The sequence below is a fragment of the Microcaecilia unicolor genome, chromosome 3, assembly GCF_901765095.1.
Source record: "Microcaecilia unicolor chromosome 3, aMicUni1.1, whole genome shotgun sequence".
NCBI classification, from domain to species: domain Eukaryota; kingdom Metazoa; phylum Chordata; class Amphibia; order Gymnophiona; family Siphonopidae; genus Microcaecilia; species Microcaecilia unicolor.
Window position 1 is genome coordinate 96,393,519 of NC_044033.1, and position 72,089 is coordinate 96,465,607.

At 41.9% G+C, this 72,089-nt stretch overlaps 1 long non-coding RNA gene across 1 annotated transcript; it reads right to left on the reverse strand.

Annotated features, from left to right (window-relative positions):
* Positions 1-32,161: 32,161 nt before the first annotated feature.
* LOC115464258 lies at positions 32,162-50,781 on the reverse strand. The gene is made up of 4 exons (XR_003941255.1): positions 50,771-50,781; positions 36,823-36,826; positions 34,599-34,609; positions 32,162-32,273 (listed from the first exon to the last, which is right to left on the reverse strand). It is a non-coding gene; the product is annotated as an uncharacterized LOC115464258 (long non-coding RNA).
* Between the last annotated feature and the right edge of the window lie 21,308 nt (positions 50,782-72,089).

Consider the following 72,089-nt stretch of genomic DNA (forward strand, 5'->3'; position numbering starts at 1 on the left):
TCAGAGGAAAAAACCGAGTGGAATTGCAAAATAGCGGGTTTTCTGACAACTGGTCCACTTGTGTATGCTTACAGTAAATCAGTTTTGTAGTTAGTTTGGGTATGATACATTTATATCATGCTATGTAAAGTCTGCTATGTATATGTCATTTCCTGTATACTGTAAGGTCAATATTCAGACCCAGTGATATGTTGTTTTTTTTTTTTGTAACTCAAGCCAGAGTATTAAAACACACACATATATTCAGCAACTCGATCCAGGTAGGTAGCAGCACTGAATGTGTGTGTTTATTTAAGTGGTTTATATTAGGACTGCTATGTTGTAGGTCTAATTTTTTAATTTTTAAAGCACTTAGCTCCACGATTAATAGCTAAAAATTGCCACTATCCTCCTCAATTCTATAATAGGTTGATAAAATATTACATAAATGATAGTAGTGCTATGAAAAACATTACAGATGTTACAGAATATAGTGGCCCATATGTTTTGCAGAGCAAGGGAGTATGACAGTGTCTCTGCTTTTGATCTGCCTGCATTGACTGCCCATAGAAGCTAGAGTCATATTCAAATTATCTACTTTTGTTTTTAGAGCTTATTGTGATTTTGGCCCAGCATATCTTGTTGAATTATTAGAATCTGCATCTTCAAGTAATTTCTGTTTGCCAATGTAGATCTATGTTACTTCATTTCCCCTCTTTGAGGGGAATTACATGTAGAGGAATGTTGTCATTCTTGATGGCTTATTTTGCTGCCTTTTGGTGGAGCTCTCTTCCTTTGGACATTAGCTCCTGCATCCTCTATATGGCGCTCAAACTTTTGTGCAGAAAATTGGTCACATGCCCAATTTCCATGTGCAATTTAATTAAATAACGAACCAATTAGCATCAATAATTGAATGCTAATAATCAATTATCGATTATAATTGGCAACAATTTGAACTTACGCATGCATCTTGCTAGGCATATCTGAAAGGGGGGCATGGGCAGGGCATAAGTATTGCAAAAATTTGTGCACACTGTTACAGAATATGCATGATCTTTTCCTAATTTAGAGACCCCTTTACAAAGGCATGGGAGCGTTAATGTGTGGGTAGCATGTGACCAATCAACAGTACCAGCAGGGTAGCACGTGCACATAAGTATTGCCATACTGGGAAAGAGCAAAGGTTCATCAAGCCCAGCATCCTGTTTCCAACAGTGGCCAATCCAGATCACAAATACCTGGCAAGATCCCCAAAGGTGGTAATTCTGATTTTGGTGCATTCCAAATCCCGCATTAGAAAATAATGTTCTATTTTCTATGCAGGGGCATTCCTGGCAGTAACTGGCAGTGTGCCCAGTTTTAATATTAGTGCAGGCCTGTTTCCCAGCCCATTAAAAAATAGCTAAACGCTACAGACACTAATCATTAGCACTCACTAAAAATGCTAGCACATCTTTGTAAAAGGATCCCTAAGTGCACAAAACTATTCCTATAACTTCATCTTAAATAGTTTAGGGGTCCTTTTACAAAGGCGCACTAGCATTTTTAGCGAGCGCTAAATGCTAGAGACACCATAGAAATATATGGGTGTCTCTAGCATTTAGCATGTGCTTATTTTTAGCTAGCACACCTTTTTTAAAAGGACCCCTTAACTAAAGTACCATGTTACAATGTTCCTGACTTCATGTCCCAATATACGATTGTCAAACAAAGAAAATGCAAAAACAACTTAACTTGCCAAAGCCGGTAATCTGTTAGTACTCTCGTTTAAATGGAGTCCCGCACTGGACTCATGTTCTGAAGCAGCAAAAAGTTATTTTGCAAAATAGTGGTACCACTGTAGGGGGCCCATTTTTTATAGTCTAATTTTGTCATTTTTCAAGTTCAGTGGATCATGGAGGAAGTTTAAAGAACCTTTGCAAGAGTCGATAAAGGACTGTCGTGTCTCCATTTGAATGGAAGTGCTAACAGACTAACTTTCTGTGATGATGCAATGTTTGTATCATATTGTCCAAAGAATGGAAAAGTCATAGCGTTGCTCAGTAGCAGGCACAGCCAACCTGATAACGACACTTCACATCCCCAGAAAAAAAGCCAGATAAAGACTGCAATGCTATAAAAGGAGGATTTGATACTGAAGATCAAATGTTGCGAATATATTAAATGAAAAGTGTGGATGTGTATGCAAAGAACATTCAAAGAAAATGTTGTATAATTGCTATAGTATTAAAATGGATGTATTTGAAATATAATTTAGATGTAGTAGTACTATTATATGTTTTGCTGCTGTGGTGAGTTATGAAGTTATATGTCTTGGAAATATATGCAAGTCATATTAATGTTGACTGGAAAGCTTTCTTATAGTAGTTAAAATAGATATTAGCACTTTGCTTTTATAATTCAATCTGCATTAGTGTTTTTGACTTTCATTGTAATCCTAAGGGAATTATTTAGTTGCCTGATACACTTTTTACCTATCAAAAATGGGAGATTTAAAGGTCAGGAGATAATTGGTTCTTCTTCCAACAGCATCTTACTCAAATAGTGGATGCCATCTTGAAAAACACAAATGATAGCAGTATGAGCTGAGAAGACGTTTTAAGGTAAAACTCTTGTTGCCAACTTTTTCCAGCATGCTTTGAAATGCCAGTACATTGAACTAGAGTTCATCAGTAGAATAGAGTCTGATATAATTATTTTTTTAGGGCACATGGATAGAATGACAATTGGTGCCTTTCCTGAGGAAGCATTTGTTGAGCAAACCAATTGCCACTTAAGTTGCCCTTTCTACAAAAATAATGTTTCATTCAATTTTTCTGTATATGAAGAAATAAGAAAAATAACTATAATATTCAAAATAAACAGGAAGGTTCTTTAGACTCATAAGGAAGCTGCTCAGTATTGAGATGTACAATATACAATTGGCATCCTGGCTGAGCTTCTGAAGTCTTTAATTTAATTTTATATTTATATTAGAGACTTTTTTACATAGAATATAAAGTAACTTGCTTTTTTGTTGGGTTGTGATATTGTTGAAAGGCGAGTTTATAGCCTTACACATCGGTCAGTCTTTGATGAAGACAACCATATCAGAACATTGTTGATTCAGTGGAAATCAAACAAATCTCAGTGAATCTGGAAGATGTAATAGGTCACAATGATAGAGTATAAAATCACCTGGACTGGATGCTTAGACTACTGAAAAACACAGTTAAAAGTACAATTACAGGCCTAGAATTATGTTTAACCTCTAACTGAGTATTGTTACCTGAAGGGTCATGGATTTGCTATATCACCCCTTTCTGTGGTACAACCAAAGCGGTTATCTGGGGACGATCAATTTTAGTAGACTTGCCATACAGACATCCCAGCAAAGCAGAGGAGCAGTCTAGGGGGCACTGCAGTGAACTTCACATAAAAGTTCCCAGGTACTCATTTCACCATAACCCCTCCATAGTGAGCCCTCCTGAAAGCAGGGAAAAACCTACTGTACTTCACTATACACCACTACAATAGCCCTCAAACTTGCAGGTGTCACCTATATATAAGAACAACAAGTATTTACTGATTTTTGGAGAACTCGTACATCCCACCACAAGTGTACCAGTTAGAGTGGGATATGGGCCTAGGTTTCCTTTTCTACAGTCCACTGCACCAACCACTAGGCTACTCCTGGGACCTGGCTGCTGTTCTAATAAGAATAGCCATCATATCTGAAGCTGTCATAGAGCCTGGTATGTACTGTCACTGTTACATCTTAGGGAGAGGGTGAGGGTCTATGACCACTTGGGCAGTAAGGGGGGGTTATGCTTTAATTGATCCAGTGGTCATTTGTTCATTTAGGGCACCTTTTGATCACTTATTCATGATTACTTTTTTTTAAATTATTTATTAGGATTTATTTACCGCCTTTTTGAAGGAATTCACTCAAGGCGGTGTACAGTAAGAATAGATCAAACATGAGCAATAGACAATTACAGCAGTAAAAATATTCAAAAACAATACAAAATATGGCATGGTATACTACTTACAATGTCAACACAATATGTAATAGAACATTATAATTCATAGTGAAGCGTAAAGCAAAGATGAAACATATAGATAGGTAAGAAAGTAGGAAGAGATAGGAAGTAAGGTGATTGATTCAAATAAAGTTGCACATGAGGTCAGAGATGGTTTAATATTATCTCAGCAAGGAAAGGAGTGGATAAACATGTCCTGCCGCAGTATATGCAGCCCGAGTCACTCCTTGTGTGTGTGAGTGTGACTAATGGGTTAGTTACTTCTTCCATTAAAGGCTGGTTGAAGAGCCAAGCTTGCACCTGCTTCCTGAAGTACAGATAGTCTTGTGTTAAGCGGAGCCTTTCAGGCAGTGCATTCCAGAGTGTGGGGGCTACTCCGGAGAAGGCTCGCTTGCGGGTATCACATTGTGTAATGTCTTTTGGAGAGGGTGTGGTTAGTGAAAGACCTTGTGAGGACCTTAGTGTCCTTGGTGGTTTGAAAGAAGTCTAGCCAAAAACATCTTAATTTTGGCCCTAGACATTTTCATTTTGGTCCATCACGTCAGAAAAATCTCCATCTTTTGGTACTGCCCATATCCTGCCCATGTCCCATCCAAAACACAACCCCTTGAAATTTGGGGAGAATTATGGAGAAAAACAGCTAGAATCAGAGTTTCAAAAATCAGAACTTGGATGTTTTTGAGAAAAAAGAGTCCCACCTATCACCTTACGACGTTTGTTGGATTTTTTTTTAAAATTAGACCCACATCTAATAGCGCTCAATATCTAATTCCCAAACCTTCCAAACTTTTCACCATCCATTTGGTGATTTTTTTTGTTTCTTTTATTTTCTTTCTGGGGACAAATCCTCCAAAGGAAACAAGTTTAGCAGTGCAGTTGAACACATCATGAAACAACTAGGTTGGCATTAGCAAAAATATAGCAGAACAATGGAAATGAACCAAGAAAGAAGGCAGAGCAAGCAGTAACAGCTTACAGCATTACCAGAAGCAGAGAAGGGCATAGAAAGATAAGTTTTCTCTCTTGTTTTAGCATGTTGCACTAAAAGAACCCATGTGAAAAACAGAGAAGACAGTAATGACTGGATAACCAAGTTGCAAAACCATAGCAAGACAATGAGGGCCCTCTTTTTCATCACCTTCCTTCCAACATATGCCCTCTTTCTTCCCCCTATCCAGCATCTGCCTCTCTCTCCTCTCTTATATCCAGCATCTTCCCTCTTTCTCTCTTCCCCTCCATCTATTAATCTACCATCTTTTTCTGCTCCCCTTCTATTCAGCATCTGCCCTCTTTCACTGCTCCCCCTTCATCCAGCATCTACCATTTCTATCCACTTCTATCCAATGTTTTTTCCCTCTCTCTCCCCACTTACTTCCAGTGTCTTCCCTTTCTCAGCCCCTTCCTTCCAGCATGCGCCATTTCCCCCCTCTCCATTCAGCATATTCCCTCTTTCTCTCTCCCTTTCATATTTATTTATTTTATTTTTGTTACATTTGTACCCTGTGCTTTCCCACTCATGGCAGGCTCAATGCGGCTTACATGGGGCAATGGAGGGTTAAGTGACTTGCCCAGAATCACAAGGAGCTGCCTGTGCCTGAAGTGGGAATTGAACTCAGTTCCTCAGTTCCCCAGGACCAAAGTCCACCACCTTAACCACTAGACCACTCCTCCACTCCTCTAGCATCTGCCCCCTGTCTTCCCTATCCCTCGTTCTCTGCTCCTCTATATCCAGCATTTTCTCTCTTTCTCTCCTCCTCCATCTAGCATCTGCCCCCTCTTTCTTCCCATTTCCATCCAGTATCTGCCCTCTTTCTCTGCTTCTCCTATCAAGCATCTCTGTTTATCTCCTATTCCATCCAATGTCTGCCCCTATCCTTCCCCTTTCACCCAGTGCGTGCCTTCTCTCCCCTCCATCCATCATGTGCTCCCTCCCCCTTCCATCCAGCATTTTATTTATTTATTTAACACATTTGTACCCCACATCTTTCCTCTTCTTCCTCCATTCAGCATCTGCCCTCTCTCTCTCCTCCCCTCCACCCAGCATTTACCCCTTTCTCTACCCTTCTATCCATTGTCTCCCCCTCTCTTGCTCCCTCATCCAGCATCTGTTCCCTCACTCCTCTTTCCATTCAGAGACTGCCCCCTCATCCAGTCTCTATCCCCTCTCTTCCCTTTCCATCCATCTGCCCTTCTCCCCCTTCCACCCAGCAGCTGCCCACTTCCTTCCCGTTCCAGCCATCTGTCCTTTCTCTTGCCCCCTTATCCAGCAAATGTACCCTTTTCTTCTCCTTCCATCCAGCATCTGCCCCCTTCTCTCCCCCTCACCCCCCTTGTATCCAGCATCTGATGACTCTCCCTGGCACTTCTGCCATTGCTGCTGCTTTTTTTCCAAATCCAGCAGCAGAAGCTGTTGTAAAACAAAAGTAAAGTGATCAGGGGGCAGCACTGTTTATATTTACGGCTGCTGGTTCTGCCCCCAAACAAGAAGTGATGTCATAGGTGGCAGGATCAGCAGCTGTGAGTATGAACAGTACAGCCTTGTGATCAATTCACCTTTGTTTTGCTGTTGTTGTTGCTGTTCTGGCAGGAATGGGACCTGGAAGGGAGCGGGGCAGGTCCCAGTGCACCTGCTGCATGGTCACGCAGCTTAAAGGGAACATTAATTTGGGAGGGTGCCATGGCACCATGGCTCCTCTTTTTCCAACTATGAGTGGCTGTCATGTAGGCAAAGTATCCTTCCAGGTAAGGGTTTTCAATTTATTTTGTAGCTTCATCCCCAACCAGTCCACCAGTCCCTCCTGCTGTCAGTCCCTCCTCATTTTATACTGATTTCTCCCTAGCTACATTTTGTTGGAAAGTTTTCTTCAAAGTTCATTTGTACCCATGGAAAACCTTTATAGAAACAAACATCTAACCAAAATAAAATACCATCTGTTAATATATTGAAATCTAAGGTATCTGGCACATATAAGCAGTAGTACATGTTCATGTGTTATCTACTTTTGTCCACCTATGGTCATATATGTTAAGCTGACTAATACAGTTGAAAACAGTACTGATATAGAATGCTCTTTCATTTCTACATAACTATATATTTTTTGATGGGATAGCTACTGATTCCTGAACATCACCCTTAAGCTATACTAAGAAGCAGATTAAAAGCGTTAGTGCTGTAGCTAATTTCATTTATAATGTTGTACAGTATACTTTCACATGGAGAACATTAAACTTAGGGAGAAGTGGATTGGAATTGCATATTTTTATAATACTGTACACATATTAATTTATATGTAGCTCTTTACTTCTTGAGAAAAGGACAATTCATGCAGTACTTTAGCTGTATTTTGTATTACAATATTTACAAGTTCAATAAAATATGCCACTCATTTTCCTCTTTTTTTAAATTTTAAGTAGCTCTTAATGATTTGTCTTAAATGATTTGCATCCTACAGTGCAACCCTGCCATGTACATTATTTCTGACTCTACACTGGACCAGGCTAGTAATCACTCTCTCTTATCACCAATTTTCTTGATTCCAGCTGCATTAACCTGTTCAATCCCACATACTGGTATAGCATTCATCTTCATTCAAGAACCATGTTTTTATGGTAGTGGCTTAAAATGAAGAACCAGTGAAAATATGAAAACAAAAGGCTTAATTTTCATAGTGACTTATATGGTTAACAAGTGCAAAAAACCCCACAAAAAGTGGAAAGAACACAAAGATCCCACTGTGTGGACAAAATCAACAAGGAGTGGGAACTGGATCAGGCTCTTCAAAAACAGACTCAGGTCACCAGAATGGAATTACAGATGTTTATTTAAGCTGACTCGACATGGAACCATGTTTCGGCATATGCATGCCTGCCTCAGGAGTCTTGATGCGTATATTTGATAATCACATTTATTGTTGATGATGCTTCTTATGGAAAGAGCATGAGCTGGTCTTTAGAAAGACCACTGGTGAAAGAAACAATTGTTGGGTAACATGTTAAATGCCAATATTGTGCTCCTGAGGTTAACAGTCATCCCTAAATGTTTAAGGGAGTTAGTTATTTAGATGTTAAAAGTTGGGGGCTTTTTTCTGCAACTTCATTTATCATAGGAGTCACTAACCTGCAGTATCTTAGTATCACAGGTTAGTGACTCCCGCAGTACATGCTTAATGCAGCTTATTCTGAACCTGCCCATGAGCTAACCTGCATCTTAAAGTGGCTTGGAATTAAATACTTGTTATTCCTCTTCCCCCAAAGACCCTTTCTTTACACATCTCCCCTCCCTAAAACCTTTGCATCACAAAACCTCCCTCCTAAATAACACCTGTCACAAACCATGAAGATTCTCCTATCAACAATCCCACCCAAAAAAGTCTCTCTTTTGCCTCAAGACCCCCCCCCCCCCCACTCCTTTAGCCCCCCTTCTTCTAGGACCAATCTGTTGAAATCCCTTGTGTCCAGGGGTTCTGGGACAGCAGTGATTCTGGGTTCACAATAGTTCTGGCAAGCTCTAGTGGTAGCCTCAAGCTACTACTGCTAGGGGAAAAAGCTGACCCCTAGCTGTAGGACCTTGACACTACTTTTGGGCTCACTAGTGCCATTTTGAACCTGGCACTAACAGGCGAAGGAGAGACTGAGGATTACTGATGCCTCCAGAACACCTAGACCTCAGGAATTTCTATGACAGGTTGACAGGTTAGATTTGAGGGGAGGGCTATAGGAGAAGGGTATTTGGGGGTCTTCTGAAAGAGGAAATTTATGATGTGGGGTCTTAGGGAGGAAAGTGTTCAGGGCAGTGGTGTGCTGGAGCAGGCTCTCACAGGCTCTCGAGAGCCGTTTGTCCAGTTTTTAAGAATTTTGGGAGCTGGTTCTCCATGGCTACTTTAACAAATGGATCCCAAAATGTGGGCTTGGGCCCCTCCTGAATTCTCTTTTACTTTACTGGTGAGAGAGAGCCCCCTGTTAACAATTTGGGACTTAGGAGGAAGATAGAGAAGAAGGCTTTAATATCCAAATCCTTTAAGATGTGGTTTGGGAGCAGGCACATGCATACTTTCACGCTAATCATTGTTATATGATGTCATTTACAAATGTAAATGGCCACTTACAGACATATATGACTAAAATGCCAATATTTACACATACTCTAAGTACCTAAAACTAGGTAGCTTCTTATAAAATTACTGCATAGTGCTGGAAAAAAATCCTCCTACATATTATGGATGGTCATTCATTTAAAACAAATATCATTTGTAATTAGGAATGTGCAGTAAGTGAACTGAGGGGCCCTTTTACTAAGCCACGATAGGGCTAATGCGCTACATCAAAACTAGTGCCGGGGTAGTGCAGGTACCCTGCGGTAGTTTCAAAGTTAGCGTGCACTGATTTCCGTGCTAAAAAATTCTTTTCTACTGCATGGGCATTCCTGACGGTAATCGGCAGTGCAGTCACATTAACACATGCACACTTTTCTTAAAAAGGATGCACTATTGGCACATTGTGCAAACTATCTCGAGAAGCACACTTGCATGAAATAGTATGCATACACGACCCATTGCACAAGCACATCATCTTAGCAAAGAGTGCACACAATGTCAAATAGTGCAACCATGCCTCGGATTCTGTACAGAGCTTGTCCAAATGTGAGCACCCAGATTTAGGCTCAAATTCCAGATCTGGGTATAAATGAATTAGTCAATTAGGGTCTAATAATCAATTATTGGAGTTAATAAGCACTTAATTGGCAGTAATTAGGAGTTACACACAGATCTGCCTTATATCCTATTCTATAACATGCAAGCTTAAATTTCATAGCACTCAAATCCAAAGGGGGTGTGACCATGGCAGAGGCATGGGTGGGTCAGGACATTTCCCACTTCAAGCACAGGCAGCTCCTTGTAACTCTGGGCAAGTCACTTAACCCTCCATTGCCCCATGTAAGCCACATTGAGCCTACCATGAGTGGGAAAGCATGGGGTACAAATGTAAAAAAACAACAGTATATTACCAATTTTCAAACTTGTTTACAGGTATTATTCAGTGAACAGTTGCAGACTATTTTATCTAAGGAATGGATCCCCTCAGCTTGTATGACCTCCAAACTCCAGGATTTATCATATAAGTACAATTAACCAATCCTTTATATTTTTACCAAACAATTCTTTAACTATTTTTTTCTTCCTTACAAGAAAATGATTCTTTGTGTTCATTTTTTGTTTTACAGGTACAAGACTCCTATAGAACCTGGACTCTGCTCCTTTAGGTAAGTGTAATTTTAATTACTGTCCCATTCAGTACTCTCACCCCCTAGACTCCCCAATAGTCCTACTGTGATCACAGGGTACTGCTGCTGCTACTACTACTATTTATCATTTCTATAATGCTATTAGAAGTACACAGCACTGTACATTGAACATGTAAGACAGTCCCTGCTCCACAGAGCTTACAATCTAATCAAGTCAGTCAGAACAGATAAGGGATAAAGGAATTATTTAAGGTGGGAATTATAAAGCAAACAGGGTACTGAACAAGTGAATAGGAGTTAGGAGGTGATCTCGCTTGAGAATTACTTTGGTCTTTCTTGCACAGTGGGGCCCTTCTTTAATGTCCAGTGCTGGTCTCTGGTCTGTAGCCACTATCCTGTGTGTTAAAGAACCGAGAAAAGGAGTACCTTAACTCTCTACGACAACATACAGCATACCGGGCTTCAATAACTATGGGTAAAATAAACATAACTAAAGCATCCCTGCCTTCCAGGCCTATTCTTGTTACTTGGACCCTGAAAAGCACAGCTTAACTATGTTTGTTCACTGAAACAGCTTCACATTCAGTGTACACAATCACTCACAGTTAAATTAAACCTTTTATTTAGATTCCACACTTTCTTCAACAGGATCGAAAAAAAACTCCACTAACCAAGTCTCTCTTATTACCAAAGTTTCTCACATGTGCTTTCATATAATAAACTGTCTTACAGCAGCCCCTCAGTCACTCAGGACTGACATATACAAGTTCTCAGACTTTTTCACACAAAATACCACTCACAACTATACCTGGCCTAAAATCAGACACTGACCATTCGCTCACAATTAAATTTAAGCCTAGTAAAACTTGGTGTAAATGCCAAAACCTAAATTAGGCACAGATTAGGTGTATTCTATAACAATGCCTATAGATTTCAGAAATGCCCATGACCCACCCATTCCATGCCCATGGCCACACCCAATTTTCAACTATGCAGTTTAGAATTTACCTGCATCACATTACAGAATATGCTTAGATAGTTGTGCGCATAAATTCTAATTAATACCAATTATTGTCAATGATTGCTTGTTAAGTGGCAATTATTGGCACTGATTGACTTGTTAATAATTAAGTTGCACACACAAATCCAGAATACAACTGGATTTGCACACAAAATTTAAATTGTGCTATATAGAATCCAGTGGTAAATGGATAACTATTCTGCTGAAAAGCTGTTCTAAATTAATTTGGTTAACTACTGGACAGTGGAGTGAATATTGTTGCTATGTGGTACCAGCCACTACTCACTACTGAATGCGATATGCAGAGCTGGCTGCTGTCCGGACACTGGCTTTGAATATTTGGATATTTTATAGCCATACAATCAACATTTTAAAAAAATATCAACAATGGATATCAGCCTAACTGACTACAGGTCAGATAGGATAATAAATGTAGTAATCACTTTATTGATAAATCAACAAAATTAACTAGCTATGTATCCAAACCTTCCCAATATACAGGTTGAGGCAAAAAAAAAAAGTAACACTCTAGATTTTTTTGCCATTTTAAAGGGAAAGGGGATGAGATTTGATTATTATTATTATTATTATTATTATTATTATTATTATTATTATTATTATTATTATTATTATTTATTGCATTTGTATCCTACATTTTCCCACCTATTTGCAGGTTCAATGTGGCTTACATAATGTTGTTAACAATGTCATTACAAGATATCAGATACAGTTAGTATTGTGCAGAGATTAAGTAAGGAAGAAAGAAGAAGTGAGCGAGTGATCGGGAGTTATGTAAGTGGATTTTCATAGCTGAGTGGGTTGGTGAGGTGAATTGATGCGGTTGTCGGTTATCAGTTCTCATTGTAGGCTTTGTTGAAGAAGTATGTCTTCAGAGCTTTGCGAAAGATATTTATATCATTGATTGTTTTCAGGTCTGTAGGTAGTGCGTTCCATAACTGCGTGCTCATGTAAGAGAAGGAGGTGGCATGCATCAGCTTGTATTTTAGTCCTTTACAGCTGGGGAAGTACAGGTTGAGAAATTTGCGGAATGATCTTGTGGCGTTTCTGGGAGGTAGGTCCACGAGGTTAGACATGTATATTTACCACCTTTCTGTATTTACAATAAAAGTGGTTTACATATTATATACATATTACATGCAGATATTTTCTCATCAACCACTTTGAATTTTTACACAGTCATCATACTTATATATTACAATTAAACACCATTTAATTATTGTAAGCTATATTGATCTTAGTGACATTTTAGCATTACTATCTAGTGATTTTATGCACATTAACCCCCTCTTTTACAAAGCTGCGCTAATGGCTGCTGCATGATAATGCCGACACGGCCCATTCACTTCGAATGGGCTGTGTCAGCATTACCACACAGGCAGCCACTAGTGCAGTTTTGTAAAAGGGAGGATAAAAATGTTCGACCTAAAACACAATAAAATGTCATTAAAACGATCATTCACATGATACAATTAAAATAATATGTCTGAATTTCACAATCACTGTGAATGCTTGAAGTGTCCACCCCTAGCATTAACACAGGCTTTCAGTCACTTTGGGAAGTTTTTAACAGCCTTGTTGATTGGTCCCTGTGGCAGGCTGCCCCAGGTCATCTGCATTGCTTTCTTAAGTACAACGTTCTTATCTAAAATGCTTTTAAAAGGAACTATCTGTAAATTATTATTATTATCCAATACAAATTATTCAAATTCAAATTATTGTTTACAAAAGTCTACCTCACTCTGACATCACTGACAGCAAGGAGGTACTCTGCTTTTTATTTGTTTCCAAATAATGTTAGTTTTACAGTGCAAATGTTTTTGAATACGTGAAAATCATAAGAACTTAACAATAGCCATGCTGGGTCAGACCAATAGGCTATCTAGCCCAGTATCCTGCTTCCAATAGTTTGCTAATCCAGGTCACAAGTACCTGGATGAAACCTAAATAGTAGAAACATTCCATGCTACCAATCCCAGGGTAAGCAGTGGCTTCCTCCAAGAAACAGCTGATAGTGAATGACAGCCTTTTTGAGCTCAAAAGGGCTGTCATTCACTATCAGCTGTTTCTTAGACTGCACAGCCCAGACGCTCATGCGAGTGATCTGGCTCACGCTTCAGAACAAAGGTCTTTTTTAAGACCACTACAATACAGACTGTATTTTACAACATTGCTAATTCTGGATCATCATTATCGGTCTCAACTCAAGTATTTAGACTCCTGATGTAGGCCCTTTGGCTGAGACACAACGTTGTGTCGAGTCAATATACTGATTAATAAAGTTTGGTTCATCTTCACTCTGGAACTCCTGGTTTTTTACCCACTGCTTTGTTGGATTTGACTATCCGTGGGATTTTGTTGAGTTCTCCACGTTAGTGGATTCTCTACTGACTCCTATGATGGACCATAACATCAGGTATCTTTACTCTTCCCACTGTACATCACTTTGCATTTGTCAACATTACATTTCATCTGCCAATTGGATGCTCAGTTTTCCAGTTTCCTAAGGTCTACCTGTAATTTTTTGCAGTCCGCATGTGTTTAACAACTTAGTGTTATATCATCTGCAAATTTAATCATTTTACTTTTTGTTCCGATTTCCAGATCATTTATAAATATGTTAAATAACACAGGTTCCAGTACACATCCCTGTGGCACTCTACTATTCACCCTCCTCCATAAAGAAAAATAGCCATTTCACTCTACCCTCTGTTTTCTGTCCAATAATCAATTTCTAATCCACAAAAGGACATTGCATCCTATCTCATGACTTTTTAATTTTTGCAGGAGTCTCTCATGATAAACTTTGTCAATAGCTTTAGGAAAATCTAGATACAATACATCAACCGGCTCACTGGGTGGTCACACTAAAAAGTCAACTTTGCCAGGTTTAAAAATAATCTCGTTCCATAGCAACAACAAATAAATTTCTATGTTGAAATTACAAGTGGTTGCTGAGAAAACAACAAAAAATTCTAGATGGTGAAACAACCCCCCCCCTCCCCCCCAACAGCACTAACATACACACTCTTGTGCAGCCACATCATGCTTTTCCTAGTATGCACTGTGGTCATCTCAACAAAGAAATGTCTTAGAAAAAGGCAGTGGTGTGTCTGTCACTATGTGACACATTAAATACTTTCTATGTTCCTTTTCATGTTTGCTGTTAGATCTTCTGTTTCTGTAGTCTTCACACCCAATGCAACCTCGCTCTGTACAAAATCTTTTAACCATTTTGTTCTCTGTGCTACATATGCATGTAAAAAGTGAAAGATTTATCCATGTTGAAGAAAGAATGAAGAATACATATGTTTGTGCTTTGTTTTGAAACTGAAGGACCAAATCCAGCAGAATTAGCAAGAAGAAACCCTGAGGTAGAACTGACCAGGAAATGTAATGTGGAATCATAGCAATTTACTAAAAATGATCCTTTTAGGCAGTGTTGCATGCAAAATACTGACTGAATATGACTGAATTTAAATAAATCAATACATGTCTGGAAGGCATTATATCATATTATAGGAACAAAAGATAAGCCTTTCCTTAAAGCTTTTTCTTCTGCTTGTGACAAGGTAGAAGTTGAGATGTTTGCTATAGGAAGACCTATCTCCAGTGAGTTTTATATATTTGGATTTTGCTCACACCTTTTTCAGTAGTAGCTCTGAACCTGCCTCTCCTCCCCCCCCCCCCCCCCCCCCCCGAACTCCAATCTGCTTCTTTATATTTAATATATATTAACCAACAAATTAAGAGGTTCTTTTACTAAGGTGTACTAGCTTGCTCTAAAAATCAGCTGGCACTAAACATTGAGATGCCCATTATGGGCTAGATTCTATATATCCATGCACAAATAAAATTACACCTAGGCATATTCTATAAAGTACACCTAAATTTTATAGAATAGACTTAAATTTCCACACAGTATATACACTACACCGAGCGGCTCACCAGGCAACTAAGGGGTCCTTTTAAAGAGCGGCGGTAAGCCCAAGGTAGGCTTACAGTTCGCTCTTCCGAGACTACTGCTGGGCCAATGCGGCTGCAGGTGGTAGTCCCACCCCAAGCACACACCATTTCCGTGGGAAAATAAAACCACCGGAAATGGCTTGTGCGGCAATAACCCGGCTGTAATCGGGCAACACCACACGCTGCCTAGTTACCACCGGGTTAACACAGGAGCCCTTATCGCCACCTCAATGGGTGGCAGTTAGGGCTCCCTACCACATGGCCAACCAGCTCATTTTTGAAAGTGATTGCCGGCCATCTTCTGACACAAATCGGAAGATGGCCAGCGATCTCCTGAAACTGTCCAGATCGGTATAATCGAAAGCTGATTTTGGCCGGCTTCAACTGCTTTCCGTTGCAGACCCGGTGAAATTTCAAGGGGGCGTGTTGGTAGGGTAGTGAAGGCAGGACGGGTGCATGCTCACGTGATGGCTGGCTTCGCCCGATAAGGGAAAATAAAAGCCAGGCTTGACGAGCATTTCGCCGGCTTTACTTGGTTCCTTTTTTTCACAACCAAACTTAAAAAAGGAGCCCCAACTGAACAAATGACCATCCGAGAGAATCGGGGATGACCTCCCCTTACTCCCCCAGTGGTCACCAATCCCCTCCCACCCAAAAATCCAAGTGCTCGTCAGGGACATCCTAAATCAAAACTATTTTTGCTTGGCTTTTTCAGTAATACCAGTGGGATTGGAACCAGCCACCTTTGGATTATAACACCAGTACTCTAACCACTTGGCCACAGCTCCACTTACTTAGATGTCCCTCCCTTTTGATTATGCTACTACTACTACTTAACATTTCTAAAGCGCTACTTGGGTCACGCAGCGCTGTACAATTTTTTAACAATATTTTTTAACAAGGAAGGACGGTTCCTGCTCATGCCCCTTCAGGTCTCTCTCAGCCAATCACAGGCAGGGGTCTCTATCAGCCAATCACAGCGCATTTGACCTAAATGTTGAGATTTAGCCGGCCCCAACCGTATTAGCGGAAGAAAAGATGGCCGGCTATCTTTTTCGATAATACGGTTGGCACCGCCCCTTTGTGGAGCCGGCCCCAAAGATGGCCGGCCATATAGATAGCCGGCGCCGTTCGATTATGCCCCTCCAAGTGTGCTGGGGGCTTTTTTACCCACTGCAGTAAAAAGGGTCCTGGCACTCAGAAAAAATGGATCCCACCGCTAGCACAGGGCCCTTTTAACCTCAGCTTGGTAAAAGGACCCCTAAATTTGGTCACAGCTATTTAGTCAATGTTTTACTTGTTGTAAATCTGAATGTTTAAATTAGGCACAGAGCGGGTGTAATCTATAATAATGCACATAGATTTTAGAAATGCCCATGCCCTGCCCATGGCCATGCCCCCTTTACAAATATGCAACTTAGAATTTAGGTGCACCATGTTATAGATTACACTAGTGAGTTGTATGCATAAATCTCAATTAATGCCAATTAGAGCTGATAATATTTTGTTAACATCCAAGTAACAGCACTGATTAGCTAGTTAACCAATTAAATTATGCACATAGTTATAGAATACCTGGATTTTCAGGTGCTATATATAGAATCTGGGGGTATATTCCTATGGGTGTCTCAGTGTCTAGTGCCATCTGATTTTTGGTGTTAGCTAAAAACGCTAGTGCACCAAAGACCCCCTAATTCATATAAAATCAGTGTGCATGTGCATTAATAGGTTCTAACACAAGTTTTAAAAAAACTCATTTTATCAAAGCAAATATCCTGCTTCTTTTCGAAGGAGATCACCGGCCATATTCCGACACAAATCGGGAGATGGCCGGCAATCTGCTGAACCCAGCCAAATCGGTATAGTCGAAAGCTGATTTTGGCCGGCGCCAACTGCTTTCCGTCGCGGAGCCGGCCAAACTTCAAGGGGCGTGTTGGTAGGGTAGCAAAGGCGGGACGGGGGTGGGATGGGGCGTGGTCAGGAGATGGCCGGCTTCGCCCAATAATGGAAAAAAAAAGCCGGCCCTGATGAGCATTTTGCCGGCTTCACTTGGTCCCTTTTTTTCAGGACTAAGTTTCAAAAAGGTGCCCCAACTGATTAAATGACCACCAGAGGGAATTGGAGATCACTTCCCTTTACTCCCCCAGTGGTCATCAACCCCCTCCCACCCAAAACAAAATTAAAAAAAAAACCTTTTTTGACAGCCTCTACGCCAGCCTAAAATGTCATACCCAGCTCCCTGACAGCAGTATGCAGGTCCCTGGAGCAGTTTTTTGTGGGTGCAGTGCACTTCAGGCAGGTGGACCCAGGCCCATCCCCCCCTACCTGTTACACTTATGGTGGTAAATGGGAGCCCTCCAACCCCCTCCCCCCAAACCCACTGTACCCACATGTAGGTGCCCCCCTTCACCCATAAAGACTATGGTAATGGTGTAGAGTTGTGGGGAGCGGGTTTTGGGGGGGATTTGGGGGGGCTCAGCACACAAGGTAAGGGAGGTATGCACCTGGGACCAATTTTTGAAGTCCTCTGCAGTGCCCCATAAGGTGCCCGGTTGGTGTCCTGGCATGTCAGGGGGACCAGTGCACTACAAATGCTGGCCCCTCCCATGACCAAATGCCTTGGATTTGGCCGGGTTTGAGATGGCCGCATCGGTTTCCATTATCGGCGAAAACCGATGCCGGCCATCTCAAACCTGGCCATCTCTGACATTTTGCCGGCCCAAACTGTATTAGCGAAACGAAAGATGACCGGCCATCTTTTTCGATAATACGGTTCGGGACTGCTGTTTGCGGCGCCAGCCATATAGATGGCTGGCCATACAGATGGCCGGCACCGTTCGGTTATGCATCTCCATGTGAATTGAACCAACCCCCACCCCCTAAACCTGAGAACATATCCAAAAAATTGCAAAAACAGAGGTGTTGTTTACTATGCACATCCCTATTTTTTCCTGACTAAAAATATAGTCATATTTCTGAAAATTCCAAAGTATGCATATAGTTGTAAATCTCCTAACTATGCCCTTAGGAATGCCTCCTTCAACAATGAATAGACATACCTGTAAAATGGCAAAATGTATACATTTTTCCTGTATATAAGATGGGCAATTTAATAACAACTCATTTCCATGGGTAAATCACTGTTATACCCAGGGAAATGACTCTCTGAAGGGGTTGTAGTCCTTGTGTAATATGAATGGTACTAAAAAGTATCATGTGGAGATCCTGAAGAGGTGCCTCACTCCCATGCCCTCCACTCATAAAATTATAAAAGAATCAAATGCATTTGTATACTATAGGACTATGTAAGCATTAATGCTACATTTTATTACCATTATCTGTTGACTTTTACCCTTAAGGTATTATTTTTAGCAGAGTAAATGAAAATGTCCATTATGATAGTGCTGTGGTGAGCTTTAAAGGTTATAATGGTCTTTATAGTGAAATGCAAATCATTTTTGTGCAATGTCTCCTGCTGAGGTCCAAATTTCATAGGTCAGGCTCTACAATGGAGATCAGTGAGCTGGCTTTTTTTTTTAATTTTTGCAAGTGTCCCATATTAGCATGGCATCATTTTCTACAGTATAATTGTGACTTACCAGAGGGAAGCTTGTTACAGAACAAACACCCTCTATTTTATTCTTCATATAAATTTATAGTGCTCAAAGACGTTCAACAAAAAATAAAAATAAACAAATCAAAATTATGTCTTTCTCTCTTGCATACATGAATGGACTAATGAAGTAACTATATTAGGGCCCTGTTTACTAAGCCGCGCTGTAGGCACACTAACTTTTTGGCGTGTACTAAAAATTAACGCTTGCTAATGACAGAGACAGCCATTATATTTATATGGTTGTCTCTTTTGTTAGTGTGTGCTAATTTTTAGCGTGCACTAAAACGTTTGCGTGCATATAATGCAGCTTAGTAAACAGGGCCCTTAGGGGTCCTTTTACTAAGGTGCACTGAAAAATGGCCTGTGGTAGTGTAAGCGCGGTTTTTGGGCACACGTAGATCCATTTTACAGAACGCCTGTAAAAAAGGCCTCTTTTTATTTTTGCCCAAAAGGGACTTGTGGCAAAATTAAAATTGCCGTGCGACCATTTTGGGTCTGAGACCTTACCACAAGCCATTGACTTAGCAGTAAGGTCTCACATGGTAACCAGGCGGTAACTCCAATTTGGCACATGTTGGGCACATTTAGACACCTACGCAGCTTAGTGAAAGGGTCCCTATGTTTGCTTACATGTGTAGAAATGAAGATTAACAAACGGTGCAAATTATACAGATGCATTCACACTTTGTTACAACTCAGAAAATGATGCTTGGAATGGTCATTTCATTAATGCTCATCACTCTACCTTCACGCATGCTCAAAAATTCTAACATAACAAAGTACATGCTTGCCTTTAATTCACCTATAGGATCTTATGCACTTCTGTGCACCTAAATGAATGTATCCTATGCAGAGACAGAAGTAGTTCCTAGTTATATTGTAGTTGGAGATATGCAGTTCCCATTATTTATTTATTTTGACATTTATATCCCACATTTTCCCAAACAATGTTTAGGTTCAATGTGGCTTACAGATACAAATAGAGAAATACATACTGTATAGTGCAGTTGACTTCAATTAAGTATAATGCATTTTACAATAAATCTTATATGTTAAAACGTGAATTGTTTCACCATGTTACAGAATGATTACATTTCAGTTTAGTGTTAAGAAATGTATATAGAAATATTCAAAGATCATATAAGATTGGATTAAAACTCATCTTTTTGTTGTAAGAACTTTTTTAAAAGAATGGGTTTTAGTGATTTCCAGAACCTAGTATAATCTGGGATATCTTTCATTCATTTATTTTGGTAATAAATTCCATCACTTAGTACATTGATATGAAACATCAGCTGAAAGGACCAATTTATATATAATCTTATTACATGTGGGGTAGTGAAGAAGATGGAAGTCCCGGGATCCTTGAAAGGAATTACAAGCAGGAAGTTCAATCAAGGGAAGCATGTAATCTAGTGTCAATCCATAAATGATTTGGAAGGAAAATACACTTAATTTAAAAGCTACCCTAGCTTTAATTGGAAACCACTGGTACCATAATGATGCTAAAGAGGATAGGAAATAGAGGCAAACCTTGAGGTACTCCATATATGGGAGACCACGGAGAGGAGATGGAACCTGCAAATTTCACTTAGTAAGATCTCAAGGCAGCCCTTGTGTTACATCCCTCACCTGCTGTGCGGGCCAGCTCATCTTCGGTCCCGCTCGCGGTAGCAGTGGCCGTCCATGTTTGGTCCAGTCGCGATGGCCGGCTACGCTTCGGGATTGTGGTGTCCGGGCTTGATGGCCGGTCATTCCAGTCGCCGGCTATTGGAGGGGTCATGCCGATCAGGGTCTTCCCGGCCTCATAGGCCGGCCATTCCGATTCGGCCCTGAAGGCCGGCCACGCGGGCTGTCGGCGTCTTTTGGGAGGAGCTTCCTTCCCGCGTGGTTTCTTCCTGGCTCCTGATTGTACTAGATTGGCTGCTTCCCCTGTCGCTCCACCCCTCTCTCAGTAACCTCCAATCCCGGATTACTCTTTCCAGCTGACTAGGTTTCGCCCGACGAGGGGACTATTTAAGATTCGCAGCCGCCTTCAGTCGTTACTTCGGCTTCTATTGCTGTAGAGGTTTGGTGCTCGATATCGTGTGCTTTGCTGTCTACTTTCCTGCTTTAACTGACTTCCAGATTGACCCTTGGACTGAACTCGACTACCCGCTGTGTTGCTGCCTGCCTAGACCCTTGGACTGAACTCAACTACCCGCTGTGTTGCTGCCTGCCTAGACCCTTGGACTGAACTTGACTACCCGCTGTGTTGCTGCTTGCCTAGACCCTTGGACTGAACCCGACTACCCGCTGTGTTGCTGCCTGCCTAGACCCCAGGTCTGATCTCGACTACCCGCCAGCCAGGTCAGTGACTGTCCAACCCCGTCCGTATCCCGAAGTCCTGGTGGCCACCTGCACCTGGGGACTCAACTCCCGGGGAACGGTGGTCGCTTCCAAAGTGAAGCAAGGTGTTGTCCGGCTGCTTGCCCGAGTACGGTGCTGTTCTTCTTCTACCATGCTCAGTCATGGCTCAAGGGCTTACTACCCAGGTCATAACACCTTGAACCATTGAAACACTTTTCCACCAATTCCCATGTTGTCTAGAATGCTTAGCAGACTATAGCGTGCAACTCAAAAGAGGGCATGGCTATGGGAGAGGCATGGGCAGGTCAGGGGCATTCTAAAAAGTTCAACACATAGTTACAGATTTAGGAGTCTCCATGCCTAACTTGGGTGCCAGTATTTACACCATGTTTCAGCAGGAATTAGTCTATTGCCCAAAGTTTAAGTGCAGTAATTGGCATTAAGGTCTTTTCTATAAAGGGTGCACACTCTAGAAAATAGTGGTTAGCACCAATTGTTTCCAGCGCTATTTATAGAATCTGGCCCACTGTGTGTAGGCATTCTCAGGCATATAGTTCAGGTGAAGCAGGAGTAAAGTTGAGATGTAGATGTGTATTTTATAAAATACATAAGTACACGCTTTTGTAAATGGTGCTGGAAAAAAATGACCACTGAGCGCTATTCTATAAATGGCGCTCTCAGTTGGGCACAGTTTATAGACTAGTACATAGCAATAGGATCCATGCCCATTTTTGGGCGTGAGGATTTATACCAACCAAAACCTGGTGTAAATGGGGCACTGATCCCCTGAATTGTATAATATTGGGTGCATCTTTAAAGAATGCCCCTGATCCATCCATGCTTCTCTCATGGTCACACCCCCTTTTCAGTTGCACACTAAAGGATTTGCACACACATCTTTAGTGTGCACTTAGCAAGATATGTGTGTAAATCCAAATTGTTGCCAATCAACACAAATAAATTGATTGTTACTGCCTAATTATTGGCATTAATTGACTCATAACTCAATTAAATTGGGCAGGTGCCCAAATTTGTGTTTATAATTTTGAGTGTCATATATAGAATCTGGGAGTTAAAGGACAATTAAGGGGTCCTTTTACAAAGGCACGCTGAAAAATGGCTTGCGGTAGTGTAGGTGTGGGTTTTGGGCACGCACAGAATCATTTTTAGCGCACCTGTAAAAAAACCCTTTTTTCATGAAAATGGATGTGCGGCAAAATCAAAATTGTTGCACATCCATTTTGGGTCTCAGATCTTACTGCCAGCCATAGATCTAGTGGTAAAGAATTTGGGCGGTAATGACCTATGTGCGTCAGATGCGGACTCGTGCCAGAAAATAAAAAATATTTTTCAGACGCATGTAGCGGACGTGCACCAAAAATGAAATTACCACAAGAGCTACGTGGCAGTCTGGCGATAACTCCATTTTGGCACACGTTGGGCACCCATAGGCACCTATGCAGCTTAGTAAAAGGGGCCCTATATAAATTTGTGCCTGCATTTATGTGCCTCTTTGCAAACATATATTCAGTGAAAATTGGGCATGTGTAACTGCCCTAAACGCTATTCTATAAGGACACACATAAGTGTGCTTGCAATGGGACATACACATTGGAGGCACATGGTTGGGACATGTGTATATCTCCCACTTATATGAGTAATACTCACCCTTGCTGCATTTACACACTCACAATGATGCCAGGTTTATGGCTGATGTAACTGCAAGTGCAAAACATTTAGGCGTACCAATTCCAATTTTGCTGCTATTCTAAAAGGAGTCACCCACTTCGAGAATTCTCACTTTAGAGTAGATGTCTACATTTATATCGACATTTGAGCAAGTGTGCATCAGCATGTGCTATCTACTGTAGCTTTTTTCCAGGTTGCTATTAAATACAGGCACATAGATGCCTGTCTTACTTCTATGAAATAGACTTTAAAAATGTGTCTTTTTAGACTTCCCATATAGGTGTCCTATTGTAAATTCAGGCCCATAATGTAAATCAGTTGAAATAAGGAACTTCCTTGTCCTAAAACTGTTCCACTTATCTTTTGTTTTATGTAGCGTATGCCCCTTTTGTTCATTTATCAAGGCAAGTTAAATTCAATAAGGTTTTCCCTGTCCCTAGAATGTGAAATAACATGCCTATTTCTGAAGTCTATAGATATATACATTGATTATTTAAGTTACTAAACCAGTATGGAGCCATCTTGTCCTGCTATCAATGGGAAACCTTAGGAGTTTTGGGGAAAACGCTACTGAGATTCGAGGGCTTTAGCACCAGATGATGCAACATCTATATTTTGGGGCAATCACACCTGATGGGTGCCTCAGTTAAAATGTGGTGGGGATTCAGTCTATGGCGGGACTATGTCAGATAATGCCTGACAGGGCTGATAGTTCCCTGCCCACTGTAATGTGGCAGATAAGCATTCCAGGTTTTGGTATGAGGGATTTTTCTTGTATTACTTTGCTGACTTGGGTATGTGATATTACTACTACTACTACTACTACTATTTAGCATTTCTATAGCGCTACAAGGCATACGCAGCGCTGTACAAACATAGAAGAAAGACAGTCCCTGCTCAAAGAGCTTACAATCTAATAGACAAAAAATAAATAAAGTAAGCAAATCAAATCAATTAATGTGAACGGGAAGGAAGAGAGGAGGGTAGGTGGAGGCGAGTGGTTACAAGTGGTTACGAGTCAAAAGCAATGTTAAAGAGGTGGGTTTTCAGTCTAGATTTAAAGGTGGCCAAGGATGGGGCAAGACGTAGGGGCTCAGGAAGTTTATTCCAGGTGTAGGGTGCAGCGAGACAGAAGGCGCGAAGTCTGGAGTTGGCAGTAGTGGAGAAGGGAACAGATAAGAAGGATTTATCCATGGAGCGGAGTGCACGGGAAGGGGTGTAGGGAAGGACGAGTGTGGAGAGATACTGGGGAGCAGCAGAGTGAGTACATTTATAGGTTAGTAGAAGAAGTTTGAACAGGATGCGAAAACGGATAGGGAGCCAGTGAAGGGTCTTGAGGAGAGGGGTAGTATGAGTAAAGCGACCCTGGCGGAAGATGAGACGGGCAGCAGAGTTTTGAACTGACTGGAGAGGGGAGAGGTGACTAAGTGGGAGGCCAGCAAGAAGCAGATTGCAGTAGTCTAAACGAGAGGTGACAAGGGTGTGGATGAGGGTTTTGGTAATCTTAATAAAACTGCAGGCTTTTATCTAGTTTATCTTATTGGCAGGCTCGATGGACCATACGGGTCTTTATCTGCCGTCATCTACTAAGTTACTATATTAGTTCATGTGTCTCTAGTTTTTTTTTTTTTTTTTGCTGTTTCCAATTGTACGAAGGGGAATGCAGCGTGAGAAGTGCCAGAAAGTCCCAAATGCCCATGCAATTTCAATGAAACGCATGATATAAATCCATAATATTGTTTTTGTTTTTATCACTTTTTACTGTGAAATGCCACCTAATTGTTGCAATGCAAAAATTGTTAATTAAAAAATGGATTAACAGCAACATATTTCCCACTATTTAATGCTTACTTTAGACCAATATACCAATAAATCTACAATGTGTTTATAAATTATTAGTTTGTGGGTGTTTGTGAAGCAATTATCTGTCTCCCACTGTCAATAATTTAGCAGATTTCTACAATATAAAATTTTAAATTGTACTCTATGAACCATTACCAATTAATCCTTCAGAATAGTACTGGCACCTTTATGATTTGTTTGTGGAGGAGATTTCTCTACTAGAGACATTAGTGTCCAAGTTTACTGTAGACCTCTAATTTACATTTGCTTTTCAGTAAATAAAACAACATGCACATACTGAAGAACTGTTTACAATAGGCTTCACTGCGGTCTTTCTGAGGCTTCAAGGCAATCATTTGTGACTGAAAAACAGAAGTCTGTTGTTACCTCCAGGAAGCTGTTTCTTCGATTAGTCCTTTGTAACAATGGTTTTAGATGAAAATCTATTTTTTATATTTTAATACCTAAATTACTTTTATTCCTTTTCATATTATCTTGGGCTAATTAAAAAAGCCCACAAAGAATAATAACACATCTATTGTGCTTCATTTCCTGTAACTGACTTGCACAGAAAAAGCAGAATGTCCCCTGAAGTATAGAAATGTTAACCATAGAAAAATTGAAACATAGTAAAATGTAGGCAGATAAAAACCATACGGCCTATCCAGTCTGCCCATCCATGCAATGTACTCTCTCTTTATCACTCCCTTAGAGGTCCTGTGTACTTGTTCCAAGATCTCTTGAATTCAGTTATTGTTTTTAGAAACATAGAATATGATAGCAGATAAGGGACAAATGGCCCATCCAGTCTGCCCATCCTCAGTAACCACTAACTCTTCCTTTCCTAAGGGATCCCACATGCCTGTCCCATGCTTTCTTAAATTCTGACACAGTCCTCATCTCAATGACCTCCACTGGGAGGCCATTCCACGCATCCACCACCCTTTCGGTGAAAGAGTATTTTCTTAGATTCCTCATAAGTGTCTACCACTTCCACTAGGAGGCCGTATCATGAATTTGCCACCCTTTCTATGAAGAAGCATTTCATCAGGTTATTCCCTTTCACCTTCATCCTATGCTTCCTAGTTCCAGAGCTTCCTTTCAATTGAAAGAGACTCTCTTCACATACATTTATGCTGTGCAGGTATTTAAATGTCTCTATCATATCTCCCGTCGTCATTGAAGTAGTCAATAGCTCTTCTCACTTGGTCAGGATCTTTGGCTATTGTAATCTATATCCCATTTTTAGACACACAAAGATTGTAAAATATGAAAGCATTACGATCCTTTACAATCATGTTTGCAAAAATTGAACTTGCTGAATTCAGATATCTATTCCTTAGAGCAGAACGTATTAGGGGCCCTTGTACTCAAAGCACATTAGCATGTACGTTAATGATGTATAAATTTGTGCCCACATTTATGTGCCTCTTTGCATACATATATTGAGTAAAAATTGGGCATGTGTAACTGCCCTAAGCTCTATTCTATAAGGACATACATAAGTGTGCTTGTAAGGGGACATACACATTGGAGGCACATGGTTGGGACATGTGTATATCTCCCACTTACATGAGTTACACACACTCTTGCCATATTTATGCACTCACAATTACACCAGGTTTATGGCTGATGTAACTGCAGGTGCAAAAATTTTTAAAATTGATGTGCACTTTATAAAGGTACTGATGCACAAGAAAATGGCTGCTATTTAGTACATATGTGGGCATTTTAAATTCTCAAAGCATAGAACAAGGAGAGGAATCTCAAAACAATGCCAAACTATAGTAAGGCAAGCAGGCTCGGCATTTGAAAAATACTTTTGCCCATCCTCGGCCCATTCTCCAATCCATTCCGTGATAATATTAACACAGAAATTACTGCAGATTAACTGCACAGGTGCCACATTAACTGTCAGCATGAAATAACACATCTTAATAAAAAAGACACCTTTTTTCTTTGTTCAGAGTTTTCTTCTGTCTTGTCTTATTACCAATATGTAAAGACAAACGTTCAAGCTTACATTTTCCATCTTTATTCTTTTAGCATGGACAAGCCTTAGTTTGAAATTGACAACACTGGGAGCAGCGAGGGAGTTATAGTATATCTCCTGTTATCTGTTATATTATTCAAAAGCAATGTGTTAGACTTTTGTCTATAAACAACCAATTTGTGTTTTAAATGAGAAAACAATTCTGAAGGCTCTGGAAACATAAAAACAGTATATTTTTTATGATATCAGCTATATTTTATTATGGTAGATACTTTGAATATAGGATAATAAGAACAGCAATACCTACGGCTATGTTCAACTACTATGAAACAATTCAGGTAGTCAGCAAACAAGCCTAATTGCCAGTATGGGGGATATTATGGATAATTTACTATACACTGAGGACATTTACCTCAAAAAATGTTTTTGTGTGTGTGTCTCTCTCTCTTTAGGTCTTGCATGTTAATATAACAGTTCTAATACAAACATATATTCAAGGGATGATCAAAAGAAATATGCATCATGCATTAATGTTTTCACATATCTACAAATATTCCTTGACAAAAATCTTCTATTTCCCATTCCTAAACTATTGTTTATAGACAAAAGTTTGTGATAGTATGAAGTTGGATTATATGGCTGGATGCAGAAGAAAAAATGTTCAAGAACCAAATTAATCTTTTAGTGATCATAATGTTATCTGCAAACACAGCAGCAAAACAGCTGTGGCACTGATGATAAAGCTGTGCAAGCTTCATCTTCTCTCTGTACAAATTTGTAACGATGGGATTGAGTTTGGGGAATATCGCTGCATACTGTTGTTACTGAGGGAGCGCAATAGTTGATGGTAGGGCATAGCAATGCCTGAAACCACAGGGCCATATTGAATGCCTGCATGTCATTACATACGCACTTTGGAACTATCCCTAAAATGGCACATCTGCATTTGTATTATGAAACCATATATTTCCTTTTTCAACACCATCCTCCATTTTATCACTTATAGGGTGAATTGAATGAATGTGCTTGAATGAAAGAGAAATGGAGCATCTTTAATGGCATTTCACAAGGACAGGAGAGGGGCAAAAGGGATTGGGAAACAAAAGCAAGTTTACACTTGAATATACATAGGAAGGAAATAAAGGAATGTGATTAATTCATAGGTTGGACTCATGAAAATCAATTGTCATCTTTAGTGGATAAAAGTATTCAGATTCTAAGAGGCCTATTCATAAAAAATGCAGTATAATTGCTGAGTATAGTTGAAATTAAGAAGGTAAATCTATAGCTGGGTGCCTGCATTTAGGCTACTTGAGGCCACATGATAAGAATCTACTATTGAAGAAGGATCCTAAATTAAATTTGTAAATATGTGGACAGACATTTAAACTGGAGGAAGAGGGTAGCTAAAATAAAAGTAGATATCTTAACTCATTCATCAGCAAGCAAGAGGTAAAGAAGACCAGAATAAAAAAATATACAAAACATAAGCCCACCATTCAAAAAGTGTTGGAAGGCTACAAGCCTAAATGCTCACAGTCTAAGCAACAAAAGTCACAATCTGAAAGCTGATTATTGTTTATTGTTTTTTTAAAAATATTCTATACTGCTTTGTCTGGCACACAGGCTAAAAGAACATACTGGGTCAGAGCAATGGTCCATCTAGTCCAGTATCCTGTTTCCAACAGTGGCCAATCCAGGACACAAGTAACTGACATAAATCCAAATCATGGCAACATTCCATGCTACAAATCCCAGGGCAAGCATGTTGCTTCCCCATGTCAGTCTCAATAGCAGACTGTGGACTTTTCCTCCAGGAATTTGTCCAAACCTGTTTTAAACCCAGACACTTTAACTGCTGTTACTACATTCTCCAGCAAAGAGTTCCAGAACTTAATTATTCGTTGAGTGAAAAAATATTTCCTCCTATTTGTTTTTAAAGTATTTCCATGTAACTTCCTTCATTGTCCCCTAGTCTTTGTAAAAATTTGATTTACTTCTACTCGTTCTACGCCACTCAGCATTTTGTAGACCTCAATCATATCTCCCCTCATCCATCTATTTTCCAAACTGAAGAGTCCTAACCTCTTTAGCCTTTCCTCATACAAGAGGAGTTCCATCCCCTTTATCATTTTGGTCACTCTTCTTTGAACCTTTTCTAATTTCGCTATATCTTTTTTGAGATACGGCGACCAGAACTGAATGCAATACTCAAGGTGTGGTTGCACTATGGTGCAATATAGATACATTATAGTATTTTCGGTCTTATTCACCATCTCTTTCCTAATAATTCCTAGCATCCTGTTTGCTTTTTTGGCCGCCGCTGCACACTGGGCAGAAGATATCAGCGTATTATCTGCAACAACACCTAGATCATTTTCTTGAGTGCTGACCCCCATAGTTCATAGTTACCTAGCATCAGGTAACTATGATTCATATTATCTTTCCAATGTATATCACTTTGCATTTATCCACATTAATTCATCTGCCATTTGGATGCCCTTTATTCCAATTTCTTAAGGTCTTCCTGCAATATTTCACAGTCCGCACATATTTTAATAACTTTAAACAGTTTTCAAGGTTGTTAAAATCTGCAAATTTAATCACCTCATTCATCACTCCAATTTCTATATCATTTATAAATATGTTACATAACACTGGTCCCAGTACCGATCTCTGCGGCATTCCACTGTTCACCCTCCTCCATTGAGAGAAATGACCATTTAACCCTATCCTCTGTTTCTGTCACATAATCAATTGCTAATCCACACCAGAACACTGCCTTCTATCCCATGACTCATTTTCTCAGGAGACTCTCATGAGGAATTTTATCAAAAGCTTTCTGAAAATCTAGCTACACTACATCAACCGGCTCACCTTTATCCACATGTTTATTCACGCCTTCAAAGAAATGAAGCAAATTGCTGATGCAAGACTTTCCTCGGCTAAACCCATGTTGACTCTGTCCCATTTCAGCATCTCCCCTGGTACCATTTTTAAAAATCGGCATCACATTGGCCACCCTCCAATCTTCAGGTATTACAGATGATTTTAACGACAGGTTACATATTATTAAAAGCGGATCAGCAATTTCATGCTGGAGTCCTTTGAGAACCCTTGGATGGAGGAGTGGCCTAGTGGTTAGGGTGGTGGACTGGGGAACTGAGTTCAATTCCCACCTCATGCATAGGCAGCTCCTTGTGACTCTGGGCAAGTCACTTAACCCTCCATTGCCCCAGGTACAAATAAGTACCTGTATATGTAAGTCGCATTGAGCCTGCTGTGAGTGGGAAAGCATGGGGTACAAATGTAATAAAATAAAAATGTATGCTATCTGGTCCAGGTGATTTTCTAATCTTTAATTTGTCACTTTGGTTAAGTACATCTTCCAGTTTCACCAAGATGCCGTTCAGTTCCTCCGTATCATCACCCTTGAAAAACATTTCTGGTATAGGTAGATCTCTTTTATCTTCCATAAAGACCAAAGCAAAAAAATCCTTCAGTTTCTCCGTTATGGCCTTGTCCTCCCTGAGTGCCCCTTTTGCTCCTTCCTGATCTAACAGTCCCACAAATTCGTTCACAGGCTGCTTCTGATGTACCTGAAAACGTTGTTACTGTGAGTTTTAGCCTTCATCAATAATGCTTTACATGTGACTTGCCAGTGCTTATGTTACTTCTTATTTTCTTAATTTGGATTCTTTTTCCAATTATGTGGCTGTACTAGCCTTTTTTATTTTACATTTTAATCATGCTGGCTGTCATTTTCTCTTCTTTACACCTTTGAAAATATGTGAATTGCATCTGGTTTTGGCTTCCAAGATAGTATTTTTGAATAAAGTTCATGTCTTATTTAGAGGGGCATAATCGAACGGGGCGCCCAAGTTTTCCTGAGGGTGTCCTCGCAGGACGCCCCGCGAAGGGGCGGGGAAACCTGTATTATCGAAACAAGATGGGCGGCCATCTGTTTCGATAATACGGTCGGGGACACCCAAATCTCCACATTTAGGTCAACCTTAGAGATGGTCGACATAAATGTTGAGATGGTCGACCTTAGAGATGGTCGTTCCCGGTTTTCAGCGATAATGGAAACCGAGGACGCCCATCTCAAAAATGACCAAATCCAACTCATTTGGTCATGGGAGGAGCCTGCATTTGTAGTGCACTGGTCCCTCTGAAATGCCAGGACACCAACTGAGCTCCATAGGGGGCACTGCAGTGGACTAACTGATACACTAACTGAACGGAAAAAGCCCTTCCCTTACCAATCCCTTAGCGATTCGGAAAGGAATGGGCATGCATGAAGGAAATCGCATGCAAATGAGCTGCTCGCTGTTAGCTCATTTGCACACGATTTCCTTCCTAAGGAGGGGAATCCAGTGCAGAGCAGCCAAGCGTTATGCATGGCTGCTCTGCCATGCCAAAGATGGCTTCATACACGCAGACAAGCTGCGTGTATAATAGCCGTCTACAACCTTAAATAAATTGCCATCTACAACCTTAAAAAAACACAAGTCCAGGTGAAAACGTCCAAGTACTTGTCAGGGACTGGGTTTTTTTTGTGGGGCAGTTGAGGACATCCAAAATGTGGATGTTTCTGTAAGAAGGATATCCATGCCTTTAACACCCCCTTTATTTATTTGGATCACAAGTAGTAGCAGTGGGAATTGAACCAGCCACCACTGGATTGCAAGACCAGTGTTCTAACCACTAGGCCACTCCAATGCGTTGAAATTTGGCCATCCCTCTGAGGGGGCAGTTCAGGATGTCCAAAATGTTTGAAAGCAGGATGTCCACGCCTTTGCTATGCCTCCGCTGACACACACACACTTCCCCCTCAGGGACCTACATATTGCTGCGATGGACCTGAATATGATATTTGAGGATGGCAAAAAAAGTTTTTAAAGTTTTTTTCAGGGTGGGAGGGGGTTAGTCACCACTGGGGGAGTCACGGGAGGTCATCCCCGATTCCCTCCGGTGGTCATCTGGTCAGTTCGTGCACCTTTTTGAGGCTTGGTCGTGAGAAAAAATGAACCAAGTAAAATCGGCCAAGTGCTCGTCAGGGATGCCCTTCTTTTTTCCATTATCGTTCGAGGACGCCCATCTGTTAGGCACGCCCCAGTTCCGCCTTTGCTACGCCTCTGACACACCCCTGGGAACTTTGGTCGTCCCCACGACAAGAAGCAGTTGGGACGCCCAAAATCGGCTTTGGACTACATTGATTTGGGCGACCCTGAGAGAAGAACGCCCATCTCCCGATTTGTGTTGAAAGATGGGCACATTTCTCTTTCAAAAATAAGCCTGTTAGTGTCCTAACCTTATCAGCTGATCCTTTTAGTTTCTATTTAACTATTTTCCTCATTTTATTATAGTCACCCTTTCAAAAATTAAATGCAGCTACTGTAGATTTCCTTTGTGGTTCATCCTAGATAGTAGGTCAAACTTGATCATGTTATGATCACTGTTTCCCAGGGGACCAAATACCACCACCTCTTGCACTATTCCCTGCATGTCACCAAGGACCAGATCCAAAATGGCTCCCCTCTCATCCAATCCTGGACCAGTTGCTTCAAGAAGCAGTTATTTCTTATATCTAGAAATTTGTATTTCCCATGCACTCCCTGATGTAACATTTATCCAGTCAATAGTGGGGTAATTGAAATCACACTTACAAGGAATCTGTAGAATACCAGTCACACAACTCAATAGAAAAATTATACATCTATGAACTCTATCAGGAGAATTGCATTAATCATTAAAAGTGGAGATAAAAGACCTCCGTAGAAAAGGAGACACACCTATCTGTAAGGCAAGCCTTCAATATATATAGGTGGCTCACCATAATCATCATTAGAAAGCAATTACTCTCACTGATACAGCATCAAAACTAAGAACAGTACTTAATCATACATTGCAAATATTAAAATCTTCTACAACACTTATGCTATATACTCTAACTCTCCCATCTTATATTTTAGGCTTCTATCATTTGTATACAGGCACTTCTAATTGTGTTTTTCTCTTGATCTATAAGCTGCTTAGAAGTTGAAGGGGATAATGTGCATCTTTTATTCTGTTCTCTCATTAAGCACACCTGTCTTACTTTCAGCATTCTTCAAACTTCTTTAATGGGAATCCCTAAATGTCCTGTTTCAATAGTATCCTTCAAAGATACTCCACACCGAGCCATGCACTCCTGGGTGACTGTCAGCTTTTCCTCCATTCTAGTTTAAATGCTGCTCTATCTCCTTTTTAAAATTTATCGCCAGTAGCCTGGTTCCATCCTGGTTAAGGTGGAGCCCATCCTTTAAGAGCAGTCTCCCCCTTTCCCATAATGTCACCCAGTTCCTAACAAAAGTAAATCCCTCATCCCTTCACCAACATCTCAGTCACTCATTGAGACTTCGGAGCTCTGCCTGTTTTTTGGATCCTGCATGCAGAATGGGGAGCATCTCTGAAAATTCTACTCTGGAGGATCTGTACTTCAGATGTCTTCTAAGAGCCGAAATTTGACTTCCAGAACCTCCCACCCACACTTTCCTATGCCATTGGTATCCACATGTACCAAGACAGCTGGATCCTCCCCAGCACTATCTAAAATCCTGCCTAAGTGATGCATGAGATCTTCTACCTTTACACCAGGCAGGCAAATGACCAGGCAATCCTCGCCAGCCATCCAGCTATTTACATGCCTAATGATCGAATCACCAACCACAACAGCTGTCCTAACCCTTCCCACCTGGGCAGAAGTTCTCGGAGAAATATCCTCAGTGCAAGAGGATAGTGCATCCCCTGGTGAGCAGGTTCTGGCTACAGGAGCACTTCCTACTTCACCAGGTGATGCTCTTCTTCTAGGAAACCTCTGTCCTCCAAGGCAGTACAGGGGCTGCCAGACTGGTGGTGGGACTTCTCTACAATGTCCCTGTAGGTCTCATATATGTACAAGTCTGCTACTTTGGCCTCAAGACAGAGGATCTGTTCTTTGAGAGCTAGGAACATCGGGCACACACATATAACTGCTCACCAACTGGGTGATAATCATACATGTGACACTCAATGCAAAAGACTGAATAGCACCCCTCTCGCTGCTGGACTGCTGTCTCCATCGTAGTATTTTTGAGTTTTTCAATCATCTAAAACTTGCTAAGGTATTAAGGATATTAGTCTGCCTTTTATTTATTGCAAGCATCAGTTTCACTTAAATTGAAATTCATGCTCCTATACTAAAGTTTTAAAATGTAACCATCCTTTCTCATGAAATCACTCCTTAACAACTGACTTTTTGTTTCTATTCTTTCTGAGCTTGCACAAGCCTATTTTGGATCGACAGCCATGATTTCTGTGCTGTCTTTGATTTCTCTGACTCTGTTTGACCACCAATATTTACATGATGTATCACAGATATTAATGCCAGGTACTATGAATATTTTATGCAAGATGCCTCAAATTTACCCAGCTTCTTCTGATGACTTTTAACAGCATTTCAACAACATTTAATGTCAAGTGTGTTTCTTCAACTCAGAATTACCAAAGCCCTACTTGAGACTTTTAAGTCAAAACAGAAAATCAAATAAAGTAGGAAGATAGTTCACATATTGGTGAAGTACTAAAACTCATTTCAGCTCAGTTTTGATCAAGGTTGACTGAATACCGTTTCATGGTGTAAATCTGAATCACACCGGACTCCTCAATTTGAGAGTGACCAAATTACCTCTGCATTGATTTGCCAAGCTCTATTTTCATTTGTAAATGTTTTTTTATAAAAAGAAAAAAAATATTTTTAAAAACTTGTATTTAAGCATCATTCTTAAGATTCTACATAATTATACAATTTACAATTAAGAAATTGCTAAATTGGATACTACAGATTTTGCTGTTTCCTCTCTTTCTGTAAAGAACTGTATAGAGTCAAGTCAGCCTGCTCCTTTGATTGATTCATCTGGAAAATTCAAGCCATTCAGTCTTCATTACATGCAACTTAAAGAATTTACCAATTAAACATTTGATTTCAGTATGCTTGCATCATGTATTTGGAAAGCTTGCAATAATTAAGACTTGCTGTATAATATTTATTCATTTAAGAAGAACAACATGTCTATACACTGTATAACTGAGATTAACATTTAACCATTTTTCTTTTCTGTATCAGTTGAAGGAGAGTATTGAGTACCAACATTCTTTCTTAAAATGACACTTAGTATGGGAAATAAATAGTTTATTTTGAAGGTTCTAACTTTTTGGAGTCATCGTCTTGACACACTCATAGATTAGTAGAAAGATGAGCAAGTCAGACTATAGATAATGAAAAAGACTGATGCACACTGACTAACTGAAATATTTTGTTCAGCTATTCTTCAGTAAAAATAGTGCAATTCTATCAGGGCAGGCATTCAATAATCAAACTTTTGCTTCCTGTCACCTGTCTAGTTGCTGTGTTTTAAACTAACTGAAGCCCTTTCAGACTACTTTTTGACAATCCCTTGTATAAGGAATTATAATAATCCATGCAACATGTTACTAAAGCATGAACTGTGTTTACCAGATTTGATTTGATAAGAAAAAGTCTCAGTTGATGAATTAATCTGAATGGAAAAAATCAAACACATTTTTACAATGGCATTTAACTGTGAAGCAAAATGCAATAATTTTTTTACATTGGCAACCCTAAATTTGTTCTCATCCAGAAGCGGAAGTGTCATTCCCTGGATTTTTGGCCAGATCATCAAAGGCTTTTGTTTTCATGGTAACCAAATTCTATAGCTGTAGACTTATCAACATTTAACAAGTCATACGTACATAGCCAATCATCTAAACTATCCAGCGTCTGATTAAAATCAGACATTACATCCAATTGATCATCTTCCATACAATGAAGTAACTGAATTTCATCAGCAAAGAAATGAAACTCAATTTTCCAAGCATCTAGCAATCTAACCAATGGTGCCAGATACAAATTGAATAGCAGTGGAGAATGAAGTGATCCCTGGGGTATACCCCTTGCCAAAGTCTTTGGAGAATACCGAGCAATCCAGGATGAGAAACTGTTAAAAGCAGCAGTTAAATCCAATTGCAGCCGCAGTGTATCATGTCTTTGATTGGCTTTCACTATCATATTATCAGTTATTGCCAACAATAGTGATTTAGAGCTTTGGTTATATCTATAACCAGAATGACATCTGTACAATAGTTGTTTTACAGTTACAGTTAAGCCACTTATAGCCCACTAATTCCATATTAAATAGTTCACAGCAGGTTACAGCTAGGATGTCATAATTTGTCAAGCAATTGTAAATTAACTCATTTAAAAAATATTCCAAATATATATGATTATTTACTAATCATCTGTCTGTTAAACAATAAGGTCTTAAGGCTCTTTTTAAACAAGCCATAACTAGGTACAAATCTTAAATTAGGTGGTAACAATTCCCAAAATTTAGCAACCTGATATGCAAATAGACCTGAGAAAAGTTTCTTCTAAGTAATGCCCCGGCGACTTGGGTAATCAAATGAAAACAAATTACGAGAATTATAAAATTGTCCCAATAATGAATAATGTACAATTAAAATCATAAGTAATGGTATTTTGCACTGAATTATCTTCCACAAAAGACATTCTAGTTTAAAAATGATCCTGGCCTCATCACTAAGCAAGTGAGGACAGCGTATCAAGGAGTAGGCTGTGATCAACAGTGTCAAAAGCAGCAGATAGATCGAGAAGGATGAGGATAGAATAGAGACCTTTCGATCTGGCCAGGAACAGATCATTGGAGACTTTAGCAAGCGCTGTTTCAGTTGAATGAAGGGGTGAAAGCCAGATTGAAGAGGATCAAGAATAGCTTGAGATGAAAGAAAGTCAAGGCAATGGCGGTGAACAGCATGTTCAAGTATCTTGGATAGGAAAGGGAGGAGGGAGATGGGGCGATAGTTCCTCACCCTAACTTCCTCCTTCAACCTCCAGCTGTGCTCTACCACCCCTACTCACCGTGACGGCCATTGTCTTGACCTCGTCCTTTCTTCATCCGGCTCACCCTCCAACTTCCAAGCTTCAGTTCTTCCTCTCTCCGATCACCACCTGATCACATTCACACTTCTTCACCCCCCCCCTCTGCCCCGCCCAACCTTAACCACCACCTCCAGGAATCTCCAGGCCATTGACCCCCTCACCTTATCCGCTAGTATCTCTAATCTCCTCCCATCCATCATGTCCTCCGAGACTGTCGACAAAGCGGTCTCCGCTTACAATACCGCTCTCTCCTCTGCTCTGGACACCCTCGCACCATCCATCTCCAGTCTCACAAAGCATACCAATCCCCAACCCTGACTGACCCCTTGCATCCGTTACCTTCGCTCCTGCGCACGATCTGCCGAACGCCTCTGGAGGAAATCTCGTACTCATTCAGACTTCCTTCATTATAAATTCATGCTATCCTCCTTCCACTCCTCCCTATTCCTTGCAAAACAGGACTATTACACCCAATTGACCAATTCTCTCAGCTCCAACCCTCGTCGTCTCTTCGCCACCCTTAACTCTCTCCTCAAGGTGCCCCCCGCTCCCACTCCCCCCTCACTCTCTCCTCAATCACTGGCTGATTACTTCCACGACAAAGTGCAAAAGATCAACCTTGAATTCACTACCAAGCCATCACCCCCCCCCCCCCCCCCCCTCTTCACCCATTAACCCTCTCCCTCAACCAACCAACCCAGGCCTCCTTCTCCTCCTTTCCTGAGATCACCGAGGATGAAACCTCCCGCCTTCTTTCCTCCTTGAAATGCACAACCTGTTCCTCTGATCCCACCCCCACCAACCTACTTAACACCATCGCCCATACTGTCAACCCCTCCATCTGTCGCATCCTCAACCTCTCTCTCTCCACTGCAACTGTCCCTGACACCTTCAAGCACGTCGTAGTCACACCTTTCCTCAAAAAACCATCACTTGACCCTACCTGCCCCTCCAACTATCGCCCCATCTCTCTCCTACCCTTCCTCTCCAAAATATTTGAGCGCGCCGCTCACAGCCGCTGTCTTGATTTTCTCTCCTTTTATGCCATCCTTGACCCACTCCAATCCAGTTTCCGCCCTCTCCACTCGACAGAAATAGCACTCTCTAAAGTCTGCAATGACCTGCTCCTGGCCAAATCCAGAGGCCACTACTCCATCCTCATCCTCCTCGATCTTTCTGCCGCTTTTGACACTGTCAATCATGATTTACTTCTCGCCACACTGGCCTCTTTTGGGTTCCAGGGCTCTGTGCTCTCCTGGTTCTCCTCCTATCTCTCCCACCACAAATTCAGAGTGCACTCTCATGGATCTTACTCCACTCCCATCCCACTATCTGTTGGAGTTCCCCAGGGATCTGTTCTTGGACCCCTTCTCTTCTCTATCTACACCTCTTCCCTAGGCTCACTGATCTCATCTCATGGCTTCCAGTATCATCTTTACGCTGATGACACCCAGCTCTATCTCTCCACACCAGACATCACCGCAGAGACCCAGGCCAAGGTATCGGCCTGCCTATCCAACATTGCTGCCTGGATGTCAAACCGCCACCTGAAGCTGAACATGTCCAAGACCGAGCTCCTTGTCTTTCCACCTAAGCCCACTTCTCCTCTTCCCCCACTCTCTCTCTCAGTTGATGGCACCCTCATCCTCCCCGTCTCATCTGCCCGCAACCTTGGGGTCATCTTCGACTCCTCCCTCTCCTTCTCTGCGCATATCCAGCAGACTGCCAAAACCTGTCGCTTCTTCCTTATCAACATCAAAAATATTTGCCCTTTCCTCTCTGAGCACACCACCCAAACTCTTGTCCATGCTCTCATTACCTCTCTTCTCGAGTACTGCAACTTGCTCCTCACTGGCCTCCCACTCAGCCATCTATCCCCCCTTCAATCCATTCAGAACTCTGCCGCACGTCTCATATTCCGCCAGAACCGATATACTCATATCACCCCTCTCCTCAAGTCGCTTCACTGGCTTCTGATCAGATACCGCATCCAATTCAAGCTTCTCCTCCTTACTTACAAATGCACTCACTCTGCTGCTCCACCCTACCTCTCTACCCTCATCTCCCCCTACGTTCCTGCCCGTAACCTCCGCTCACATGACAAATCCCTCCTTTCAGTACCCTTCTCCACCATTGCCAATTCCAGGCTCCGCTCATTTTCCCTTGCCTCACCCTATGCCTGGAACAGTCTTCCTGAATCCCTACGCCAAGCCCCCTCCCTACCCATCTTCAAATCCTTGCTTAAAGCTCACCTCTTCAATGCTGCATTCGGAATCTAACCTTTCGAACATATAGGTTGCCCCAATCTGTCTGACCTATATGATTAACTGTACATTTGTCTTTTTAGATTGTAAGCTCTTCGAGCAGGGACCGTCCTTCCATGTTAAACTGTACAGCGCTGCGTAACCCTAGTAGCGCTTTAGAAATGTTAAGTAGTAGTAGTAGTAGTAGATAGTTGGAAGGACACGTAGGGTCCAATGAAGGTTTTTTAAGGAGTGGTGTGACTCGGCATGTTTGAAGGCATCAGGAACAGTCACAGTGGACAGTGAAAGATTGAGGATATGACAGATAAACGGGATGACAGTAGGAGAGATAGTGTTAAGTAGATGGGTGGGAATAGGATCAGAAGAACAGGTAGTTAGTTTCAAGGAGGAAAGAAGATGTGTAGTTTCCTCTTCAGTGATTTCAGAAAAGGAGGAAAAGGAGGTAGGGGTTGGAGGGTTGAGAGAATGGACTAAGGGAAGGAGAGGTGGAGGTGACCTGGTTGAGAATTCAAGTTTAATCTTGTGAACCTTATTATGAAAGAAGTCAGCCAGAGTCTGGGGGGAAAGTGAAGGGGGGGGGGGGGGTTGGAGGTGAAGGCACTTTGAGGAGAGAGTTCAGTGTGGCAAAGAGACGATGAGGGTTTGAGCCAAGAGAATTTGTCAACTGGATGTAATAGTCCTCTTTGGCAAGTAAAAGAGCAGACTGGAAGGAGGTCAGCAAGAATTTGAAATGTATGAAGTCAACTTGGGCACGGGATTTCAGCCAAAGGCGTTCAGCAGAGCGGGCACAGGAACATAGGTAGCGGATTCTAGAGGTCAGTCAAGGTTAGGGTTTGGTACGTTTTACAGAACGGGGAATGAGAGGAACGAGAGTATCCAGAGCAGAGGAGAGAATAGTATTATAGGAAGAGACAGCCTCATTGACAGACTTGGATAACATAGTGTTAGAGAAGAGATTTGAAACATTAGAGGACAGAGTAGAAGGGTCAATAGCCTGAAGATTCCTAAATGTATTGGTTAAGATTGGATGGGACTGGGGAGAAGGGTGTTTAAGTGTGAAAGTTATCAGATGATGGTCAGAGAGGGGAAGAGTTGAGGCACAGAAACTGGAGAGTGAGCAGTTTGAGGAGAGGATAAGATCAAGACAGTGGCCATTCTGGTGAGTGGGGGCAGTGGAGCACAATTGAAGATTGAAAGAGGATGTTAAAGCAAGAAACTGCAAAGCATAAGAGTCAGAGGGATCATTAGCATGAATGTTAAAATCCCCGAGAATGAGCGAAGGAGATGAAGGTTCAAGAAAGAAGGAAAGTCAAGCATCAAAGTCAGTGAGAAAGGAAGAAAGGGACTTATCAGGGGGTCAATAAATGACTGATACTCGGAGAGGCAGAGGAGCAAATAGCAAATATAAAATCTAAATAAAATAAATAAACTGTGTGTAGGTTAGCACTGTTTCACAGCTTTGGGGCCTTCCCCATCACCAGACTCTGCATATCTCCTTCCCACACGTCTGTGCTATAGACACTGTGTCCTCTGCACTCCTTCCACAGTTCTATGTCTACCCATCTGCCTGTGTGGCTCTCTTGCACATCAGTCTCTTTAGTACACTGCGCTCCTTGTTTCTAGCTCTGTACCATGTACAATGACATCTGTGGCTTGCCTGACAATCCCATTCCTCACCATCTCTTTGCTGGGTCTTTGCCTGTGGGGCTATGTATATGAATGCTGAAAAACAAAAGTGGGATATTTTGACCAACACACTTCCTCCCCTTTTGCTATGCAGGTGATGACAGCCAGTCGGAGGAAGATGCTGGCCCTAGTGACCACCAGCCCCAGCACACAGGGCAGCAAACCAGTGGGTCTGCACAAGAAACCACACAGGACCATGGGGTGGAACCACAGGACCCAGCAGCAGCAGCGCCGGCTCTCCCTCCACCACCCGCAGCAGAGGCTCTCCCTCCACCACCCACAGCCTTTGCTGATGGTGGCACTGAAGAAGAAGCTGAATATGCAGAAGTGGGGGTACCTCCTCAGCAGAGGCCATCCAACCAGAGGAGGCAGCTACTGCACCTCGCCACACAATTGCTGGGCCACAATGTGCAGATGGAAGACTACCGGCGCCAGAAATTGGAGCTGCACCAGGAAGCACTCCAGGCCCAACAGGAAGTAATCCAGGTGCACCGGGAAGTGCTCCAGGCCCAACAGGAAGTGATCCAGGTGCACTGGGAAGCACTCCAGGCTCAACGGAAAGCAATCCAGGTGTAACGGGAAGCGCTCCAGGCCCAACGTGATGTGATACAGCAGCTCCAACGGCTGGAGCACAGCATCGAGGGCCTACACCCTGACCTGAGAGCACCTAATACAGCCCTGATGCAGCAACAACAACTGGCGTCGACTTCCACCACTGCACAACAACCACATGCTAAGAAGTGGAGCTTGAGATCCTCAGCCTCCCCAGCCACTGGTCCAGCAGCTACCACACCAGCTCACCTTCTGGGTCCTGTGCCCAGGTTGCAGGGCAAGCCACAGAGTGCAAAATGGCTGGACTTCTACAGGGCAGCCCAGGCAGCAGGCTGCCTTGTGGACACAGAGGAGGAGAATGGGAGCTCATCAGAGGACTCTCAGCAGAGTTCCCCTGCAGCACTAGCTGCAAAGGAACACAGTGGGAGGGGTAGGAGGGGACGGGTACGGGGCCAGGAGAGGGGCGGGGAAAGTGATGGGACATGCTGGGGGGTGAGGGTTGGAGGGTGGGGAATATGCACAGAGAGGGTGATGGTGGTGGGAGGGGGGTTGTTGGTGGTGTTGGTGTGTAAATACTGTGTGTGATATAAATAAATGTCAACTTACTCTCACAGAAAACATGTCTCGATCAGTCTTTGACTGGCTCTGACCCCCAGCTGGTGTGCACTCTGCTTTGCTCTGTGGGCGGGAGGTGGAGGGGGCTCCTCATCCTGTTCATCTGGGGCCTGCTGCTCTGGTGGCTGTGGCTCTTCTGGGAGGGCCTGTCCTCTGTGTATTGCTAAATTATGTAGCATGCAGCAGGCCAGGAATATCTTTGCCACCTTTTGGGGGCTTTACAGAAGCTGTCCTCCAGAACGGTCCATACATCGGAACCTGTTCTTAAGTTGTCCAAAGGTGCGCTCGATGATGCCACAGGTGGTCCGATGTCTACTGTTGTAGTTGTCCTCTGACCTACTTTGTGGGTGCACTATGGGGGTCATAAGCCAACTCCGCTGTGGGTAGCCTCTGTCACCTTTGGAGAGAAGCAGGATGAGAAAGATGAGTGTGTATTGTTTGGAGTGGGTACCTTGTGGAGGTGGGGGGGGGGGGGATAGTGGGTTGTGGAGTGAGCTGGAGGGACACAGTGCTGAGGGCTGCCTGTTGGAGGAGGTATAGTTTGGGCAGATCCAAGCTGCACTTACCTAGGACAATATATTTGGTTTATGGGACCCAACTTCTTACTCATATATTCTTTCAAACAGCAAATTCAACGTCACTCATTCCCTCTTCTTAGTATTGGCACAACTAAATTCATTTTTTTAGGGTACCTCAGTAGCATCTACTGCCAAAACCATGTTAATATGGCAGTATCAATAGCGCAAACTTCGTCATCGGTACACCCGATTAATATATTGTACATAAACTTTTCTTATCTTTCTTATATCTAATAATGAAACTTATCTCAACAATCAGATCCAGGGGCTCTGCTGCCCGACATGCATGTTTCGCTCAAATAAGAGCTGTCTCAAGGACCTCCCTTGCAAACAAAAGCAAGAAAGCAGGCATAAAATTCTCTCCTTGCTCCCAAAAATCACCCTTACCATCTTCAGCAGCAAAGAGCATTTAAAAAAACAATTTTATCCCATTCTCTTACCTAAGATCTAATCTAGCGCCAGCTCTGACAAGTAAATTCTCATTCAAAGATGGTGCCAGCGTTTTTTCACCCTCCTTAAATATCCTCATCATCGATGACGATTTGGTACCATCCCCTGGCTCCTATTGGACAAAGAAAAAACCTTCAAATCAGAGATGTCCACTCCAGCTCGGCATTTAAACCTGCTGGCATTACTGTCTGTAAGGTGAAAATATAGAACTGTTCCCTATAATTTAGAAGCTTTTTTATTGAACCACCCTCCACACCCGGCCTCACATGCTCAACAATCCTCCATCTAATATCTTCAACCGTATGATGACACTGCACCCAATGGTCTACCAGAGGGGCTTGAGCATTATTAGTAGTGATCCTAGATTTGTGTTCTGTCAGTCAGATCTTAATGGGTCTAGCACTCCTCCCTACATAAATCAATCCACATGGACATACAATACTGTATACTACATTACTCGTATCACACGTCACTCTCTCTCTAAGCTTCACAGTTTTCCCCTTCCCCGGGACATCTCAAAACTGCCCCGTAATACTCAGCCTACACCATTGACAGTGCCCACACTCCACCTGACCCCCATCCAATTCCCTCTCTCTAGTTCTAGAGTGTCGCGACTGATGGGGCTAAGGTCGCCCCCATCGCCACCCCCTGGGTCTGGAGGTAAAAAATTCCATCAAACCCAAAATAATTTTTACTAATAACCAATTCAGCTAATTGAACCAAAAATTCTGATGATATCCGTTGGGGTCTGTCACGTGCTTCAACTATTTCTTTAATAATTCCCACCGCTCCCTCCTGAGGGATCCGAGTATATAAAGATACAATGTCAAGAGTCACCAGCCATACATCTTCAGTAACAGTACCAATACATTCCAGCTCTCTCAAAAAATGGGAGGAATCCTTGATGTACGATGGCATCATACACACATGTTCTTTCAAAAAAACATCCACAAACTGAGACAGTGGTTCCAAAACCGATGATCTGGTGGAAACAATAGGACGCCCCGGTGGGTTATTAACCCGCTTATGAATCTTCGGTAAAAAATAAATCTTAGGTGTTTGAGGATTCTCCTCTATTAGGAATCTTCCCTCTTTAGCTGTTAACATCTGAATCTTAACCACCTCTGTGACAAGATCTTTAATATCACTCTGTAATTCATCCATAGGATCCTCAGGGAGCACTCTATATGCCACACTATCATTTAATTGTTTCCTAGCCTCAGCTTGATAATCGTCTTTATTCCAGATTACAGTTGTCCCATCCTTATCAGCTTTCAACACAATAATAGATGGTTCTTCAATCAGATGTTGTAAAGCAATCCATTGTTTTCTTGAAAGATTACTTCTCCTGTCGGGCTGATCACCATCATGCTCAAATCGTTCCAGGTCTCTCAGGATTAAATCTCTAAATGTTAAAACCACAGAATTTACAGGACCAGGTGGGATCCACTTAGAGACTGGTTTAACCACTGAACAATCTATAGAACATACATTGTCCAAAAAATATATTTTACATTTCAGTTTTCGAAAAAACTTTTCTAAAGCCACTCTAAGGCGGAACGGATCACGCAGGGACGTAGGAACAAACCCCAATCCCAAATTCAATACACTCAGTTCATCATCAGTAGGAGTATATGAAGATATATTCACTACTGTTTCCGATATCCCCGTCCTCTGGAATTCCCTGAGGGGTCCCGATCTTTGTATCCTTGTTGTTGCTTCTGCTGGGCTACCTTGGATCTCGTTTTGATAACATTCGGACCTTGTCCTTCCCCCAACCGGTCACTCTGCTCTTGATCACTCCCTGTACTCAGTTCCTCACTTTCTTCAGAAGAGCCCTCAAATCCCACTCGCTTTCGAATTGTACCCACATATTCTCGCTTATTCCATGTGTAGATCCTTCCCGTTTGATAATCACGTTCATCACGTTTCAATTTTTTAATCTTCACTTGTTTAATCGAATCCCGCATAGGTTGTATAGTTTTTTTCAACTCTCCCATATGTTTATCAAACTCTTCCGGGATTTGGTTTGTTTTCAAGGACTCCTCAGCTATCAATTTGAGCCTTCAATTCAACTTCAACTTGAGCAGTAGTTTCAACCATTAATGCCATCAAATCTCAGCTACATTTATTCAATATCGCTGTCCATTTATCCATAAACAACCTATCAGAGACAAAGATCTTCGGTTCCTTAATGATTCTCAATCCTCTCGGAATCCATGATTTCTTAAGATATTGCACCAACGTACTTGCATGAAGCTCTGCCCGTACTAGTCTTTTTTGCAAATTTTCCAACTCCGACCCAGGAGCCAAGGGGAACCAAAACATCATCCTCTTCTAATAGCATCGGACGTTGCAACAATTTCTGTATCTGATCTTCCGTATAACCTTCAAAATCCATAGTCTTCCGCAAAACACCTATTCAATGGCTATATCAAAAATCAGATCTTCAACAGTCCCACTGTCATACAAATAAAGAACAATATATTTGGTTTATGGGACCCAACTTCTTACTCATATATTCTTTCAAACAGCAAATTCAACGTCACTCATTCCCTCTTCTTAGTATTGGCACAACTAAATTCATTTTTTTACCTCAGTAGCATCTACTGCTAAAACCATGTTAATATGGCAGTATCAATAACGCAAACTTCGTCATCGGTACACCCGATTAATATATTGTACATAAACTTTTCTTATCTTTCTTATATCTAATAATGAAACTTATCTTAACAATCAGATCCAGGGGCTCTGCTGCCCGACATGCATGTTTCGCTCAAATAAGAGCTGTCTCAAGGACCTCCCCTGCAAACAAAAGCAAGAAAGCAGGCATAAAATTCTCTCCTTGCTCCCAAAAATCACCCTTGCCATCTTCAGCAGCAAAGAGCATTAAAAAAAACAATTTTATCCCATTCTCTTCTATGCCCAACGCCCCCTGTTGTTACAAGAACACGTTATGTCCAATGAGGTGCAGGCTGAAATTGAATGCGTTATTGATACTGCCATATTAACATGGTTTTGGCAGTAGACACTACTGAGGTACCCTAAAAAAATGAATTGATATAGCCATTGAATAGACACTTACCTAGGAGCCATCCGCCGGTGATCTCCCCTTGGTCAAACCTGCGGAAGATTCCTGAGTGCTGCAATATATAGGCATCATGGATGGAGCCTGGGTATCGGGCACACATGCCTAGAATCTCCCCCTGGGCGTCACACACAACTTGCATATTCATGGAGTGGAATGCTTCCCTGTTCCTATAAGTGGCCTATCGTGCCCGGGGGGGGGGGGGGGGGGGGGAGGTCTGAGTGTGACATGTGTGCAGTCAATGGCACCTATGACTGAGGGGAAGCGAGCTACGGCGTAGAAGCCAGCCATGTTGTTCTGCAGGGCCTGGGGGGTGGTAGGGAAGGTGATGTACTCAGAGGTGTGGGTAAGGAAGGCATCAAGGAACTGGGTAAGGCAGTTAGAAATGGAAGGCTGGGTGAGACCCATGTTCACAGCTAGGACAGACTGGAAACTCCCAGTGGCCAGAAAAGAGAGAGAAGCAGTGATCTTTAGGTGCACAGAGATGGGGTTGTTCCTACGAGTTTCGGGCTGCAGGAGGGGTTTGATCTGGTCACAAAGGTGCTGAATGGCAGCCCTATCAAAGTGATACCTAGTAAGAAATTGCAGGTCAGTGAGGTCTAGGAAACTGCTATGGGGCCTGAAAACTCTGGGGCGTGCGTACCTCCTGCAGTGCCTCCCCTCTGCCTCCAACATATAAGCCACCTGTGCATTTAGTGCCTCCATTTCCCCACACTACAGGTGCAATGCAGTGACACCAGTGCTCACCTCTCCCTACCAACTTGGTAAAACACAGCTGCAATAAACAGAAGCTGACACTCACTCTCCCACCACTGACAAACAATGCAGTCACACACAGCAGAGCCACACTGCAAGCACTCCTGCCACACCCTCTAGTCAATCACTCTCCAAGCAGTTTTCACAAAAACGGTACAGCAGTACACAGGACAAAGAGACAAAAAGAGACTACAAACAGGTAAGGGAATGAAATATGAACTTGGGGACAGTGAACGGAGAGGGATAGGGGGAGGGGATGGGGGAGATAGAGGAAGGAGTAGTGGTGTCAGGGTTTGGGGCCTAGAAGGGGTAGGTAAGGAAAGGTGAAAAGGTAAAACACAAATGAGGCAGGTGAGGTTGAAAACGTTCCGACCACTGCACACAGACAAAGGTAACAGGTGTAATCCGGACCCCCTGCTCCGAAGAGCCTGATCTAAAGCTTACAGGTGACTGAGCTCTTCCTCCACCTGTAGTCGAGCCAGGGAAAAGGGTCACTCACTTCAGAGCAGAAAGGGTCAGGATACAGTTCACTAACCACGTCCCAAATCTGTACCAGAGATGGGAGGAAAGAAACTATTGTGTTGGATTCAGTCAGACTTAAAAGAAGCAAACTTTAATCTTTATAATAAATTTGATTTATTCCGATAATAATTAAACCAAACAGGAAAATGTAATTTGTAAAAATCCTGGGTAAAAGTTTTGTATTAATATTACAATATCAGATTTGTATCACTTAGCAAATTCAGATTCATTCAATTTAAACTTTCATTTTGTTTTAACAGGTTAACCCTATACCTCTTAACTGGAAAATATCAGATAAGTATTGAAATCAATTCTATTCCTCCTAACTTAATTGTGTAGTAATGTTTCTCTCAATTTCTCAAAGTTTGTAAGAACTGATACTTTGTGTCAACTCTTTTTGTCTTTCAGGTTTACTTCATACTATCCCGAAGGATTCAGGTAAGTACTCCCTGTCACCCTCTTTCCCTTTCCTCCCTTCCCAAAGTCACTTCCCTTTAGGTTTGCAGCTTAGTCTCTCTTCTCGCTTCACCGTAAAAGTCTTTCTTGCGTAGGGGCCCGTTGCTTTCAGTTGCTGCGGCGTTCTCTGGATCTTTCTCCTACACTTATCTTAAGTAAATTAAACAGGAGCAAAAACCCTAACTCCTTCTCTATGTTTCCGGACTCCTTTCCCCTGAGATCTAAAAGGTTTTCTTTATTTAAAAAGACTGGGGCTCATTCTAACTTCAAAAATAAAATAACTAAATTTCCCTACCTTTAATTTCCTAAACTATGTTCTTTGTGCCCTATTCTATGGAAGGAGAGCCATGGATTATTCAGGAACCTAACCTCTACCCTCAATCACACGCTTATGCTAACTCCAGTTCAATCAAACACTATCCAATTAATTTATCACCACACAACTCAAATATTTATTTAGAACATTTAAAACATTCAACACACAAATTTCCCATTAAATCATCCACTCAAATAAATCTTAATAATCCTTACCTCAATAATTCTATCCCCAAATTTCCCCTCCTTTAACCCTGAATTTTCTAAAAACCTCTAAACCACAAAACAGTAACACAATCACCCCTTTCTCCTAAGTATCTTCTCATTGAACTCCCCTTTTTAATCAATCACCCCTTCCCAATCCTATCTTAACCTAGCTTTTCTTCTCTACCACAATCAATATCCACTCCACCAACATGCATCCGCTCTCTCTGCTGTCCCAACTCCTTCTGCCAACTGCCAGAGACTCCGTCTCCTAGGATACGGAACCTCCGGCAGCATTCTGGCCACCCCCCAGCCAATTAGTTACTTCCCTCAAAATTCTAAGCTTCACTGCTGACCAACGGAATGTTGACCAGCAGTGCTAAATCTCCATTTTAATCAATGATTTTCCATAGGAAATAATAGGAAAATCATATAATTAAACAAAATCCCTACTAAACATTATCCAAACTACCCCAAAATTCCCATACACAATAAACCTTTTATCCCCTACCTAGCTATATTTTTAAAATTTAAATTTAACCCTTTAAAATACATGCCCCAACACCTTCCCCCCAAAACCCCTTTTAAAATTCCCCAAAAATTTCAAAACTCACCTCAAAATTCAATCACGCCCCCCTCTACCTACTACGTCGAAATTAAAAATTTAAACTGCAATTAACCCCTTAAAACCAGCACCCCTCCAAAAGACCCCTTTAAAAAATTAAAAATCAAAAACTAATCTGACAGAAAAATCAAGAAAAATATCCCGAACCCAAATATGCAAAAAAAAATAAAATCTGATAAACCCCTGATTTAAAAAAAATAAAAGACGTAATTTACACAATTTAAAAATAATTAAATTAAAATTCTGGGTCAAAAACCCCCTTACCTTGTCGCTGATTTTCTCCTCCCTCGACGACTATCATTGGTTCTGGTCCCGGACGTCCCAGTCCGAAAACAGAGCCAAAAATCCAAAAAACAAAAAAACCCTCGGCGCTCCTTCCGAAAATTTAGGCCCCGGCTTGGGCCTAAACGGAGCTCCGGTTCAGCGCACGGCCCCGATCCGTGCATGTGGCGCGTACCCCAACGGGAGCGCGCCCGCACGTTTTTCACAGCTCGCCGGCCATCTTCTTTTCATCTTCGGGCCTTGGAACAGGCCTCCCTCGCTCTTCGGCGCCCCCGGGCATGCAGAACAACGGCGCCCCCGGGTGAAGGAAAGCCCGATCACCCCATCTGACCCAGGGAAGTGCCCAAACGTCCCCGGGAGCTCAAAAATGACGGCGCCCTCCCTGCAGCGCTCCTATAGTGCTGCACTTCTGCATTCGGCCCCAACCGGCCCCAAATTCCTCTCACATGGGGGCGTTTGAACTGTCCGCAGGTTTTAAAAAACTCAACGCCGCTCCCTGCAGCGCTCCTCCTCACTTTCCTGCCCCCGAACAGCCCCAGCAAATCCCGGAGCCCGAGGTGAGTAAAAAAATATATATATATTATTTTTTTTTCCTATTTTTAACCCCATATTACACAGGTACTCAACAAACTCTCAGCTTTCTCTGCAAACAACGATTCAGATTTCTTTCCCAACAACAATCTTGCCACACTCTAACTACATAAAATCTCAAATGGTTCTAAAGACGACTTCCCCCTTACTCTGTTCGCTTTTATTTCAGGTCTAATTAAAAACACCCATGTTCTGACCCATGCAAAACCATTTCGCAAACCGTTATATGCTGGGGGCGCACATCACGTAACACCGCCCATAACACGCCCCCTGTGGGGGCGACCATAGATGGGCATCCTTGCGTTGAGGATGCTGTTACGGCTCGGTTTTGATTAAGGGATTTGGCTGACTTTCTTTCACGGGGACACCCATGTGCCTTTTGTGTCGCTTTTTGTCCACCCTTCTCTTTTGAAAATGAGCTGGATAGTCCAAACAAAGAGGCATGGAAATGGGAGGGCCATGGGCATTTCAGGGCAGATCAGCGATGTGGTTTTGACTTACATGCATAATTATAGAATATGGGTGCTCCATGTATAAATTTAGGTGTGGGCATTTGCACCACATTTTCATTGGTGCAAATGGCGGCTTCTAAATTTCCATGCGACCTTTCCACTTACACATTATTTTATAAACCACTCTGAACTTAATGTGCGGCTTATAGAATACCCCTTAAGCAGGGTTTTTTGGCGCCAATTTTGTAGGCGCCATTTATAGAACTCACCCCACTATGTGGAAAGAGGGTGCTCTGTTTCAGAAAGAGGGCACTCTCTTTCCCCAACAGTGGAACCACCACACAGGCATGAAACATTGTGCATGCGCAAAGTTGTGCATACATGCATACTCTATCAGGAAAAGCATGAAATAGTGCACCCTCTTTCCACGTGGAGGGGCATAATCGAACAGGGCACCCAAGTTTTCCTGAGGGCGTCCTCACAGGATGTCCCACGAAGGGGCGGAGAAACAAGATGGGCGGCCATCTTTTGTTTAAATAATACGGTCGGTGATGCCCAAATATCAACATTTAGGTCGACCTTAGAGATGGTCTACCTTATTGATGGTCGTCCCCGGTTTTCGGCCATAATGGAAACTGAGGACACCCATCTCAAAAACGACCAAATCCAACTCATTTGGTCATGGGAGGAACCTGCATTCGTAGTGCACTGGTCCCCCTGACATGCCAGGACACCAACCGGGCACCCTAGGGGGGCACTGCAGTGGATTAACTGATGCACTAACTGAACGGAAAAAGCCCTTCCCTTACCAATCTCTTAGCGATTCGGAAAGGAACGGGCATGCTTGAAGGAAATCGCATGCAAATGAGCTGCTCACTGTTAGCTCATTTGCACATGATTTCCTTCCTAAGGAGAGGAAGCCAGTGCAGAGCAGCCAAGCATTAAGCATGGCTGCTCTGCACATGCCAAAGATGACTTCATACAGGCAGACAAGCTGCTTGTATAACAGCCGTCTACAACCTTAAATAAATTGCCATCTACAACCATCGAAAAATACAAGTACAGGTGAAAACGTCCAAGTGCTTGTCAGGGACGTCTTTTTTTTTTTTTTTTTTAGAGTATGGGTGAAGGACGTCCTTTGCTATGCCTCCGTCTCTGCGATGCAGTTGAGGATGTCCAAAATGTGGATGTTTCTGTGAGAAGGATGTCCATGCCTGGATGTTTCTGTGAGAAGGACATCCATGCCTGCTATGCCTCTGACACCCCCTTTGTATATTTTGATTTTGGATCACAAGTAACAGCAGTGGGATTTGAACTGACCACTTCTGGATTGCAAGACCAGTGCTCTAACCACTAGGCCACTCCTCCACACCACTCCACCTCCTTGAAATTTGGCCATCCCTGTGGGGGGGAGGGGGGCAGTTCAGGACGTCCAAAATGTTTGAAAGAAGGATGTCCACACCTTCGCTATGCTTCCGCTGACACACACATACCTCCCCTCCCAGGGACCTGCATACTGCTGTGATGGACCTGAGTATGACATTTCAGGCTGGCAAAAAAAAAATGTTTACGTTTTTTTCAGGGTGGGAAGGGGTTAGTGACCACTGGGGGAGTCAGGGGAGGTCATCCCTGATTCCCTCCAGTGGTCATCTGGTCAGTTCGCACACCTTTTTGAGGCTTGGTCATAAGAAAAAATGGACTAAGTCACCCAAGTGCTCGTCAGGGACGCCCTTCTTTTTTCCATTATTGCTCGAGGACGCCCATCTGTTAAGCACACCCCAGTCCCGCCTTTGCTACACCTCCGACATGCCCCTGGGAACTTTGGTCATCCCTGCGATGGGAAACAGTTGGGGACGCCCAGAATCTGTTTTCGATTATGCCAATTTGGGCGACCTTGGGAGAAGGACGCTCATTTCCCCATTTGTGTCGAAAGATGGGCGACCTTGTCTTTTGAAAATAAGCCTGATAGTATACACTGTTTCCAGAGTTTGCACTATTATTGGCAACTGACAAAGCAAAAAATGGCCAGATGAACAAAATAAAAATTCTAGTAAATGACAGGGGAAAGGGCATAAAATTATTTTTTTTTTTGCCTAACCATGCCTATACATCAGCTCTAAGGCTCATGTAAGCATTCACGTCCAAATTATAGATATTACACTAGTATTCTAAGAAGAAAAGTAAATGCCTATATTTCTTTATAGAATAGGTTCCTACCAGGCTCCCTTAGTTATGGAATTACCCCTTAAAATCTTATGTAGCTTTATTACAGATTTGGGACTAATCTGTTCCTGGGGGTTGTTATACCCCTTTGAATCAGATTTCAAGTGTTATTGAGCCCCTCATAATTCTTTTTTGCAAATTAACTTATTTCTGGTCTTGAACACAATTGTTTTTTGAAGCAGACACAGCCACAATTGAACCAATTATCTTTACTGATCATGCTTGTATCCCCCTTACATTATGTTAATGACCGATAATAGTCAAGCCCTTTTGGAGATTCAATGCTGCATTATTAGAGTAACCTGCTTTTATAGCCCTTATTTCTCAAAGCACTAGTGAGTTTTATCAGTTCAATCAGCCAGGAAGGTATCCTATGAAATAACTTGGGATAGTTATATAGCATTGCTGAAAAGGGTGATCATTAGTTATTCAGCCAAATGAACAAAACAGCACTTCAGTGCATTAGAAAGCTTCGAGGTGGAAATGAACAGACTGGACGCAGACTTTAAAAGGGTTATAGATCAAGAGGTTTACACTAAAAAAGCACCAGGAGGTGATGGCTATTCAGCTGAATTTTACCAAAAATGTGCCAGGTTATATCGTAATTGATAGTTAAAGGAAAGGCTTCTGGAACTTTTGCTGAAGCAATGATCATTTTGTTGGAAAAACCTAACAGAGATTTATTAGAGTGTTCGAACTATCACCTGATACCCCTCATACATTTTGACCATAAAACTTGTAAAGGCAATAGGAGATATTATCCATCTGGACTAAGCAGATTTTAAGAGAGGCCAATTAGCAATGAACAATTCCAGATTATTTTGTCATATTTTACAGTTGGCTAGATACTGCAGTTCTCTTCGCCCTTGATATGAAGAAGGCATTTACAGGATAGAGTGGGAATAATTATTCTTAGTTATAAAAGGTTTTGGCTCCACCCCCACATAAGTACATAAGTATTGCCATACTAGGAAAGACCAAGGGTCCATGAAGCCCAGCATCCTGTTTCCAACAGTGGTCAATCCAGGTCACAAATACCTGGCAAGAACCCAAAAAAGTACAAAACATTTTATACTGCTTATCCCAGAAATAGTGGATTTCCCCCAAGTCCATCTAATAATGGTCTATGGACTTTTCCTTTAGGAAGCCATCCAAACCTTTTTTAAACATCCCCTAAGCTAACCGCCTTTACCACATTCTCTGGCAACGAATTCCAGAGTTTAATTACACGTTGAGTGAAGAAAACTTTTCTCCGATTTGTTTTAAATTTACTACATTGTAGCTTCATCGCTTGCCCCCTAGTCCTTGTATTTTTGGAAAGTGTAAACAGATGCTTCACATCTACCTGTTCAACTCCACTCATTATTTTATAGACCTCTATCATATCTCCTCTCAGCCGCCTTTTCTCCAAGCTAAAGAGCCCTAGCCACTTCAGCTTTTCCTCATAGGGAAGTCTTCCCATCCCCTTTATCATTTTTGTCGCCCTTCTCCGCACCTTTTCTAATTCCACTATATCTTTTTGAGATGTGGCAACCAGAATTGAACACAATATTCGAGGTGTGGTTGCACCATGGAGCGATACAAAGGCATTATAACATTTTCATTTTTGTTTTATATTCTTTTCCTAATAATACCTAATATTCTATTTGTTTTCTTAGCCGCAGCAGCACACTGAGCAGAAGGTTTCAACGTATCATCAACGGCGACACCTTGATCCCTTTCTTGGTCCATGACTCCTAACGTGGAACTTTGCATGACGTAGCTATAATTCGGGTTCTTCTTTCCCACATGCACCACTTTGCACTTGCTCACATTAAATGTCATCTGCCATTTAGATGCCCAGTCTCCCCGTCTTGTAAGGTCCTCTTAGTGATAATGATGCTAAATATCTTTTGGGCAGACTGGACGGGCCATTTTGACCTTTATCTGCATTCATCTACCAGTATACAAGGAATCATGGGACAAGCACTGAGGGGTCCTTTTACTCAGCCGCGTAACCGTCTACGCGTGCCCAATGCATGTCAAAATGGAGTTACCGCCCAAGTACTGTGTGACTTTTGTGGTAATTTCATTTTTGGTGCTTGTTCGATACGCATGTCTGAAAAATATTTTTTATTTTTGGGCGCGTGTAGTGGACGCACGCCAAGTGGCATTTGATGTGCGTAGGTGATTACCACTCAGATTCTTTACCACTATGTCAATGGCTGGCAGTAAGGTCTCAGACCCGAAATGGACGTGCAACAATTTTGATTTTGCTGCACTCTGTTTTTTTGGGGGGGAGGGAAAGGCAATTTTGTAGGTGCACTGAAAAATAATTCTGCACGCACCCAAAACATGCATCTACACTACCACAGGCCATTTTTCAACACACCTTAGTAAAAGAACCCCTGAGTCTCTCTCTGGAAGAGGAAGGGATTGTGGAGCTAAGCAGGTGGTGTGTATGAGTAGACTGGATAAGCCATATGGTCTTAATCTGTATTCATGCTCTATTTACCTACTTTTCTATGAATATGGTAATGGTTCATATAAGAATTAGGGAACACCAAAGCCGTTTTTGAAAAGCAAACACAATAGACATTGGTAGGAAGTGAAACACCAACATTTAAACACATATTTTTTCCTGGGTAGTTTTACGCTGGTTTTATAAACTGAATCCTTATTTGTTTAAAATGATTTTTTTGTCTGTGTAAATGAGCCATAACTGTGAATTATTATTATTTGCTTGGTGGTAAATGGTTATAAAAGTCCACTAAATCCTTTCTGTACAGTAGAAATGATACAAAATAAAATAGTCACTGTTTGGCTATGATTTTATACTCAAGCCTGACTGACAGAAAAGAGACATTTCCAATCATACCAGGTATCTGTAATATGCACAACACACAGAGACCTTAGAAATTGCATTACAAATCCCATTGTTGTTTTATATAGTTTAAATCAAAGTATTTTTTAAGTGTCACTTGAATATCTGTTTTTGTGATAGTTGGTATTCAGGATTATTATTTGTTGTTGTTGTTGTTGTTATTGAATTCACCCTCCAAGCCAAAACAATTTGGGTAAATTTAATGTATAAAATGTAGTTAAACGTCAACAGTCAGACCAACAGTCAGACTATGAAGCTCATAGATAGAAGTTAGTTGAAATGTATGCTGAATTCCTTAAAATAAAAGAAAATGAACTTCAAACCTGCAGAGAAGTGTTATATATACTGATAGTGGTTTACCATTCTGTTTTTGACCTTTTGAGAAGAATTTGGATTCTTCCCTGATACGCTTAACACCCCTACTCTCCACTCTGCCTCTGCAGCTCTTGAGCGTCTTAGTAAATCTCCCTAGTTGTCTACTTAGCATCAGGGGAGCAGACAGCCTGAAGCATGATCAGGTAAACCTGTGACTAAAGAATAATATAGCAAAGTGCAGAAAATTCTTGGCAATTGGAGGAAAACTTTTAATAATAGATAAGTGTATATTGCAAAACATGTTGAAAGCACCTTAGCTCCATACACTACATCACTAAACTATGGAATGCAATTTGATTCCACCCCTGCATTGACATTTTGGTGTAATATATGCTCTTTTACTTCTTGTTTCTAAAGCATGTCCTATTATAATTGCAACATGTGATAAAATTATTAAGGTTACTAGAAGGCTATAAGACAGAAGGGATCTTCTAATCAAAACCTGGCTTTACATTCATGGATTTCAAGTAAGAGTAAAGGGACTCGGATTTAAAACACACCACCTTTCTGTGGTATAACCAAATCAGTTTACATTTATTGTATGCAAGTACTTTCTCTGATCCTAGTGGACTTGCAATCTAATATTTTGTACCCAGGGGAATGGAGAGTTAAGTGACTTGCTCAAGGTCACAGGGACAAGTTCCTGGAGGAAAAATCCATAGTCTGGTATTGAGATAGACATGGGGAAGCAACTGTTTGCTCTGGGATTGGTAGCATTGAATGTTGCCATGATTTGGGTTTGTGCCAGGTACTTGTGACCTGGCTTGGCCACTGTTGGAAACAGGATACTGGGCTAGATGGGTCATTGTTCTGACCCAGTATGGCTACTCTTATGTTCTTATGAGCTGCAGTGGATTTGCAACCAATTCCCTTGGTTCTCAGCTCACTGAACTAACCATCAAATGAGTTTAATTAACCAATTCTTTATGAACTAGGAATAGACTAGGAGCCTTAGGAGATTGTTTTAGATACATCAATGTGCGTTAATAGTGGCATTCACATACTATGATGCCAAGATTTCAAAGGGGTGTGTTTTTGGCATTGTTTGGGCAGGCTATACGTTTATACCTGTGTTTCCAATTTTACAATGGGGAGTGAATGTTTTTAGTTTTAGAAATGTCTATATCAGCTTTTTGTGCCTCCTCCAAGGCACACATATGTGTCTACCAAGTGCTCATTTGACTAATATTGAACCAATTGATTGTGGAAGAAATTGTGCCTAGTCCCCTGATACTTTATGACATCAAAATCAGCTGAGAAAATTATCCCTGTAATTATCATATGGCAAGGAGCTACTACTGAAAAGGTGTGAACTTAGTACAAATCAAATAAATAAATAAACAAATCTTTCAGGTATTCCTTATTACACACAATAAATTGGAAGTTTCCAATTTATTGTGTATAATAAGGAATACCTGAAAGATTTGTTTATAAGTTTTAGTCGATTTTCTCAGCCAATTTTGATTTTGTATGTTATATCTGTTGTCTCCGTGGTATTTGTAAATAGTCCCCTGTAACTTGTGTGAAGAATTTCTAACTTTGCCATTTAATTTTTTTTTACCTAATTGGTAGTAATTATACATATAGGGGTCAATATTCAAAGCAATTTAAAGGGCCAGAAATGGATCTTGGCCATTTAAGTCACTTGTCCAGGGCTAACTGAGCATATTCAGTGGCATTTAACCAGATAATGACACTGAAAATGCCTGGTTAGCAACTTTGCCAAAAACAGCCAATTTGTGGGCATTATAGGAGCAGAGTCAGCACTTTAGCTGGTTAAGTGCTGATATTCAGCTCTTATCCAGCAAAGATAACCACAAAAAAAGGACTGAAAGAAGTACAGTCCTAACTTTATGGGGTTCATTTTAGCCGGTTAAGCTCTTAATAGGCTAAGATTTAGCTGCCCGCTTATGCCTGGATATTCAATGCTGGTGCCTGAACATGACCCGGCATTGAATATCTGGAAATAAAGTCCGTGACAATCAGCAAAACTAACCACCACTGACTGGTTTAATGGGACAGAGCCAGCATGGTTTCAGCCAAGAGAAGTCTTGCCTCACCAGTTTGCTTCATTTCTTTGAAGGCGTGAATAAATGTGGATAAAGGTGAGCCAGTTGAAACAAAGTTCCTCATGAGAGACTTTTGAGAAAATTAAAGGCTCATGGGATAGGAGGCAATGTTCTGGTGTGGACTAGGAATTACTTATTGAACATATACAGAGGTAGGGTTAAATTGCCATTTCTCTCAATGGAGGAGGGTGAATAGTGGAGTGACACAAGGATCAGTACTGAGACCAGTGCTATTTAACATTTACAAATGATATGGAAATTGGAAGTATGAGTGAGGTGATTAAATCTGCAGATGACACAAAACTATTCAAGGTTGTTAAAACATATGCAGACTGTGGAAAATTGCAGGAAAACCTTAGGAAATTGGAAGACTGAACATCCAAATAGCAGATTAAATTTATCATGGACAAATACAAAGTGATGCATATTGGGAACAATAATTCGAATCATAGTTACTTGATGCTAGGGTCTACCTTGGGGGTGAGCACCCAAGAAAAAGTTTGAGGTGTTGTTTTAAACAATACGCTGAAATCTTCAGCCAAAAAAATCAAACAGGATACTAGGAATCATTAGGAAAGGGATTGTAAATAAGACTGAGAATACTATAATGCCTCTGTATTGTTCCATGGTGCGACCTCACCTTGAGTATTGCGTTCAGTTCTGATTGCCATTTCTCATCTCAAAAAAAGATATTGCAGGATTAGAAAAGGTTCAAAGAAGAGTGACCAAAATGAAAAAGGGGATGGGACTCCTCTCATATGAGGAAAGGCTAAAGAGGTTAGGGCTCTTCAGCTTGAAAGAGATGGCTGAGGGGAGATATGACTGAGGTCCACAAAATCCTGTTGTACAACGAGTAGAAATTAATCAATTTTTTACTCTTTCGAAAAGTATAAAGACTAGGGGATACTCATGAAGCTAAATGGAAATACTTTTAAAACAAATAGTAGGAATTATTTTTTCACTCAATGAATAGTTAAGCGTCAGAACTCTTTCCAGAGAATGTAGTAACAGCGGTTAGCATATCTGGGTATAAAAAAGGTTTGGAAAAGTTCCTGGAGGAAAAGTCTATAGTCTGCTATTGAGACAGACATGGGTAAGCCACTGCTTGCCCTGTGATTGGTAGCAAAGAATGTTCCTACTATTTGGGTTTCTGCCAGGTACTTTGGACCTGGATTGGCCACTGTTGGAAACAGGGTACTGGGCTAGATGGACGATTGGTCTATCATAGTATGGCTATTCTTATGTTCTTTTCTGGAACGCTCAAATTCCAATCAATAAATAACTAAATGCTAGAAAAATGAACATAAGAATATAAGAACAATTTTGATAATACAGGTCTCAGTGCCATGAGATTATTCTGTGTATTGTAGGGAGAAAGTGATGATCTTCAAATACGAAGCAGTGCGGTTCTAGACCAAGAAAATGGAATAGAAAGATACAGAAATATTCTCCATAATATTGGGTGCTACAGGCTTGAATAAAAGGAATTTTCAAACACACCTTGATAAGTTCCTTATATATTTTACATCTTAAAAACTCCAGAAGAATGCCCTCTTTCGCATTATGCTACAGTGAGATCATACTCCACATACTATAGTTTAGGAGTGAGACTCATCACTGTCATGGTATAATCAAAAGTAATGCATTTGAAGCTACCCCCCCCCCCCCCCCCCACAAGTGAATGACTAAACAGTTTGAGATTGTTATTTTTGATTGTTGAAATGATGATGGTTTCATCATATTGGAGGTTACTTTAGAAACCATCTGTGGCATATCCATATGTAAATAACAGGGGCAGTGTTTTGTGGGACTTGAGAGGAAGCAGTTCCTATCCAGATAAGTCCCATTTACCGGAATGTGCCCCATTTTCCAGTAGCAATTATTCAACTTGTGAAAATCCAGTAAGACTGCCTCAATAATATCCATGCAGTGTTGTGGTGGGCAAAGCTAAGTTATCAGGTTACTGGCAATATTGCCTTGAACTACTTCTAAGAAAGGTGTGATCTAAATTCAAATTTAAAATCTAGTACAAAGCATGTTGTGAAGTAATACAAAACATGATGGAGTTGATATTTAATAGAGATTTGCATTTTGCTGACTTTTATTAGAAATTCAGTGCCAGGTCATGTCTGGCCTCCGACACTGAATTTCTGGGTATATGGAGCAGGTGAAGCCATAACCTGTTAAGTATGACATCAGTACTTAACCGGCTGCATAAAGATAGGGCTGACTTTTATGCGGTCCTTTACATATGTTTACCTTGACTGGTTAAGTCAGCTGGTTAACAAATTGAATCCTGACTCCACCCCAAAATGCGCCCAAAATACCTGATTTTGAGTTGGGCGCTTACCGGACATTTTCAGAGGTGCTAGCCAGTTAAGTGCTGTTGAATATAACCAGTTAACCTCGAACAAATGATTTAACTGCCAGAAACCATTTCTGCCCAATTAAATTGCTATGAATACTGACCCCTACAAATGTCACTCAGGACCTACAGAGTAATTCTACCATACTATAACAGTACTAACTTACAGAAGTCTCACAACAAAAAGATAGCACTGTAAACATTGTGGTAGGTACTAGAACATTGATACATGTATTTGAAAACTAAACAAACCAGATTAGTACAGATTGATCCTACAAAGACATTCAATGCTGACAGAAAACGTGGTCTCTTTCAACACACAAAACACAGATAGATCCTTACCCAGTACAGAATAAGTAATCACAAACTAAAAATAGAAATACGTAGATAAATATTAATCTGAATTCCCAACACCAGAGAAAGAGAAACAGTGACATATATCCTCCTGTCATGTGCAAAATATAAAGATAGCAGATATAAACTTCAAAACTGACATATTCCAATCACTATATTACAAATAAAACATAAAATGGAAAATAAGATGATACCTTTTTATTTAACTAACTGGGGAGTAAACAGTTAATTTTTGGAGTAATCTGATTGCAGTTGTGGGTTCTTGAGAACATCTTGAGGTGGGTGAGTACAAAGACATTTTTGGGAGTTTTGAGGGTTATTTTTTTTTTTGAGCAGGCATTGCCCAGGTTCGTGTGTGAGGCGATATTAATTTTTTTTTAGAGCAAACATCTATGGTTCCATGGGGGTTTTAGGGGTGTTTTAAGACAAAATTCTGAGAATGTCTTTATTTGTAGAATAAAATTTGTGAGAACATTATGGTACATGTGGTTTGTTGGATTTTAGGACACTGGTCATTTTGAGTGAATTTTGTGGTAATTTTGGTGTAATTTCATTAAAACCTTAATTTTTCCATTATATAATCTGGGGAAAATTATTCTCAAAATGGAGTCTGTACTTATTCAGAAAAGCCCAAGGGGATTCTGTGCAAGATGTGTGATTGGCTGCTTCTCGTCAGATGACCAAGCTCGGATTGTTTTGTCTAGGGAATGGTTCATTTCACTGCTTGGCAGAAAAGCTAATGATTTCAGAGAAGACAGAAGTGTGCTCATGTGCTCTCTGTGTATGAAAGAATGTATTACTGCAATTCATTTTAAATGGTTTTAAATGGTCCTGAGTGTATGAATTGAGACTGCTTTGAGGACTGTGTGAGTAACATTTTAACTGAAAGCATGAGAGAACCTCAATTTAATAGTATTCCTCTCCGATTAAGATAATTTTACTATGATAGCTGCTGTGGGTTTGTTTGACTTAAAAGTACACATAAGAGTGAGTCTTAGGGTAAGAGAAACCTTAGCTATGCTTACTTTAGTCAGATCCTGATAAGAACAGGGCAGAATCTGAATGGGAGTCATTAACCTGGCCATAGCGAATGTAAGAGCTGAATGTGCTTCTGCTTGAGAGAACAAACTCAGCTAAGCAGTGCTCTTCAAGTTAACAGTGAAATGTGATGAGATTAGGCCTGGAATACAAGGATACCTAACTTATTTTTATTTTATTCATAGCTATGCCAGGTTTTTCTTTTCCTCAGTTTTTAAAGTTCAGGATAATAGCTATAGAGCTGCAGAGACCAGCTCTGGATATTTGGGAAGAGACCAATGCTGGGTTTTGTAGAAGGGCCTCACTGCGCAAGACAAAACAAAGTCACTCTCAAGACAGATCACAGCTAAGTGGAACCTCATCAAGCAAACACAGTGGGACTACATCTTTATTGAGGAACCAAGGAGGTGGGGTCCTGGATGAGAAAGTAATTAAAACCATACTTATCTGTAGGAGTGGTGTCCAGGTTCCATAGTTGGTTTGGTACCTGTAGAAGTGAAGTAAACACAAAGAATCATTTTTTGTAAGGAAGGAAAAATGGCTAAAGAATCATCTGAAAAAGGTATAAGAAAACTGTAGTACTTATCTTATAGTTTTTTCTCTGGGAACACGAGTTCAGTCAAGCTGGGGTCTCCACAAAAGTCTGGAAATGTTGAGCAACTGTTCGCTGAAAAACTTCCTGTAAAAGTTTGAAAATTGGTAAACGAATTGTTTTATGTGAGAAACCATGTTATTTAATTTGGAGTTGGAACCTTTTGATTAAAAGAATTCACATTTTTGAAATTGAATTAGTGCCTGGCTCATTAAAGATAAATCCTGTAACTTAGTTTAATTTCCTGCACTTGATTCAGATCAGGTGTTTGTGGTTAACACTGAACCCCCACATTGAACAGGGACAAGGTTGAGGTAAAAGGGCTATGACTACAGGGTAAAGTAGAGTTTGTTTACGCTTCAGGAAAGTGTGTGTGTGTGGGGGGGGGGGGGGAGGGTAATTACTGATATTAGAATATAAAGCATCTTGTAACCATTTTCCACAAGATCACTTGCTATTGATTATTGATACCTTTAATACTTGATGGTATATCCTTACCCATTCTTTCTGTGTATACTGCTCCTCCAAGTCCCACTCCCATACAGCAGCATACTATTTGGTGTAGGTATGTATTCAGCCATCCAAATTATATTACATTTGGTCGGGTTTAGTTTTAAGTGATGTTTCTCCAACCACAGTGCTCTCTCTTGAAAGGCATTATTAAAAACTAAAAGGTTTACTTGCCTAGGATCTACATATGTAATGAGTTGAATGTCATCTGCAAAAAAAGTGCACTGAAATTCCAAGCTCTTGCATCAGAAGTGCCAGCAGACTTAAAAATAAATTAAAAAGCAACGGAGACAATACAAAGCCCCATGAACTCCACATGATAGACCCTGCAAGATAAATTCATTCTCATTATGAGATGCATAAAAGGATCTTTCTTATAAAAGAAAAAGAGCAAGACCACTGAAAGACTGTACTCTTAAGTACTACTGCTTTTAAATAACAGTCGTAGGCTATGGCCAACAAGGTCAAAAGCTGCAAATAAATCTAATGAGACAATAAGCAGACCTTTATACAAATGTTCATGAATATCACTAATCATTGATACCAATGGGATTTCTGTATTATGGGCTCATAGAAGCCTGACTGAAAAGTATGTAATAAATTATTCTTTTCTGCAAAAGCTTTAAATTGTCCTAGCACTACTTTTTCTACTAACCTAGAAACAAAAACCAGGTTAGGTACTGGTCTATAGTTCTCCAACAAGGAAGGATCCAATGTGTTTTTTTTCCCTAAAATTAGTCAAATCGCCTTTTTCCATGGAATAGGAAGAAAACCTATTTTAAGCTAATATTCATCATAGCAGGAGTTGAGGATATAAAGCCTTATGATTCCGGGCAAGGAATTTAGAAGGTATTGGATTTAACACACGGGATGTTTAGTGTACATGGAAGAGCAAGATTTTTAAGCTAGAATTATGTAGAAGGCTGAAGCTCATCCAACCCTTGATCAGATAAGATGGAATTAGTTAAGCTTGATTTTCCAATTTCTCTTCTAAGTAATTAAAACAGGAAGATGGTGGCAGGTTCAGAAAGGTTGCTTGAAGAAAGGGAAGCATCCAGTGAGGAAGAAGAAGTAGTATAGGGATCATCAGTGGCCATAGGAGCCAACTTTTCAAAATTATTGGGGTGCTAAGCCCAATGGAAATAACCACACCCTGGATACATACAAGGAATTTTTTCAATCTTAGGGGTGCTCAAGCCCACTGCACCCACAGAGCTGGCTCCCATGTCAGTGACGACACCACCTGTGCTCCACCCTTGAATGCCCCTAATTCTGAATCACATATAACCGCTCGCTATTCTGGAACTACTGATGGGCTACCGCAGCAGCCCAGTGGTAGTCCCCCCCCCCCCCCCCCAACATGCACTGTTTCCGTTGCTACAAAAATATCTTTTTATTTTTGTGGCAACAGTGCTTACCCGGCGGTAATCGGGCAATGCGGAGCGCTACCCAGTTACCACCGGGTTAGTGCGAGAGCCCTCACTACCACCTCAATTGGTGTTTGTAAGTGCTCCCCCCTGAAATGTTAGTGTGGTAAGTGGTTCACTTACTGCATGGCTAGTTTTTTAAGAAAAAAGACAGCCTTTTATCTGCTGTGGTAAAAGGGGGCCTCAGCGTGTGTCAAAAACACGTGCTAATGCTAGCGAAGGCCCCCTTCTACCACAGCTTAGTAAAAGGGGCCCTAAGTATTTTCTTTCCATTGAACACACATTTACATCTTGTGGTAATTTCATAAGAGGCCATTTATGTACAAGAAATCTTTTTATAAAATTACCCCCCACACTCTTTTACTGGAGGATATATTTATAATCATTCTCATAAGTAAGGAATTTTTGGAAAAACAGTGATTCTAGCTATGCTACAATACTTAAGCTCTCCTTACCTCATTAGCAAATACAAAAGCACCAGCCTCTCTCACCCAATCATTATGATGGCGTGCGAAGGAAAACTCATTACACGCTCGATGTTAAACCACTCGCATATTCAAGAAGCAGTTATGTTCATGAACTTTACTTATCTGAAAAGTCTGATAAGCTCAATAAGATTACATACATAGTAACATAGTAGATGACGGCAGAAAAAGACCTGTATGGTCCATCTAGTCTGCCCAACAAGATAAACTCATATGTGCTACTTCTTGGGTATACCTTACCTTGATTTGTATCTGCCATTTTCAGGACCCAGACCGTAGAAGTCTTGCCCAGCACTAGCCCCACCATCCAAACACCAGCCCCGCCTCCCAATCTCGGCTAAGCTTCTGAAGGCACAGACCATAGAAGTCTTGCCCAGCACTAGCCCCATCATCCAAACACCAGTCCCGCCTCCCAATCTCGGTTAAGCTTCTGAGGATCCATTCCTTCTACACATTATTCTAATTTGTATACTGATCAAATGCAAATATCAGACAGTTATTTGTCTCATAATTTTTTTTAACAAGGCTGCTAACGTAATAAAAACCACAGTGTGGATATTTGCATATTTATTAAGTTGGGGTGGAACAGCTCTCCTTAGGAAAGAAGTAATAGTAGGATCTGTAGCCTCTACTTTTCCAAGTTACCTTGCATTAACACCCTAGCCAGCATCTATTACTATTTATCATTTAAGAACTAAAATATTGCACCTCTGCATGATTCAAGTGCTGCTGACCCATAGACTCAGAGCACCAAGACCATTTATGGACAAATGATTTAGAACTAGCATGAAAGGGGTCTCAGTGAGGATGCAGTATATAGAATGCTTTAATCCTATTTGTTAAAAAAAAAAAGAAAACGCACTGTTATTGCTCTAAAACGTTAATTATAAGCTATAATAAAACAATCAAGAAAATAGCTTTAAATGATATAAAATCTTCATAGTGCAGTTTCATATACATATGTAATAGAAATGATTTTTTTTCCCTCATAAAATTACTTTCTTTGTTTTTTAAAAATATGTTAAGCAGCCAATTTTAAAAACTAACCCTAGGATAGTCAGGTTGCAGGGATGTGCATTTGTTAATGTATTTGGGGGCCCTTTTGCTAAAGCGCAGTCGTTCTGGCAGTTACCCCTTGTTTAAAGTGAAAAAATTATGTGTGGTAAGTACAAAGCCTGTGAGTTAATGCAAGGAGCAAGCCCTAAAACTGCCCTGCATTTAGCACACAGGGCAGTCATTTAATGGGTTTTCAATGATTTCCTGAAGTTTAGGTGGTCATGTATTATTTTCACTGCATACGGGAGTCCATTCCATAGTAGTGCGCTTATGTAGGAGAAGCTAGATGCGTGAGTTGTTTTGTATTTTAGCCCTTTACAGTTTGGGTAATGTAGGTTTAGGTATGATCGTGCTGATCTGAGTCTGTTTCTAGTTGGTAGATCAATGAGTTCTGTCATATATCCTGGGACTATGCCGTAGGTGATTTTGTGGACTAAAGTGCAAATTTTGAAGATGATCTGTTCTTTGATTGGGAGCCAATGCAGCTTTTCTCAAAGGGGTTTACCGCTATCAAATCGTGTTTTACTATATATCAGTCTGGCTGCTGTGTTTTGGGTGGTCTGGAGTTTTTTAGTAAGTTGTTCTTTGCAACCCGCATAGATACCGTTGCAGTAGTCTGCATGGCTTAGGACCATTGATTGTACTAGTTTACGAAAGGTATCCCTCGGGAAGAAAGGTAATGAGTTCCATAGATCTGCTCCCCTACTCAGGAATGTTGTGTTAGTTGTCTTTTTTAGGCAACCGACTTGTTTATTAGGGGGTACCAGTCTGATATCAGTTAAGGATCTAAGGGTTCTTCTGGGCTGGTAGATTTGCACAAATCTTTCTAAGTAGATGATCTTTGTAGATCATAGTAAGGACTTTGAACTCCACTCTTGTTTTACAGGGGAGCCAATGTAATCTAAGGAGGAATGGTGTGGCATGTTCTGCCCATTTTCCTCCTACTACTAGTTTAGCAGCTGCATTTTTTACCACCTGTAACTTCCTCAGCAGTTTATCTGGTAAGCCCAGGTACATAATGTTACAGTAGTCTAGGGCAGTTAGGATTAAGTCCTGCACAATAAGCTGGAAATGTATTGTGTCTAGTAAGTATTTAATAAAACTAATAAAAGTCCACACAACACCAAATGCAGAAGACCCATTCCAAACAATCCAAGTAGGCTACATCAACACCAGATCCGCAGTAAACAAAACAGAAATACTAACAGACTGGGTCATGGCAGAAGACCTTGACCTACTCTTCATCAATTAAACCTGGATCCATGACCAAAAGGACTCTATAATCCTAGACCTATGCCCTCAAGGAAACAAAATCACACATTGGACCAGAAAGGAAAAGAGAGGCGGAGGCATAGCATTAATCTATTGATCTCACTTTACCACCGAAACTACTGGCGATTCCATGACACCTCAACTTGAAATGGCCTCAATCAGAATCCAAAACAAAACCCTTCACGAGCATTTGACTTGTGTCCTGTTTTACAGACCTCTAGGTAACTGGAACGAAAGCCAGACTAACTTCATGGACTTCATTTCAAACACCTGTTGTAAAGAGTATGTAGGAAAGGCCCCAAAGGAACCCGGGGATAGGCCAGAATACCCCCGTTATAGGCAGGCATTCCCCAGGAAAAAACTAGAAATAAAGAACTACAACTCCCAGCATGCCCCAAGGGAGCCTGGGGATAAAAGAAACTATGTGCATTCCCAGGAGTCACCAGAGGAGGGCCGAAGGGGAAGGAGTAAGGCTGATTCTCCAACCTGGTGGAAGAGGTGGTGGAACAAGTGGGTGGAGAAAGAAGGGACTCCAAAGAACTTTAATGAAGAAAAGGGTGAGCAGCTGGGAGAAGGGCGGGGTGAAGAGAATATGGATTGGGCTCCTGAGGGGAGAGAGGAGGAGAGTGAGCCTTGCCCTATGGAGTTGACTGAACCGGAGAACACCCTAGAAGAGCCGATGGACTTTTCAGCTCTGGCTCAGCGAAAGCCAAGAAAGTAGCGGGGCCAAGCTGGGTCAGGCGGGAGGAGGTCAGGTAGGAGTATGACTGACCAAGAGGGTGGGACCCTAGGCTTTGAGCCCGCGCAGAGCCACTGTGTTTTGAAAGCCTGGCTAAACTGAGCTGTGCTTTGAAAGCTTGGCTAGAACTGAACTGTGTTTTGAAAGCCTGGCTAAACTGAGCTGTGTTTTGAAAGCTTGGCTAGAACTGAACTGTGTTTTTTGAAAGCCTAGCTGGACTGAGCTGTATTTTAAGCTTGGCTAAAATTGAACTGTGTTTTGAAAGCCTAGCTGGACTGAGCTGTGTTTGAAGCTTGGCTAAAATTGAACTGTGTTTTTTGAAAGCCTAGCTGGACTGAGCTGTATTTGAAGCTTGGCTAAAATTGAACTGTGTTTTGAAAGCCTAGCTGGACTGAGCTGTGTTTGAAGATTGGCTAAAATTGAACTGTGTTTTTGAAAGCCTAGTGGGACTGAGCTGTATTTGAAGCTGGGCTAAAATTGAACTGTGTTTTGAAACCAGGGCTGAATTGAGCCGTGTGTGTTTTTTTTTCTTTTTACTGCTACTCTCCAGGAGACCGGGAGAGGAAGCAGCGGTTGAAGCCTGCACGCTGCAGCAGTGTTTGTTGTTTTGGGGAAAAGGGGAGCCATACAGGAGTGGGTTTTTTTGTTTAGTTTGGTTTTGTGAAAGGGCTGCAACCCAGGAGAAAAGAGGATCCACTTTACAATTGGTGTCAGGAGTGGGATCGCTTCGCGAACCTGTCGCTCAAGGAGGCCAAGACCAGCAGGACAGAAAAGCCCGACGGAGGGGCCAACGCTGAGAAAGGCGCAGACCCGTCTGGGGTTCCGGTAAGCGGGGCCTAGATTGGGGGAAATAAAAGGGATCCTAGAAAAAGGGGAAACATAAGTAGTGAAACCGCACTTGGAGGTGTCCTCTGTTTTTTTTTTCCCCACCAGGAGTCGCTGTTCCGGAGCAAGGATGGACCCCAAGGAGATCTTCGCGTGGATGACGATGCAGTTCCAGAAACAGCAAGAACTGACGGGGAAGATGGTGGAAGACTCCTTGACGGCGGCACGAGAGCAGCAACAACCGGTGCTGAATATGCTCCAGGACTTTTTTCAGCGAGGGATCGAGGCTCCCAGGGGCGGTGGAGCCGGAGCAACTGGACCGGGACCAGGAGGAAGCGGTGTGGTAGGACCTTTATCCCTGAACTCACTTACTTGGGGAAAGTTGTCTGAGCAGGATAATGTAGATGATTTCCTGATCGCCTTCGAGAGGGTGGCAGTGGCCGCAGGATGGCCACAAGAGCAGTGGGCCATGCGGTTAGTGCCTTCATTATCTGGGGAGGCTCTAGGCGCTTTTAGAGACTTGGCTCCTGGGGACGCTGCCAACTATGGGAGGTTGAGAGAGGCCATTAAGGACAGATATGGACTAAGTACCCAGGCTTATAGGCGTAAGTTTCGGTCCACTAAATGGGAAAAGGGGGAAACCCCTAAAGCGGTGGCCACTAGACTGATGGACTTGGTAAAAAAATGGTTGGAACCTGATCGCCACACCACGGGAGAGATTCTTCAAGAATTGGTAGTGGAGCAGTTCCTGCAGGGCCTTCCCAGGGAGATTAGGGCAGGATTGGTCCAAAGGGGCTGTAAGACGGTGGAGGCCGTGACAGCCGGGTTGGAGTGTTATTTGGAAGCCCAACATTGGGGAGAACCCGACCTGGAGGGTGGTAAGCCCCGACCTGTGGGAGGCTGTGGTTCCAAAAGTTCCTTCTTTAGGCCAGATCCCCAGGGAGGGAAACCCGATTACGGCTGGGGTGGTAAAAAGCCCGTAGTGCCCTCAGGCCCTGGAAAAAAGGCCCCCTCGTATGAAGGAAAATTCTGTTATAAGTGTGGGAAGGCGGGGCACTTCAGGAGGGATTGCCCAGGTCGGGAGGGATGGACCTCGCAGGTTGCCCAAGGGTTTAGGCCTCGGTATACCGCCAAGGTGGAGGTGGAGGGTTTACCGATTGGGGCCATGTTAGACTCCGGGGCAGACCAGTCCATGATCTCCAGGAGGTTATGGGAACAAATAAGAAAGAGGAGGACAGGAGGTAAGGATACCTATGAGGGAGCAGTGGCTATTCAATGTATACATGGGGCCAGTACTCGTTATACCCTCCATAGGGTTCACGTGAAGGGGCCCAAAGGGGAGATAGAGATAGCCGTGGCCGTTCTGCCCAGACTGCCACAGGAGATGATTTTGGGAAGGGACTGGTCCCCCTTTACCTAGTGTATTAGTGGAAAAAGAGTGTTGGTCACTACCCACTCGCAGGCTCGGCGAGACCCTGAGGCTGAGGAAGAGGGAATAGGAGGTATTTTTCCTCTTCAAGGGGAGGTCTTAGGGGAGCCGGGAAAAGAGAGAAAGGGGAAAGCTTTGAAAAAAAAGGAGCAGAGGGGCAGACGGGAGGCCTTGGAGCAGGCAAGAAAAGAAAGTTATCTGCCAGTCGCCCCGCAAGAATTGAGGGAACAGTTTCCCCAGTTTCATAGGGAGCAGGCCACAGACCCTACTTTAGAATATGCCTGGGAAAGGGCACGCCAGGGGGAGGGCCGGGAGGTCCCTGGTTTCATGATAGAAGGGGACATTCTGTATCGCAGGGTACCCAATTGGGAGAACTCGGAAGCTGGGAGACAGTTAGTGGTCCCCCAAGCTTTTCGTCCCCTAGTAGTAAGGCTCGCTCATGATCACCCTTTGGGTGGGCATAAGGGCTCCCAGGCTACCCTGACGCAGATATTGGGGCGGTTTTATTGGCCCGGAGTTTATGGGGAGGTGGAGAGGTATTGCAAGTCCTGCCCCAACTGTCAGAAGGTGGCAGACCGACTACCCCCTAAGGCACCTTTAAAGCCCCTTTCTAGGGTGGAACAACCAGGGAGGAGAATAGCCATGGATATTATCGGCCCGGTAACAAAATCTCAGAGAGGCTTCCTCTATGTTTTAGTGGTTATGGATATGGCCACGAGGTACCCCTGGGCCATACCTTTGAGAAGCATATCAGCGAAGGTCATTGCCAGGGAACTGATAAAGATCTTTTGTGAGGTGGGATTCCCCCAAGAAGTTTTGACTGACAGGGGGTCCAACTTTATGTCGAGTACCTTAAGGCAAGTGTGGGAGGCTTTTGGGATACAACATATACGTACAGCAGCCTACCATCCTCAAACTAATGGTATGGTGGAACGTTTTAATAGAACTTTAAAGGGTATGTTAAAAAAAGCATTAGGCGAGGATAGGACAGGGTGGGACCAACTGTTGCCCTTCGTGCTATATGCCTACAGGGAGAAGGTGCAAGACTCATTAGGAGTTGCGCCTTATGAATTGATGTTTGGACGGAGGCCCAGGGGAATTTTAGATATTTTACAGGAACACTGGGTACCCCCGGACACCTCCGATCAGTCAGTGGTCAAATACCTACAGGATCTGAGGGCCAGGTTAGATAAGTTACAGGAATATTCCCAGGATAGGCTGGAACAGAGCCAAAATCGTCAAAAGGAATATTATGATAAGGGTACTCGTGAGAGGGAGTTTGTAATAGGAGATAGGGTCCTTATCCTAATCTCGGAGGATCCTCATAAGTTTGCCTCTAGGTGGAAGGGTCCCTGGGTGGTGAGGAGGAGACTTGGGCCTCTTACATATGAGGTGGCGAACGAAAAGGGACGGGTCCAAACCTTCCATGTTAACCTGATGAAACCCTGGGTAGCAAGGGTAGGCTTTCAGACCCGAGGGGAGGAAAAGGAGGGAGAGGAGTTGGGACCGCAAATAAGAGATATTTTCAAGCCCGGTGAACCAGGGGTTAATCTCCGGTTGACACAAGTACAAAAGAAAGAGATAGGAAGGCTCCTAAAAGGGTTTGATGATGTGTTGACGGCCTGCCCTGGAAATACTCACCTAATAGAGCATGACATCATAACAGAAAGGGGTAAAGTAGTTCGGCAAAAGCCATATAGGCTGTCCCCCATGAAAAGGAGGGAGGTGATAAAACAGGTCCAGGAAATGTTAGACTTCGGGGTGATCGAGGAGTCAAATAGCCCCTGGTCAAGCCCAGTGGTGTTAGTACCAAAACCAGAAGGGGAGTGGAGATTCTGCATAGATTTCCGCCAGCTTAATAATATCTCTCAAGCAGATGCCTATCCTATGCCCTATATTGAGGAGCTGGTGGACAGGCTAGGATCGGCACAATATCTCACCACCCTGGACTTGACAAAAGGGTACTGGCAGATTCCCCTTACAGCAGGGGCGCAAGCTAAGACCGCCTTTAGTACACCCATAGGCCTGTACCAGTTCAAAAGATTGCCCTTTGGCCTTAATTCAGCAGCTGCAAGCTGTCAGAGGTTGCTGGACAAGGTTCTCCGACCACATCAGGCATATGCCGCCGCATATATGGATGATGTGGTAATACACAGTGGAGACTGGAACACCCATTTAAACCAGGTAGAGGCAGTGCTGCAGGCTTTTAGGGATGCAGGTCTCACCCTAAACCCAAAAAAATGTTATTTTGCGCAGTACCGGGTGAAGTATTTAGGGTATAATGTGGGAAGG